Source organism: Myotis yumanensis, unplaced genomic scaffold (assembly GCF_028538775.1).
Source record: "Myotis yumanensis isolate MYYU_CA2020_CCGP unplaced genomic scaffold, mMyoYum1.0.hap1 SCAF_3, whole genome shotgun sequence".
In the NCBI taxonomy this organism is placed as follows: domain Eukaryota; kingdom Metazoa; phylum Chordata; class Mammalia; order Chiroptera; family Vespertilionidae; genus Myotis; species Myotis yumanensis.
In genome coordinates this window covers 208941249-209009944 of record NW_027223754.1, presented here as the reverse complement: position 1 = coordinate 209009944, position 68696 = coordinate 208941249, and the positions used below count along the sequence as shown (strand labels likewise).

Genomic DNA, 68696 nt, shown 5'->3' with positions numbered 1-68696 from the left:
CCAAAGGGCAAGGCGGGACAGACAGGAGCAGAAAACCTGGGCCACATGCAAAACACCAAGTGTTTTCAACAGCTCAGGCCAGTGCTCCACCTGGTTAATTCATTCCAGCAAAACTAGCCTGGAGCGAGGGGTAAAGGAGGAGGAGGAGCACAGTGTTTGGTAACAAAAATAGAAAGGGTTGGGTTTGAGAAAATAGGAGATTTAAGAGATGTCATTCTAATCAGCATGAAGTGACCAGGGCGATGGACAGCAGGACAGGAGGCACCTAGGGACCCTGTGAGGCACCATCTCTAGAGCCGTGATTCTAACAGAGAATCCAGGGCCTGACTGCCCAGCACCCCTTTGGCCCTCACCTGCCCTACGTCTGCAGCAGCACCTCTGGCTCAGACAACGAGCAATAGAGAGTGTATCCCAATTCGTCTATTTCTTCAGGGGTGAGCTCAGCAAATAAGTTCACCTTGGGGTTTAGGGCGCTGGGCAGGACTCCGGCCTCTAGGTACCTGATGAGTCCCCTCAAGGCCTGCAGGAACCGATCGGCCAGCATATCTGGAGACCAGTCAGCCTCCTCCTGGGCCAAGTGGAGGATGACATTCGTGAGCTGGCTGGCAGTGAGGTGACCCAGAGCTGGAGTGGACTTGCATATGGCCTTGAGGATCTTGAGGCACAGAGATCGGCAGCCCGAGTCGGCCTGGTCCAAAGCCCACAGGCGCGCCGTCTCAGCAGGACGCAGGCTCAGCCGCCACAGGTTGTCATACTGGGCTAGCCGGTGTGGTCTGGCCACCAAGACAGTGTCACCGAGAGTCACTGATGGCAAGAAGTCAATGACAAGATGTTTGTCACGCTCATATTGCACTTCCAGAGTCAAGGCCTCTGGGGGGGGTGCCGGGCGGATCACATAGTCCAAGAGAGACCCTATGGCCGGCCAATTGATGGAGCCAGCCACTACCTTCTCAAATGTGTCTGCCACTGTCTTTGGGGAGAGGTAGCCCCCTACTACACAGCGGTCCCAGTAACTACTACCACGAGGAAAGTACTCTGGGTTCTCACGGCGAACCAGGAAGAAGCCAGGGACATTCATGATGGTGTCCTCGCCAGGAATACACGACCACAGGTTCTGCTCCAGGACAAGGGGCACAATGAGTTGGATGTGGTCGGCTGTCACCACCTGGTGAGAAGAATTAAGAAGGTTTTGAGGGATGTAATCTGCTCAAGAAGCCAGCTTCCTCAAACACAGGTCCCTCCATCTTGTATTCCCCCAACAATAAAGGAAACTACGAATTCTTTCCTGTCGACCTTTCAGTTCAGATATAGACATAGTGAGGATTTAAACCCAGGTCTGCAGACACCAGCTCGTGCTCACGCCACGTGCCACATTGTCTTGGGGCATGAAAGTATGCGGGACATCCCCCATCCCTAAAGACCCAGAAAGAGAAAACTGGAAAGGAGAGGCAGGAACCGGAGGGAGGAAGGAGGAGGCCTCTTACGGTTTCCTAGAAGTTGTGACTAAAAAACAAAAGGTTTTTAAAGACCAAGATAAATTTTTTTTTAAAAAATGAGATCTATATCTGAAAAAAACACACTAACAAGACCCAAGATAATGCTCCCCAAATGCTCCCTGTGTGCGGAGTTCAGAAGCAGCCAGACTTCAGTCTTCCTGGCAAGCCTGGGTCACTCATCTTTTGTACCAACAGCACGACTGAGCAGCATGTGGGGCAGTACCCAGCCCGACCCTGTGTGAGCACCGCCTCGTTACCTGCAGGTCATCATAGAGGCTGCCACTCAGGTACATGTCCCGAAGGGGCATGTCAGGCAACTTGGCCCGCAGGAAGCCCCGGAGCTCGGCACATATGTCCACGGCAGCTTGCTTGGCCCGAGCCTGCTCACCAGCAGGGATGGCAGCCCGGTTCCGGTAGTAAGAAAGAAGTTTCTCCTGCAGGGACATGCGGAGCCGTGACTTCTTCAAGTCTACCTGGCCCTTCCTGGCCAGTGGCTTGGGCTGGGGTGGGCAGAATGTATCTGCCAAGGCAAGAGAGAGAAGCATGTCAGCTCTTCCCAGGCTGCCTCGATCCTAGAAAGAAGGGCTTGGCACAAAAGGCAAGTGCTAGCACAGTGCCTGGCACCTATGTGCTCAGGGAACGTTTGCTACATGCAGGAGTAGCACTGAGAGCCCACAGGTAAGTCCCAGAAGGGGCAGAGGCTTTCTCACCTGTGTCAAAGGCCGAGGAGTCTGTGGGAAGGGTCTGCAGGGACCGGCTCAGGCCTGTCTTCATGTCCTTGTTCAGCAGTCGGGGGGAGCCCATCCAGGCTGGTTCTTCCCAGCTCCTTTTCCCCGAATGGCCCAGGCGGGTGGGGCTGGTAGGGGCACTGATTGCCCTATCGTACATCTGAAACAGCAAGAGGCCCCGTCCACACATGTTCCTTCCTCCTGCTTCCCTCCTTCCCAGCGGCTTTAGTGAGCTCTAGACTAATTTTCGATACCTTTGTGTTATTCTGGATTATACTTTCTCCATGTAGAAAATAGAAAAGTTCAGGAAACATGAAATGATATAAATAAGAAACAGATTTATCCATAATGTCACAACCCAGAGATAAATGTTAATAATTTAGTATATTTCTTTCTGGAAAAATAGATTTAGGTAATTAGGATCCTGCTCTATATATACTTTTGAAACCCAATTTTTTTCACTTATGATTTTTATCATTTACTCATACCAGTAAAAATGAACCGGTGTTCAACATTATGGTACATTTTCTAACTATACCACACTGTACCTTATGAATGTAATGGTGAACATTGATTAATTCATTTAACAAATACTCATTGAGTGTCTATGACGTGCTGTCCTAGGTACAAGACTGGAGCACTAACCAGAGACCCAGTCCAGTAGAGGGACACAGGCAAAACATAAACAAGTTAAATACAAAGTATGCAGAAAGATTATCATTAAAATAAGGAAGAAAATGGAAACAGGAAGTGTATGCGTGGTGGGGGTTGCTGTTTTAAATAAGGTAGTCAAGGAAGAATATTTGGGGTACTTGTAACTTTTTACCCGCTGGTAAAAACATAAACATCTTTATTTGTCTCTCCAACGACTTCTTTGGGGTAGAGACCGAGCAGCAGCCTTAACTGAACTCTCCTAAGGTCTCATCTAATAACCAGTGACCCAGTTCGACCCCATGAGCAGCTCAAAGCCTGTTCCAGACCAGCTCTGCTCTGCAGAGGCAGCCGCCCCCCTCTCCCAGCCCTGGCTCAGGCTGCAGGCACTTACCCGCTTAACCGCCAGCGTAGCGATGCCCAGCATGGCCGCTCCGCCCACCCCCAGCACCAGCCGGGCATTGGAGAGCACAAAATCAATGGCTGTGCCGATGCCATTGTCATCCTTCTTGCCTTTGCGCTCGCCAGCGCCTGCCATTGCTCACCTGAGGATGAAGGCAGAACAGAGCCATCACCACCTGGGGCCTCAAACACTGTCAAGTCCAAAAATACTTCCCCCTAATAGAGTTCACAACCTTGGTGGCCCTTTTCTCCACCTTTCACAGTCAACAGAAGCTTCACTTAGGGACAAATGAGACTACTTGGCCAAATGAAATATATTCCCACTTAAACGCACAGAGCAAGCAAGGCCAAGGAGAGAGCTGCCTTTGTATTTACAGGTGGAGGCAGGCAGGAATCCAAGCATCCTCTCTCCGGGACCATTGAGACAGAGATGGGACCTATCACTCAGTTGAGGCAGCGGAATCCAATCAGAACACCACAGACATTGCACGGTTCCCACACATAATAACCACCGTTTTGTTGTTTTAAACAAGAGAACCTTTGCTAATATGTGTGTAGTAGGGAGAACCACTGGATGCAGGCACTCTAAGTCAGGGGTGGGGAACGTCTGGCCCGTGGGCCATGTTGGCCCTACCAGGGCGTTAGGGGTGTTAATTAAATGTCTGGCGCAAGCTAATTTTTAGGTTGATAATGTTGTATGGCCCACGAAGGGTGTTATAAATATCCAAATGGCCCTTCGCAGAGAAAAGGCTCCCACCCTGCCCTGAGTGATCCCGGGATGAGACGCAGCAGACCAGAAGGGCATGTCCCCCTCCGAGCAGAAGCCAGAAGGAACCGCCTCCCCGCCTTGGCCATCTGATGTGATGACTGGTGAGAGCAGGCGGGGAGGTGGCAGAATAGAAAAAAGCCTGGGTTTTCGAGTCAGAAATCCTGAGATGGAGTCCTTGCGTTGAACCCTGAATTATTTAACCCCTCAGCTATGAAAAGGGGAGAATGATGCCTGCAGGGCCTAAATCACAGGACTATAGTGAACTACTAAAACACTGTATGTAAACACACTATAAACTGTAAAGTACTCCAAAAATTTGGGTTTATCATTAAGTCTTTTAAGATGTGCACCCACAGGACAAGGGATCAACTTCCAGAAGGCACTCAGACTGCTCTCTGAGCTATATCTGACTTCTGAGACAGACTCATGCTGTCCTGGGCTTGAGATTAAAACTGTTAAGTTGAGCCGAACCGGTTTGGCTCAGTGGATAGAGCATCGGCCTGCAGACTCAAGGGTCCCAGGTTTGATTCTGGTCAAGGGCATGTACCTTAATTGCAGGCACATCCCCAGTGGGGGGTGTGCAGGAGGCAGCTGATCGATCTCTCTCATCGATGTTTCTAACTCTCTGTCCCTCTCCCTTCTTCTCTGTAAAAAATCAATAAAATATATTTAAAAAAAAAAAAACCTGTTAAGTTGAGCAGGCCGTTCCTACTCTAGTGCGATATGCTCCCCACCCAAGGGTCTGGTGACCTGGAAGAGGAGACAACATCCATGAACTCCAAATCTTATTTTAAGTTAACTTGTTGCAGCTGCAAGTGCTTATCCGCTAGTCCTCCACTCAGGTTCCTGCACTAGTGGGAGCCTCCTAGGAACGGGACTCACAGGCAAGGAGTGGGGCTGGCTCCTCGGTGCTATCAGAGAGGAGCACTGGTGCTTTAATGGGTAGAGAGTCTCAGTTTTGCAAGATAAAGAAGTTCTGGAGATGTTACACCACAAGGTGAATATTCTTTTTTTCTGTTGTTGCCATTTTAAAAATATAACATTGCTTAGATGGTTTGATACAGAATAGCTTTTCCTCTCGTTTTGAACTGGAAGTACTACACAACTGAATACAAAGAGGAACAAAAAGTACCAAAACCAAATTTGTGATTTTGTTCATGTGGCATAAACAATGTGAATGTTCTTAACGCTACTGAACTGTACACTAAAAAATGGTCGTGACCTGGTGGGCAGGGCAGGGGATGGAGAATATGAGCACGGCCACCACTTCAGGGAAGAGAAATACTCCTCACCCCAGCAATCCCGTGAGGTTAGTCATAGTATTATTTCCAATTTTCAGATGAAGAAACTGAGACAAAGGTGAAGTAACTGGCCCAGGGTCACCATGTCAGTAAGATGTGCCGAGATTTGAACTAGACGTGCTGCTGGGGAGTGGTTTACAGGGGTCTCGGGTAGCTTGCTCACATTTCCTCTCTGTTAACCACCAGGCCACAAGCTTCTGGGGGCACTTGGCTCATTCACTGCTACTGCCCAGCGCCAGTGTTTGACACATAGTATTTGTTGCACAAATGAGCTATGAACTCTGGGGTGTTTTTTTTTTTTCAAAGAGGGGGTGGTGGCGACCTGTAACCCAACTCAGTCAAAACAGATTAGGAGCCCAAAGACTAGCAGCTCACTGTGTCGTTCCAGACCTGCCCCTTCCTGTGCAGCAGCCCCTATGGGCCCCATGCTGCCAAAGGCCGGCCTGCCAATCAACCCAGTGGCTGAGGAGAACCAAAAGCCATTACATAAGGCTCCTCCCTGCTTTTCCTGTCAAAGCTGAACACAGTACCTCCCACCCAGCTGGCAAGCCTTTCACCTCAGTTATCCCTCATTCTTCTTTCTCCTCCTGCTTCCGCCAACTGGTCACCAAGCCCCACTGCAGTACAAGTTGTATGTATGTGCGGCCAGCCCACCTCCTCGGTCCCTCAATCTCAGCTGGCCATATTCGCTGCCTTTAGTATCTCCACCAACTTATTCTCCGGCCGCCACTGCCACGCTCCCTCTCCCACGACATTCGCTGCTTTCAAAGCTGTGATGGTCCCCCTACTATCAGATGTCCCAATCTCCTCAACCGGGGATTCAGTGTCCTTCCGGACCTGGCCCAGCCTCCACTCCAGCCACTTGCCTTACAGGTGCACCATTCTAGCCATGCCAGACTCGAGTTTCCAGGACAAAGTGCAGCTGCACCTCCACATTTGCTTCTTGCCCATCTACTCAGCAACCTAGTTCTCATTTGAGGCAGACCTCAAATGTCCTTTCCTACAGCTCCCCGCGACTCCCCTGCTACCCGGACCCAAGGCAGCTATGTGCTTATCCTGGTCTCTAAGCTCTGTGCCCAACCCTCTACACCAGAGCTGCTCATGCCAGAATTACTTCCTGCTGATCTCGTTAGACCAAGCCCTTGATGGACAGGATCATTCACCTCTATCCCAGCACCTACCCGAAAGCCAGCACCATAGAAGGCCCTGGGGAAGCTGCTGAATTAACTATGATCGTTAGGTTATATTTAGTGGGACTTCTTAGTAACAGTGGAATCAGGAGCAAACAGCACTAACACCACTTGCCAAGTAACCGTAAGTGCTGGGGATGCACTCTCACATTTAATTCTCATACTATTATGCCCATTTTACAAATGAGGAAATGGAGGCCTCGAACAGCTTAGTGATTTGCCCTAAATCCTACAACTGTTAGCAGCAGTGCCGGGCTGTGAGCCCTGACACCGTCCCCCGATATCTGCACACTCTGCTTGCTTTACTTTACAGACGCTGTCACAGGACAGAGCTACATTTTGGGGGATGTGATCAGACCTGCAAGATAACTGAATGTCCTGAAGAATGAGCCAGCCTGAATTAAACTCTAATAGCTTTAACCAATGTCTTTTCTAACATTTTCATAGGTAAACTGTTCTACTTGAACTAAAATGTGATAACAATCCTATTCTGAGAGGGCTTGAAACTCAGGGCCTATTTTTTCTCAGTAAGGGAACATACCTCTGTTAATATGTCTGTAGTTTCTCCACTGATTTCTAATGATTAAAGGACTTTGGTCCCTGAAAGAAAAGGGTCTCCCTCTCCCGGTCCCCTGCACCAGAAAAAAAACCTGTAGAAACAAGGGTTTACCTACCTGCAGCTGCTACTGCATCTGTGAGGTGTGGGGGGAGGGGGAGAGCAGGAAGGTCCACAGAAGGCACCTTTGCCCTCCTTCCCTTGAATTAGGATGGCAGAGGAAAGGAGAGGATCCTAAATAATGCCCCCCAGTCTGCGCTGGAGGAAGACCAGGCCCTTCTCCAGCTGCCTCTCCCGGGCCTCAGGATCCTCTAGCTTCTGATTTTTCCGGAACTCACGGCGGATGGAGGCAAGATAGAAGTCCCGGTCCGTGTAGCGAAGCTCTCGACCCTGGCGCAGCAGAGCCCGGTAGAGACTCAACACCGCCTCTCGGCTCCACGGGGCCATGGGGGACTGGCTGGTGCTGGGCGTCAAGCTACAAGCAGGAGGGAAAAACAGAAGCGTAGAATCAGAATGAGTAACAGAAGGGCCTATAGAGACGACCTAAAAGTCAAAGAGTTCTTAATGCAGGTCTCAGACACGCCCAAGGCCACACTACAATTTAGGGACCGGGTTAGGCCTAGACCCCAGCCTCTCACCCGCCTTCTGGGAAAGTCCAATTGATGCCGAAGGGCCAGGGCTTGGAAGCTGAGCTGCCTGGACTTGAATCCTCCCTCCACCACTTACCACATGGCTTTGGGCAAAGCACTTCACCCCTCTAAGCATCAGCCTTTCACTTGTAAAGTGGAAATGCTAGTATGTTAACAGCAGCTGCTACAGAGTTGAGAACTGTGTGAGATAAAACATGTAAAGCACCTATAATAGTTCACCATAGGGGTGGTCTAGACTGCCGGAAGGACTCTCAGACACAGGAATCCTGGCATCACCACTGATGAGCTCATCACCTCGGGCAAGTTCCTTAACCCTCTGCCTTTCCTCAGTTTCCCACCCGTCAAATGTGGATTAAAACGGTAGGTATTCTGCCCGAACGGCTGGTACGAGGATGAAGTGAGTTAATGGATGGAAACATGTTTGGAACAGCACTTGGCACGTACAAGACTCCATCTATGCGGATAGTGGTGACCAGTGCCCCCGAGCCTGGTGTGTAAGTGCCCAATGAACGGATCTAGTTCCACACAAACTGCCCCCACCCTCTTTCGGGAACAGGGTTCGCCTCTGTAAAGTGCTTTGTCATCCGTTATCCTATTTAAGCTAAGGAACCTATGGGGTGGTCGGGGATCACTCACTGTTTACTGTGGATCACACGTGCTCTAAGCATGTCCCCCATCCCACTGTCACAGGCCCAGGCCATCGTTCTCCCCACGTGACGGCGGGGACCCTGCACCCTGACCCCGATCCTGGCCCCGGAGGGCAGCTCCCTCTGGCCGGGGCCCCACCGTGTGTGCGGCACCTCGGGGCGCTCAAACTTCCCCGGCTCAGCGCCTGCCACACACCAGGAGCCCAAAACCAAGCTGATGAAAAGGGGACCCTCACAGCGCCCCTACGCGCAAGGAATGATCACCCCCGTTTCACAGATAAAGTCATGAGACTGAGTGGGGGAGACATTTGGTAAAAAGATCTGAACTTGGGGCCCCAAGTCCGCGAGCATCAATCAGCCTCTGGCCTTGCGGACTTGCAGCGCGAGCCTGAGCAATCCCTGTCCCCGGCCCTTTCCTCGAATGTGGGCCACCCGCCCCACCCCGGCCCCAAGGGCCTCGCCAGTGGGAGACAAACCCCGAAAACCAACAGGAAAAGTGCTTTATGAGGTGGGAGGCGACTGTCACGTAAGGCTGTGAGTACAGGGTCTCTCTGGGCGAGTGGGCGGCCTCCGCCGACCCGAGGGGGGGGGGGCCGGGGGCGGGCCGAGTCGGGGTGGGGGACCCAGGGGCCGGGCAGGCCGGCTCGGAGCGCCGGAGCGGCTCCGTAGAGATTGCCCAGGGCGGGCTGGGGAGACCCCGGCGTCCAGGCCCGCAGCCCCGGCCCGGGACGGATGGGGGGTGCCGAGCAGCGCCCCGAGAGGAGGCTCGGCGAGTCCGGCCCCCGATCCTCCCGCACTCACCCGCGGGCCGCGCTACGACTCCTCGGGACTCGCCTCTCGCCCGGTACCTCTCCCCGGGTCACCCAGCAACATGGCCCCTTCACTTCCGGGACACGACCTTGTGCGCGGAGCTGAGGGGTGGGACTGAGGGAGTACGGAGGAGGCCGGAGGCGGGAGGACTTCCGGTCTCCTTGCCTTTGGGGGCGGGGCCTGGAGCTGCGCGGGCCACGCCCCCTGGATCGGACCCTGTCCGCAGCCCTGAGGCCCCGCCTCCTTCCTGACGTCATCTAGGGGCGGGACTGCGGCCGCGCTCAGGCCCCGCCCCCCGGAGGGTCGCGCTGCCGGGATGCTAAACTGGAACCAGGAGAAGGGGCCCCCAGCCGGCTGCCAGTCAGGGGGGCAGGCCAGACCGTAGCGCCGTCTGGGCCGGGACCGTGGGGGTACCCGCGGGAATGCTAACGTAATGCACCCGATCATAGCTTTCAAAGCCGGTTTTCTCAGGCCGTTTTCAAATCTTTTCATTCATTCGCGCTGTTCCAGCTTCCCAGGCCCCTCGGCTCCCGGCAAACTCCTACCCTTCAAGGTCCACCTCAGATGTCCCCCCGCAAGTCTTTCCCAGCCTCTGCCTTGCCCCTCATCCAACACCCTCAGGCACCTCCTTTGGGCCCACAGACATGTCTGCACACGGTGAGGGTTCTCACGCTGGTCAGCGACCAAACATGTTCATTGGCGCCTGCTATTTGCCAGGCGCTGCGTTTTAATGTACCCATTGGCTTCTCTGCCTCTCACCAGCTTTGCGGGCAGGAGCCTGTCTTCTGGAATCTGCAAACCCCTCCCCCAGTGCCTCCCTGGGTGCCCGTCTCCGCTCGGCTCCGAGTGAAGCCAAGGAACGCTCGCTGGGCTTTGGAGCCAGGCCCAGTGGCTCCCCATTCCAGCGACCATTTAAGGACAGCTGCCCTCTGGCACATTTCCTAATCTCTCAACCTGGGACTGCTGTGAGGATTAAAATCCCCAGCCAGTTTGGCTCAGTGGATAGAGCGTCGGCCCTCCCACCAAAGGGTTGTGAGTTCGATTCCCTTGAGTACCTGGGTTGCAGGTTAACCCCTGGCCCTGGTCGGGGTGCGTGCGTGCCAGAGGCAGCCAATCCATCAATATTTCTCTCTCTCCCCCTCCCTCCCTTCCACTCTCTCTAAAAATCAATGGAAAACATATCCTGGGTGAGGATTAATAACAACAACAAAAAAGGTATCTAGCTCTTAAGGAGTAGTAGCTCCTCCATTCACTGATGCAAGAAATCATTGTTGGGGGTCTCTAATGTGCAGCCACTGTCAGAGGCGTTGCAGAGAACAGAGAGATCAGGTCCTGCTCTCCTGGTGGCTCAGTCTCCAAATACTTCCAGGATCTGACCACTGCCTTCGCCGCGGCCACCGCCCTGGCCTGAGCCCCTATCTGATTTTATAGACGAGAAAACCAAGACCCAGCGAGGTTCGGTACTTTCTCCGGGACACCGAGCTGGGCAGCACAGAAGCTCTCAGTGGAACCCAAGTCTGTCTGACTCCGAACCGTGTTCTTTCCACTCCCCCAGGCTGCCCTACTTTGCTCTTTAAACAAATAATGTTGTGACCCAGATAAATCTAAATGGTGACATTTCCAGCTGGAAGACCAGGTGACCTTTCATATCCCTCCTGACCCTGCTGTTCTATAGAATATTATTTTTAGGAGGAAAGGAGAGCAGTCTCTTGGGGTGGGGGTGGCCTTCAATCAGTTCCCCCAGACTCTCCTTGTTCTTCAGGGTTTTCTCTTTACTTCCAGACTCACAAGGCTCCTCCTGCTTCCAGCGCCTCCAGGGCAATGTGTGGAGGGGGAGAAGCCAGGGCAGCGAGGCGGCGGCTGGCACCGCGTGTATCCGTGGTGACTCTGTAGACTGGAGACCCCAGCAAGGGCACTGACCCAGATCGCAGGGCTCTGCTGGGTTTCACATGACAAGGGGCCTCTGGGTTGTCTCTGATGATCTTGCAGTTTTGCTGGGATCCCTGGTCTCCCATCTGGATGATGACAACAGCTTCTTACGGGTTCATGGCTGGAGCGTGAGAGGGAAGCACTTATTCAACACAACAGTCATTCACACAAAGTAGGCATTTAATTGTGGAATAAATTAATTAACGTTTTCCATAAAGGTCGATGGTTTGGGAGAGATGGGCCATTTCCCCAGAGTCAGGCCGATCAAGTCTAGTCTAATTGGAAAGGGGCTATGGGGTGGTGATGAACACGGGACAAGTGACTTAAGCTGTGCTTGCCTTGGCTTCCTCACCTGGCCCATTGGACAGAAATGGACAAAACATTTTTGCTGAATGACCCACGAGAACCAACATGTTGTTCCCAGTGTATTGACCAAGTAGTCACTCATTCACCATTTCATGAGCATCCAGTGTGAGCCAGGAGCAGGAGCAGGAGCAGGAGCAGGAGCAGGAGCAGGACCAGGAGCAGGAGTGTAGAAATAAAACATGCAGTTCCTGTCCTCGGGGAGTGCACGTGGAGGGAGGAGACAGACAAAGACACAGGTTCTAGGAGAGAAGACTTCGTGGTGGGAAGCGGAAGAGCCTGTGACCCAGTGCGGAAGCAGGGGTGGGCACCAGTAGCTGGAGCACAGGGTAGGGAGCTGAGGCTGGCCAGGTGAGCATCCTGAGGTAGCCAGGGAGGACGCGATGGCCTGCAGGTGTGCTTCAGGCTGTTGCACCAGCACCATTAGACATGGGTTTGAATCCCAGCTCCACCTCCTGATGGCTGGTGACCTTCAACAAGGTTCTCAGCCTCTCTGAGCCTTGGTCCCTACACGCATAAAAGGGGGTTAATACAGTACCTGGCAATCAGACCTCAACATGCACTCCTGCTAACTAAAACGGAGGGAGAGAAGCAGGCCAAGGAGACGTGTGCAATGAGGATTGTAACCGCGGCTGAGATTTTAGGGAGCCCGGAGGAGGGAACAGGGAGTAGTGTGGACGGAGGACGGGATCCTGGCCCATTGGAGAGCTCAGAGGACTGGAGCCCAGAGAAGGCAGGAAAGGAGTCCAAGATAAGGCTGTGAGGAAGGCAGGCCCAGCAGCCCACTGCGGGGAATTGGGCCCTGATCCAGCTGCAGTGGGAGGTCTGTGCCATGGATAGACTTGCGTCTTGGAAAGAGCAGCCTGGCCGCTTTTGGGGGGCTAGACTGGTGAGCTGAGCCCTGCAGGAGGTCAGCCTCAGGCCACCGCGGTATCCCTTGCGGGAGCCACCAGTGGACAGAGAGAGTTAGTGCTCCCTGAGCTTTTCCTGTGTGCCGGCACCCGTACGCCCCGATCCCCTAACTCATCACAGCCCCAAGGACAAGGGCTAAAGAGGAGACGGCGAGTGGGAAGGAGACAGTCATTTTCCTGGGAAGGCAAAGGGCGAGATGAGAGGACAGGTGGCGGAGAGCGTTGTGAGAGGGGCCGTGATGGCGCACAGGAGACCGAGGGAGAGTGAGAGAACAGGCCAGGGGGCCCTTTCCCTGTGGGGGAGCAGGGCAGGGCGCCCCAGGCTTCCCTCCAGAAGGCGGAGAGGGTGAGCACCCTGAGGCCTTCGTCTCGCCAGTTTCATTCCCTTCACTTCGGTGAGTGGGGTCCCTTATGAGATGGAGACGCCCTGCAAATGCCCGTTGCCCTGAACTGGAGGGAAATTGCTACTGGATGACAAGACAGAAAGCTCGGTGCAGCCACCTCCATTTCCCCAGCCCTCCCAGGGGAGGACCCAGACGGAGCGAAGGCCAGCGCTGTTATTACCCGGCTGATGGAGGAGTTGGCTAGCCAAGCTGGCCAGGGACCTGGAAATCACTCTCAGAAAGCGCCGCCTCCCTCATGATGGCGTTTGCTCTAATCAGATGTCACCGATTCTGCCTTCGCCAGACTAAAACCCGAACCCCCTAGACAGGAGGGAGGTTGCACCCAAGTGAACTCTTTGCTGCCCACATTGTGTCTGGTGATGCTGCAAAGGGTGGAGGAAATGTGAGCTTGTTTGCTGCATACCCTCCCTTGGCCAGGCAGCAGGGGTGGAGGGCGGGGCCTGGCAGGGGCACAGGCTCAGAGCCTAGATCCCAGCATCTCCACCCCACACCCGTGCAACCTCTGTGAATTTCAGGACAGGAGAAAGGTGGGTGCCGGGGTCCAGCCCCAGCGGTCCAGGGGTTCCCAAAGGTGTGGATGGCATCAGCGAAGAATGAAGGACACGGAGACAGAGTTCAGTTGACCAGCATAGCCAGGTTCTCTTTATTGTCCTGTTATAGCTGTATTTTATACTATTGGATTCTATAAGCATGCCTCTATATCATGGTATGTTTTGGGTCCTTCCTTGACCTTCTACAGTTCCTTGTTTTATGTTTATAGTTTCTTATCTAACCTTTGCTAAAAATCTTATCTCTATCTAGCTCTGTTGATTTTAATCCTACCCATTCCATTCCAAAGGTTAGGGCTAGTTTGTTATCTCCATTCCAAGGTCACTACTCTACTGCTCTACTGTTAAGCCACAAGGAAGTAACTGAAGGAGATTATCCTATTAAGGTTAGTCCTTTTAGCCTTGCTGGTGGTCTTCCTTGGGACTGCCCTGCGTCGGCGGGTTTTCATAGGCTTTGGTACTTTCTCTGGTGGGTAGACACCTGGGGAAGTGTGTCGTGTGTGTTTCCTTCCACGTCCTAGTGGATCAGGGTTCGGGATCTGAAAAGAGGAGCCGCACACAAATGAGAGAGAAATGACAGGAGATAATTTGGAAATATTGGGCAAGTCCAGAAGGACTTCCACCAATGCTCAGCCGCTCCAACCTTTTATTGATCTGGGGTAGCCCTAGGGTAAGGAGGTTTCAATGACACACAGATTAGTTCATCAGCAGACAATTTCCAGAAATAGGCAGAATATCTAATCAACAATAATCAACAAGGATTTACATAAGTATCTAAGGAATTAAGTGAACTAAGGTGGGGATGGTGCTTCAGCTACCATTATCTAGATTAACTGGGTGGTGCACAGCCCTGACCTTTGCTAGGGCTTCAAAGGTCACTAGCTTTTGGGGGTCTCCTCTATGCTCAGCTAGTGAAGACAATAAATAGTCTCCGGCATCATGGGCCTAGCAAGTCCCAAATTTATTGCCAACAGTCTTAGTCTAAGTTCTTCATAAGTAGTACATGGTATTTCTGTAACACTAGGGGGTTTTACTGATTTATTCCCTTCCTTAGTCCCGTTAATCCCTAACTCCAGGAATACATCCCCACCTGGGGAAACAACCTTTCTTGGGGAGGTGGCCCTGGTTAGAACACATAGTGCTAAGAAAGGGAGCAAACGTATTAAGAACAGTATGCCGAATACGCCAGGTCCCTTGGAACATATGCTGTGCGGATGTTTCTTCCCTGCAGCGACTGTGTCAAGCAGCCAGGATGGACCAGCTTCCGGCTCAGGTGCCCAGCCCAGAGCCATTGCTTAAGGAATGTTACTTGTTTTCCTTTTACATCCTTTATCCCCATTGATCCCTACTACAGTCCTGTGAGGGCTGAGTATCAATGTACCCATTTTACAGAGGAGGCAGCGCCGTTCAGGCTGATTATAACCTCCACCTTCTCATCCTCAAGGAGCAAACTGGAGGTCCACATGCTAGATTGGCCCAAGAGCTTTGTAAGCCCCAGACAACTAGAAAAGACAGCTTTCCCGGTTGGCTCAAATATTCAGATCTTGCAACACTAGGCTCCCCGCCTATGAAGAGGCATAGTCATCACCTGGACAGAGCCTGAGCTCCCCAGCGTACCCCACCCCCCGTCACTCCCTCTTGTCTCACCCGTGGGTGCTCCCTCCTGTCCATTGCCTGTTGGGCTCCTGTAGTCTTTGAGCCGGCGTTTCTCATCTACGTGGGAAGGAAAAGGGGTCAAAGAGAAAGCCCGCCTGCCCCCGCCTGCCCCCCGAGCCACGATGAGCGTGCTGTCTGACATACCTTCCCAGCTGCCATCACACGGCCCTGACCTTTAAAACAGAGAAAGAAACCCGAAATGGCACAGCTCGTTCTGAGCTTGGACTCAAGTCCAAGGTAAACGCCTCCAAAGTCCAGGAAAGGAACTGAAGCCGAAGCCCTGTGTGCAGCCTGGAGCCGGACTCCTGAGGGGGACGGGGACCTGCAGGGCCCCCACCCTCCACCAGGAATTCCAGGAGAAGAGGGTGCAGGGTGAAGAGCTGAGAGCTGAGGGTATCCCAGTCACGGAGGAAGTGTCACAGGAGGAAGATGGGGAGGTGGGCTTAGGGACTGGGCTTAGGGTCAGGGTGTAAGGAATGGCAGCTGTCATACCAGTTAGAGACCTGAGAGTTTATCCAGTTCAACCCCTCCCAGCCGGACCCAACACACACACACTCACACACACACACACACACACACACACACGCTCCAGCCCAGAGAGAAAAGACTGGAAAGACTGGCCAGATTGTACTTTCTCAACTTTCTATATCTTTGGTATATTCCTCTGGGACTCACTTTTTTTGGTGTAAGGACTGAGGGAGGGATTGTAACTAGGCTTTTTTCTAAACAGCTGTCAGGTATTTATGCACTAACCCAGGGGTGGGCAAACTTTTTTACTTGAGGGCCACAATGGGTACTTAAACTGGACCGGAGGGCCGGAACAAAAGCATGGATGGAGTGTTTGTGTGAACTAATATAAATTCAAAGTAAACATCATTACCTAAAAGGGTACGGTCTTTTTTTTTTTTTTTAATTTCAATAGTTTTATTCATTTCAAACATTTTAACAAGAAGAATGTAAACACTAATTATTATAATTTGAAACTTCAAAAAATGGAGGAATCATAGCACAATATCATACCTTATATTGAAGATGGCAAAAGCAAAATAAAATTGCCTAACAAAGGAAAGGTACAAAAGCCTTTCAAATTAAAGTTAAATATAATATAATGTCTACGCATTCCCAGGGTGATGTCGTGGGCATTACAAGGAGTCTCTGGAAGATTGAGAGGTTGTTCCTTCTACTGAATAGGCGGAAATAGGCGGATTTATATCCGCCCATTTAGTAGAAGGAGCTGCGGCCGGCCGTGTTTCCCGACGTTGCCATGTTAACACTGCTACTGGTGAAGGAGTGGAGGGGAGAGCAAGAGAACCCTCGGCTCTTTCGGCTCCGCGGGCCGGATAGAACAGCCGAATGGGCGTAGTTTGCCCACGGCTGCACTAACCCGTTCGCCACGAAGAGCCGCTCTGATCACACAGCGTGTGTCTGAGGACCCATCTTCAGGCCTCCAGCTACGGTGACTCCTTGGAACTGGCTGACCCCGGGTCCGCCTGACCTCCCCCGGGTCACAGCTCTGATGGGGCCACTTCCAGTTCCCAGGGCAGAGCTCCACTCAGGTTCGTCCTGAGGACGCACCGGGCCAGTTACGGGAGGCTGCTCTCTCCCGGCAGCTCCCCGCTGCACCTGCTCCTTCGCTCTTTCCAACCTGCCTCCTCCCGTGGGCCCAGGCCCCTCCTCACACCAGGCCTGCAGGTGGCTTGACTGCCTCCAAGTCAGGTGCCTACTCCAGGCCAAGGAGACGGCACAGGTAGCACGACAGGGCTGCGGGGTGACAGCTCTGCAGGTAAGGGGAGCCATGACTATTCTAAAGTCGAAGGGTAGTGATGGAGCAGACCTGGAAGGCAGAGGCGGGGCTGCCCCACGGGCACCTGTCACGTCATAGACTTTGCAGAGTCAGTCGCCTGTGCCTCTGACATTTCTTTGGCGGAAGGCAGTGAGCTGTCTTGTTCTAAGGGCACCAGCACATATGGCAGCCTTCCGACAGGTGGAAGTGAAATGTCGGAGGAAGGGGTGCCTTCCCGGTTTGCACAAAGGCCTGTGTGGAGGAGGCGGTTGGAGGGCCTGGAGGAGGGAGAAGGAAGAGCCAGGGGTGATTTCTGCGTTGCCAGGTCAGGGTCCGGGCTGCGTGGCGACCCCAGGAACTGAGACGGGATGTGTTCCCAGAGGACGAGCGGGGCTGGGGGGGCCCTACGTGTGGTTTCCATGACGAGCTCTGATGTCTGTACCTGTTCTTCGTCCTTGGAGTCTTAGAGCTTGACCCCCGGGTGCCCTCCTGCTGGGTTGCTGGCCAAACGGCCTTCCCTTCGCTGGGGCTCTTGGCAATCCACGGGCCACACGCAGGCTGGGAACGGGAGGAGCCCTCTCCAAACACAGCTCCGCAATGGGCAGGCCTCCGTCCTGGGTCCTGGGGGAGGTGGAGGGTGAGCGAACCCGGCGGAGGAGGGAGCTGCCCTGGTCGGCCAGGGTGCGGGGTCTTTGGGGTCAACATCTACTAAAACCACTAACAACACAAGTTAGAGGCCCGGGGCTGGGCCGCCCAGGGAAGGGGAATTGTGTGCACATCCTGTGAGCACAATGCAGCATATCCGGGGAGCACTCCGGGCCCTGGGCAGAGTGCTGGGGACATAAAAGTGAGGAACACGCTGTAGACAAGTCCGATGCCCCGGAGGTGCCTGCTGTCAGCATTCATCCCAAAGCACCACCACTTCCTGTGAAAGTTCTGGAACCTTCGCTCCCTCGTCTGTAAGAGCGAAAACAGGACGTGCCCCTCTCCTCTGCACCTTCAACACTTTGACGTGCCCCTGGCGTTGCCTTTGCGTTTTCTGTTGCTTCCTAGGCTTGCGTGTTTTGTAATTATACTTTCCCATGATTCTAACCTTTACACATTTGCCTGTTGCAGCAGCATCTGTACAAGCTGCCTGGAACCCAGTGTGGCGTCCAGTAAGAAGACGGGAAGAGGAAGGAAAACAACAGGAAAGCCTGGCCGCTGCAGCGACGTGCCTCGCCCTGCCACTAGGGGGCAGTGCAGCGCCGTCAGAAGGGCGGTGGGGACCCTGGTCCTAAATCCTGCCTGGGAGCTGTGTGCCTTGGAGCAATTCTACCCTTAATCTCCCTAAATCCTAGCCTCACCACCTCCCATCGCCCAGGCTGGAGAGCAGGGGGACGCCCCCAATACCATTAAATTCCACAAGAGGAAAGCTGACCTCCAATGACCACGATCCTCTATCCCACAGGATTAGATGAGGTCACTGTACAAAGTGCCTGGCATGTCTACAGTAGATGCTCAACAGCTGGCACTCCTGCTCCTGTGGTTCTCAGCCTGGGTGGCGCTGCACCCCACGGGACCATTATTTAGTAATGTCTGGAGACATGGTTGGTGCCACACTTGGGGGATTGGCTGCTCCTGGTGTCCAGTGGGAAGGGGCCGGGGATGCTGTTAACCACCCTCTAATGGACCGCCCTCCACGAAGAATGACCCGGCCACACTGTCAGCAGCGCTGAGGTCGGGACCCCGGCTACTCCCAGTCAGCTCTGAGCTCCCGGAGGGCAGAAAATGTCATGCCCATTTCTTCATCTTCCTCGGGGCCTGCTGTCCAACAGTCGGTAATTGAGTGTAGGATTGAATTGAAAGACAAACAGTGGCAAAAGGGGTGGCACAGATATGGTGGGTGGGGCCAGTGGGTGGCCGGACAAAAGGCCTGATTGTCACAGAGCGGGGTCACGTGCCTGACTGCATGGGCACGGGGGCTTCCAGAGAGATGAACTCGGTTTGCAATAACAAAACTGCTTCCTAAGCATCCTAACCAGATCGCTTTAAACGCTAGCCGTCAAGGCGACCTTTAAGGGCTTTGTAAAATCGAGCACCCCCCTCCGGAGCCTGTGCCCCAGGACGTGGTCACGGTGAACTGGGCCCGAATTGGGCAATTCCCTGTCTCCTAAAATCTCAAGGATGTCCCTCCCATCACCAACCCCATGCCAAGGGCTTGGCACCCTGTGAGTGCTCAGGCGGCACTAGCCCCTGCTCTGGCCACCAACACTGTGGTCACTCCTTCCCGTCTCGGCCTCGGTCTCCCCACCCAACACGGAGGCTGCACAGCCAGCCCACGGGGGACAAAGGCAGAGTTCCCAGTGTCCATTCCCACCATCTCTGAGACTCTCCTTAGAAAACGCCCAGGGGCCCTCCCCCAGGACAGTGCCCGTGTCCACAGGCCCCAGAGGAAGCCCCCACACCCCAGGCTCCGGGTGCCACCACCGCCCCGGTCCCGTCAGCTCCACAGGAGAGAGATGGCTGGTCCTGGAGGCTGCCGTCTACTCCTGCCTGAGGGTGGATGACAGGTCCAGCCCCGTCCGGCCATCCAGGGGCTGTGTCTAGTGGGAAGAGGCCACAACATCCTTAGGACCCACAGGCACAGGGAGGAAACTATGGAAGTGGACGCATTGGTCTTGATGCCCCAAGAGCACAGCTGTGGGAGGACTGCTGCCCTCTCGGTAGAGGCACCCCAGTCTTCATCCCGACCCCCCAGAAGTCCCAGGCCCGCTTCTTCCTTCCGCCCAGAGCCTCCCCTTTCTCAGTTTATCTCCATCGGTGGGAGGGAAGGCTGCCCCCTGGTGCTGGTGGAGGTAACTGCACCTGGTCCTGAGGAGGCCCTCACCCCACAGCTGCAGCCCTCCCTGCCCCAGCGCACCCCCCGAACCAGCCACACATGCACACTCCGCAGGCTTTGTAGGTGTTTTTATTATTAATATTATCTTCAACATCCCTTTAAGGGTGAAATGAAATTCAACCATTTACAGAGAAAATGATTTCAGAATGTACATATTGATTTTCCCTTACAAAAAAAATAATGGTGTCCTTAAATTATACCTTTCCTAGGGCCCCGCTACCTGCTTGGGCAAGTCCTGTCTCCCCATGCCAATTGTCACCTGTGTCCCCAAAGCTCCCCACACCTGTCCTTGGGAACGGACATGAGCTGGGGTGGGCTGGGCCTCCTGGAGTCATAGGGCAGGTGTTTCCAGGGAAGGCTGTCTGGATATGCTGACAGGGCCAGTGGTGCACCAGTATTCACATTCACAGTTCGGTTTCCCTTCACATTGGGGGAGTGGCCCAGGGCACCCCTGACCCCTAAATTCCCAGTGTATGATGTGATTATATGCAAAACTCTTCAACCCCATGCTCCGGCCCCCACCCCTCTGACAGCTGCCATCTCCACCCAATGGCCAGGCCTCCACTTGCCAGGGTCTACGGAAAGGCAGGGCTTGGCTGGTCTGAGCTATGTCTTCTCCCCCTGCCCCTGAGCTGGTGAGCGGAGGCCAGCCTGGGAAGGGGCATTCGCAGTAGCAGGAGGGAGCCAGGGCCGTGGGGTGAGGAAGCTGGCGGGGAGGGAGGTTTCTGGGCTGGGGCTCGGGCATGACTCAGGAGCCCTGAGACTGCCTGTCCAGGGGTGAGCAGCGGCTGCTGACTTCTTGAGCCACCTCTCAGCCCCACGCGGGATCAGAGAGGGGGCTGCTGTAACTCCGAGGGAGGAGGGAGGAAATAGGGGCCCCTCAGCCTTCTTCATTCCTGCCCACCAGAGGCTGCCCCCAGACCACACCCACACCGGGAACTTCCCCAGAGCTGTGGCAAAGGGCGCACCCTCCTCCCTGGCCCATCAGGAGACAGCCAGCCAAAGTCCCTGCTGGAGGCCAGAAGGGACTGAGGGGAAAGATGTGGTTGGGGCCAAGAGCGGCTGGAGGTAGTGGGCGCTCAGCTGCACAGCCCTCAGGTCAGGAGGATTCTCATCTCTTGGACTGAAAGACAGACAGACAGACGGACCCTGCATCCCCTTCAGCCTTGTTTTCCAGGCTCCCCACGGGCTTTCTGCCTCAGTCATTTTGGGGAGCTGCAGGAGGTATGGCCACAGGCTCCAGATCCCGGGAAGCGCCTGGGCCCTGCTCCCACATCCACACACAAGCATCTATGTACAGGGACACACCGACACAGACACATACAAGTACACACAAGCATGCACCCATGCCCATAAATACACACACGCGCACCAACATGTACCATTCCACAGGCGGCCTCTGCCTCCTGGCATCCCTGGTGAGCATCCAACGGGGCCTTGGAGCGGGGTCTCCCCTCCTCCCCATGACAGCAGCCTCTCACCGCACCCTGGCCCTGCGCTGGCAGTGAGGGGGGCAGGAGCAGGTTGTTCCAGGAGCTCCAATGTGAGAGGAGGATCTTAGGACTCCGACAGTCATTTCTACCCTCGCTTTCCCTCCCCCTGTGCCAGTGATGCTCCTGGTCCCCTGTATCCACCTTCCCCACCTTCCTGTGAGAAGAGAACTAGGCTGAGGCTGGGCACGTGGAGGCCCATCTTCCCTTGCAGCTACTGCAGTCATGTGACTAAGTCCTGACCAGCACTCTGCGGTCAGCAGCAGCTTTGCCATCTCTGGCTCACGCCGTTAACAGGAAAGGGTGTGTGTTTCCGTGCTTCCCTCTGCTCCCCCCGGGCTCGGATGCACCCGATGGTGGAACTGGAGCAACCACTCTGTCCAGAGCTGGAAGGTGTGTCTGAGGAAGCAGAGCTGCCCTACTCGATCCAGACCATCTCCCTCCAGACAGTTACATTAGACACAAGCTTCTGTCTTGCTGAAACCACTGTATTTCGGGGTCTTTCCTTTACAGCAGCTTAGAATCTACTTTAATGAATACATCTCCTGCCCCCGTGGGGCACACTGAGGCAGGAGATGGCACAGAACTGGTCTTAATGGCCCTCTGGGCCCAGGGCAGCCTCGGGGCTCTTTTCTGGCCCCTCGCCAACACCAAGAAGGGGTACAAGGGTAACTCCACCTGAGACAGTGGAGAGCTGGGGCTGGGGATTCCGGCAGGAAGGGGTGTGGGGCACCCCTGTCTGACCTACTCGGCTGGCTGATGTCCCATCCCACCCTGAGTATTGGACTCCTGGCCTTGCGAGGACCAAGTGGGAGCCCACTAGACGGAAAGATAGAAAGTAAGAAGGGACATCAACGCCAGGTTCAGAACTGAAAGGCGGCCTCCCCCGGCTTCGCCAGGCCCCCGCCTATGTCAGCTCAGGAGCCTCTGGGACCCTGAGGGGAGGCGGCTGGAGGTCCCCGGCTCCTGGCCCAGCACTTCCGAGGACCCTGGGCCACCTCTCGGCTGGATGCTGTTTTCCACACCCTCCTTTCCTGGCGTCCCCGCTTCCGCCTGGGCCCAAATGCAACTATTTACAGAGCTGGGGACCTCCCGGCATGCCTTTCACACAGCAGCTCCCTCGGGCCACCAGGAGCTCCTGCGGCTCCTTCCCACCCTCCCCGGACACCCAGTTACCATCCTGCACCCTCCGCGGCACCTCCTGGCACAGCTCGCTTGGAGGGCGGGAGGGTCAGGGTCCCCTCTCACCATGAGGAGTGACGGTTTTTGAGGTCACAGGCCTGACCCCTGAGTCACCAGGGCTTGGACAGGGAAGAGTCTCCCAGCATCCACTTCCAGTCCCCTCTCTCAAGACCCCCGAGGTCAGGAGGCAGGAAGATGACAGGAGGGCAGTCGCACCCCCGCCCTGCCACTGGCCCTGAACACCGTGCCACCTTAGCCTTCCACCGCGTCCGACTTGGCCCTGGCGGGGGGCCTTCCCTCGGAGCCCCTGCTCCGCGGCCCCCCTGCGGCCGTGCTCCTGGGCCCCTGGTAGGGGTTGTCCAGCAGGTAGCGGAACCGGCGGTAGTTCTGCAGCAGGTACTTCGGGGCGTACATGTGCTCGCTGGGGTCGGCCGGCGGGTACTCCTGCTGCGTGCCGTCGAACCAGCCCCCGGTGCGGATCAGGCTCCGGATGTAATTGAGGTCCCGCTTGTCCTCGTAGTCCCCCCAGCGCGGGAAGTCCCCGTTCTGGGCGGACACGAGCTTGAAGTAGATGCCCTCGGGGGTGAAGCACCAGGAGCAGTGCCAGCCGGCGAAGTGCAGGGGGCTGCCCAGCGACCACTGCACCAGGATGTGCCCCGTGCGGTTCTCGTACTGCCGGAAGGCGGGCATCGTGTAGTACTGGCGGCGGCGCAGGCGGATGCCGTCCAGCCCGTACACCGAGCGCAGCATGTCCACCGTGCAGCCCGACACCACCTCCAGGGTGCCCGGCTGCTTCCAGAAGAAGCCGTAGAGGGACTTGCGCATGTGGAAGGCGAAGGGCTCGGTCCAGCCGTCGAAGAGCTTGAGGAAGAGCACGCCGTCGCGCGCGGGGATCTCGTCCGCGTCGTCGATGATGAACACGTCGTCGGGCCGCAGGTTGCGCAGCCGCGCCAGGCCGTCCTGGGTGAGGAAGGTGCGCAGGTAGTCGTCGGCGATCCAGCCGTCCTGCCGCCCGCCCGGCGGGAAGTGGTCCAGGAAGACGTAGAGCACCTTGTGCCGGATGTACTCGAACGTGCCGTTGGTCAGCATCTCCCGGAACTTGAGCGGCCGGGGCTCCCCGTAGGCCGTGAAGTTGGACTCGCACACCACGAAGGCGTCCACCACGTCGCCCAGCTCGTGGAAGCGCACGTCCAGCAGGTCGAACTCGTGGTTGACATTGATGGCGTTGATGACGCGCCGCGGCGCCTCCCTGGGCACCAGGCGCTCCTTGGTGGGCAGGTTGGAGTACTGCACCACGGTGGGCACCCCGCAGCTGGGCCCGTGCCAGCCCGGCAGGCACACGCACTCCACCCACTTGCGCCGCGTGCCCCGGCCCCCCGTGCGCTCCCTGGCGCTCAGCAGGTGCCGGGCTGGGCCCCGGGCAGACGAGCCATCGCCCCCCTCCGTCTTCTCCTCTGGCCGCCCCGACGGGGGCTTCTCCAGCACCTTGGTACCCGGTTTGAAGCAGACACCCCCGGCTTTGGTGCGGACGAAGTACTCGGTGGTGTCCTCGGGGAGCACGAAGTCCATGCGGTGGAGTTCCTGGGCGGCCTTGCTCGGGGACAGCGGCTGGAGCAGGGGCGAGTGGGAATAGAGCGGGGTACGCAGCAGGTCGGGGCTCCCCGGCTCTGGGCTGGCCTGGGGCGTGACGGGGGCATTGTTCCAGAAGAAGCTGGACAGGAGGTTCGGGCTGAGGGAGGCCAGTTCTCTGGGGAAGGTGACGTAGGACAGGGTCTTAAAGAAGTGCAGGAAGGAGATGAGGCACAGGCCGGCCATACAGAACATGAGAAAGAGCTTGTAGCGTCTCATCTTCATCCTGCAGGGAAGAGGGAGAGCAGGCAGGTCAGGGGTCTGCAATCCTGGGGCAGGGGAACCTGCGGCCCTTCTAGGAGCCAGACATGACCAGGCCTTTGCTGCCACCGTGTTTGTGAATGTCCTGGCCAGTTGCTGGGGGCCCTACATGCAATCACCTCCTGACCCCCCCAGGCATCAAGCCTGCTGGTCCACCTTGCTGTACCCAGTACCCCTGGCATCCGCAGTATCACAGAAACTCCCCTCCTGGTTCAGGACCTCCCTCTGCTCCCACAGCACTTCCCCCAGAGACCACCAAGTCACCCACATCCTGCCTCTGCAGCCGCACCTGCCACCCGCCCCACCCCTCAACTGCACCAGCTGCATTGCGCCAGGAACAAAATGCATCCTGGGAAAAGCTCAACCCTGCAGTGCAGTCTACCCAGGGGGCTTACGAGCCCCAAAGGAGGGGAGCAGGCTGCAGACTTGGGGGCCCTGCTTTGCGCTGCCCAGGGCGATGTTCTTGTTCGTTCGTTCGTTCTTTCTACCTATTCTACCTTTTCTTGTGGAATAGTGACACGTCTTTTGAATGCCTTTTCACTGAAAAAATTCACAGGTCTCAAGGGATGACATTTAGTTCTAACATATTTAAAGAATAAAATCAAGTAAAAGTTCCCCTCATTACCCCGTGCCTCCCACTAGACTGATCTCCAGGCATAAATAATCTCAGCTATTAGAGGTGTATCGCTGGCTTTAAGATGCAATTTTTCTGTTCTTGGTTTAATAGTTTTCTTAAATATTGGACACTACGTCTAATCAAATTTTTTTCTCAATCAATAATTAAAGAGATTTTTCAGATCAGTAGAAATAAAGCTACCATTTCCTTTTAAATCCTACATAATATTCCATGGTTCTTTTGAATGAATCACTCTATTCATGAGTGATTCATGAATATAACCATTCTCTAGTCACACAGGCTAATTTATCAATTCGTTATGGCTGTGGAGGGCCTCAGAAAAATATTTTTTACAAGTAAGTAGCCTTTCTATTTTAGATTATTTGTAGTTTATCAGAAAAGTTGCGAAGATAGTACAGAGTCCCCTTACACTCCTCCTGTCTCCCCAGGGCTGGCATCTTTCATCCCCACACACACTTGTCACAACGAGGAGACGAAACGGCACGCTGCTATGAACTAAACTCCACGCTCGATTTGCTGTACATCTCCTGAAGGAGCCTGTGCAGCGCGCGAGCACTGACTGTAACAATCCGGCTCATTTCTTTTTAAAATGTTTTTAAAGAAAACATTTGATTTTTAGAGAAAGAGGAAGGGAGAGGGATAAAGAGAAACCTCGGTGACGGGCTGCCTCCTGCACACCGGCTGGGCCCCTCTGGCTCATTCTGTCCTGGAGCCCAGGGCGGTTATACCCATTTCACGGAGTGGGACCAGCGACCTGCTTGGGGTGACCCACCAAGTCACAGGAGGGGCTGGGAAAGAAACCTAGCCTTTGGCATCCGGTGTCTTCATTTCTCCTTCCACAGATCCCGGTGATAGGGCACAGTCCTTACACCTAGAACGTTCTTTCTGCCGTGACGCGGTTGGTTGGCGTGTCGCCTCATACATGGGAAGGTTGCAGGTTCAGTTCTCAGTCAGGGCACATGTCTAGGTTGTCGGTTTAATGCCAGGTAGGGGTACGTGCAGGAGGCAACCAATCCATGTTGGTATCTCACATCAATGTTCCTCTCTCTCTCTCTCATCAATGGACATGTCCTTGGGTGAGGATAAATATATATATTTTTAAAGTTCCTTCCTGTGGCTGCTTCTGCTCTGGTTCTGAGTCATTTCAGTGTCCTCCTGTCACACCCTCCCTTTCACTTCCTAACTCGGAGGACAGCAGGGAACAGTGGAAAAATATGCACTTGGCTTTAGACTACTGTGGTCTTATGCAAGGCTCTTACCATTCTGAGCCTCAGTTTCTACATCTGTGAAATGGACAGAGTTCTGGGTATGCTTGGGTGCTCAGTAAACGTTCGTCGTCCCCCCCCCCCCCCCCGCCCCAAAATGATAAGAGCAAGTTTATTTAGCAAGTTAAAGAGGTAATAGAAGGGAGCCGGCTGGGCTGTGTGGGCTCAGGAAACAAGTGACAGAAGCAAAGGAAGGGCCCTGGGAGCCTGGGAGAGGGAAAGGCAGAGGTAACTCTGGGGGAGGAGTGGGGGACGGAAAGGGCACGTGTGCTCCCGGGAGGAAGAGGGCACCAAACTTCCGTTCCTTCCGTTTTCAAAATGTTTTGATTGATTTTAGAGAGAGGGGCAGAGGGAAAGAGAAACAGTGATGTGAGAGAGAAACATCAGTTGCCTTCTGTACGCATCACGACCGGGGATTGAACCCGAAACCCGGGCATGTGTCCCGACCGGGAATGGGACGGGCAACGCTCAACCCACTGAGCCACACCAGCCAGGGCAAACGTTCGTGCTTTCAGTGCTCAAGGCTAGAAGGCTCCAAGACTCTGAGCTACATGGTCACAAGGCACAGAATCATGAATGTTTGATCTCGAACAAACTTTAAGGACCATCTCCTCCAATCCTTTCATTTTATAAAGGAGGGGAGCGAGGGGCTTCGGGGACCTGCTCACAGTTACAAGGCTGGGCGTGAGCCTGGGTGGCTCCTAGCAGGCCGTCAGGAACAGTCGAGTCGCCAACGCCTGGCCAAGCAGTACCTGTGCTGTCAGGTCCCAGAGGTCCCATCGTGTTCCATTTAAACGCTGCCCTTCCCGGAGCCTGTCCACAGCGGCCAGCACAGCGGACTGCAGGCAGCAGGACCACTGGGGAGGGGGGCCTCACCGCCGCTGAGCGAGCATCAGCTGTCCCAGGGCAGAGGCAGGGCTGGTGGCCTCTGGCCTTCGGGAAGGCGGGAGGAGGGGCCGCTCCTTGGCAGCATTTTGAAGTGGGTCTCCGGGCTCCACAATGGATTCCAGCCCTGCTCTGGGGGAGTGCGAGCAGGCAGACCAGCCAGCAGAATGAGTGCAGGGACAGTGGGGTGAGGCCCAATAAAGGCAGGCGGGGAGCTGTTGCCATGGCAGGGCCGGGGTCAAAGGCAACTGCAAACTGAGGTCAGCACAGCAGAAGCCTCCAGAGTGGCCCACCTCAGGGGCTCAGGACCTGGCAAGGGAGCCCCGATGGCTCGGGCAGACTGGCCCCCTACGTGGGACCTGCCTCTGTAGGGCACACCCCAATCCCTGCCCTGGCTGGAGTGAACTGGGCTGGAGCTGTGGAGGGCAGGGCAGGGCAGGGCGGGGCCAGGACTAAATCCCCTGGCAACAGCGAACAAAGGCCTTGGCAGGGAAGACACTCAGGGAGGCAAGTGATCGCCCTGCTTTTCCCAAAGGGGCGCTTGGACCCCCTGAGGTCACAGTGGCCCGACTCCCCTGGCCTGGCTGGCCTTTAGGACCTGGTGACCCCGGCCAGTGGTGCCTTCGAGGACAGACGCCAATGCCTGGGGCCTTCGGAGGGAGGCCACTTGGGCTGCCAGGAAGCTCAAACGTGCACAGTGGTCGGCTCAGAGGAAGTCAGTGCCTCATAAACTGCATTTTCTGGGACACCTTCACTCACAGCTGCCTGTGCTTTTTTTTTTTTTTTTTTAAATATATTTTATTGATTTTTTACAGAGAGGAAGGGAGAGAGATAGAGAGCTAGAAACATCGATGAGAGAGAAACATCGATCAGCTGCCTCCTGCACATCTCCCACTGGGGATGTGCCCGCAACCCAGATACATGCCCTTGACCGGAATCGAACCTGGGACCCTTCAGTCCGCAGGCCGACGCTCTATCCACTGAGCCAAACCGGTTTTGGCAGCTGCCTGTGCTTTTTAAAAAAATATATTTTATTGATTTTTCACAGAGAGGATGGGAGAGGGATAGAGAGTTAGAAACATCTATGAGAGAGAAACATTGATCAGCTGCCTCCTGCACACCTCCTACTGGGGATGTGCCTGCAACCAAGGTACATGCCCTTGAGTGGAATCGAACCTGGGACCTTTCAGTCTGCAGGCCAACGCTCTATCCACTGAGCTAAACCAGTTAGGGCTGCCTGTACTTTTTAAAAATACGTTTTTATTGATTTGAGAGAGGAAGGGAGAGGCAGTGAGAGAGAAGCATCGATGTGAGAGAGAAACCTCTGTTGGTTGCCTCCTGTACATGCCCCAACCAGGGACTGACCCCACAGCCTGGGCATGTGCCCTGACCAGGAATCGAACCAGAGACCTTGTGGTGCACAGGACGATGCTCAACCAACTGAGCCACACTGGTCAGGGCCGTATTTTTTAAACTCTTATTCTTCCTGGCCTGATTCCTTTTTATCTTATCTTCATGTGTTTTGATAAGTGTTTCAAATAAGTTTTTAAAAATTCTCACCCAAGGATATTTTTTCCATTGATTTTTAGAGAGAATGGAAGGGAGCGGGGAGAAGGGAAGAGAGAGAGAGAGAAACATTGATGTGAGAGAGACACAATGATTGGTTGCCTTCCGCATGCACCCTACTGGGGGCAGGGAACAAACCCGAAACCCAGGTATGTGCCCTTGACCAGGAGTTGAACTCAAGACCCTTTGGTGTGCAGGCTGATGCTCTAACCACTTACCAACACTGGCCACGGCTTCGATACATTTTTTGACTGAGAGGCAGATAAGTAGGAAATGGAATAAACAAATAAGCATTGGGAACCAGGGTCTCACCAAGTCTCAACCACGCTGGAAGGTCATTGTAAGGGCTTTGTTTCCACAGATGGGGAAACTGAGACCCAGAAAGCTGATGAGCCCTGACTGGTTTGGCCCAGTGGATAGAGCGTCGGCCTGTGGACCAAAGGGTCCCGGGTTCGATTCCGGTCAAGGGCATGTACCTTGGTTGCGGGCACATCCCCAGTGGGGGGTGTGCAGAAGGCAGCTGATCGATGTTCCTCTCTCATCCATGTTTCTAACTCTCTATCCCTCTCCCTTCCTCGCTGTAAAAAATCAATAAAATATATTTTTTAAAAAGAAGAGAAAAAAGAAAGCTGATGAGACTTTCCCCAATGACACTCAGTAGATGGTCAAGACTTGAACATAAGTCACGTTCCCAAGCCAGTGCCTGTGTCCCTCCTTACAGCCGAGACGGAACCCCTCCCCAGCGCAGGTGGCCATGGAACCAGCCTGGGCCCGGCCAGCAGCATTTCTGCGTCCATTGTAAAGCTTCACGGAGAAACATCAGGCGGAACCATAGAGTGAACGGTCACTAGCACAGCCCAGCTGCTGTCCTAAGCACGTCCTACACACAACCTCACTGAATCCTCCTGGCACGAAGCGGGGACAGTTGCCATCCCATTTCACAGATGAGGAGACTGAGGCCAGAGAGATGCTCTAACTTGCTCAGTGTCACACAATCCCTAATGGTCAGACTCGATCCTGTGGGGTTAACAGTGGGATTTAATCCAGTGGGAAAGCTGTCCTGAGCCCCTTCCATCTGCCAAGTTCAACCCAAGTGGGCGACAGGGTCCTATGAAGTGTCCACTGGTGACGAGGGAAGACAACCCAGTGTCATCTCCCTGATGTCCGTCTCCCGGCGGCAGGATAGACCCTCGCCTCCTCAAAAGCACCCCGCCGCTTCCATGCGCCCATTCTGGAACCAGGCAGCCCGGCCCCAATCCCGGCTCTGCCGCTCCCCGTGTGGCCTCAGGGGGGCTGAAAACGTCCCTGCGCCTCCCTTCTCATCTATACAAGGACTCGGTCATCATCACGTAAAGTGCCGCGCACACCCCGAGGGTAGATGGGCTTCAGCTCCTCTGGCTGCTGCTGCTGCTGCTCCCCAGCCTGGCAGAGAGCAGAGAGCCTGGGCGGGGGAGGAGCAGCCGGGCAAAGGTCCGCAGAGGGACCCCCACATAATCTGTGAGTTTCCCCAGCCCCAGGGGCTGGGTCTCCTATTTGAGGGGGTGAAGGTGGTGGGGATGGGCCAGGTGCTTCCTGGTGGCCAGATAATCACAGAGGAGGGAGCTGATGCTGACCCTGACCCAGGATGGCAGCAGGACCAGCCCACCCTGGGCCGCCGCCTCCTGTGCTGACTCGCAGCCTCACGGCCCGCCGTGGCTGTGCCCACCCGGAGGGTCCCAGCTGGGCGGATTTTCTTCCTTCCCCCCTCTTCCCACTGCTCCCGTTGGCTCCCGTGGAAGACTGATGGAGTGAGGGGGGAAGCAGATGAGCCTACCCCCATGGCACAGTACGATGCGGGGTGGGGCTCAGGCTGAGTCCACTGGGGGCCCTGGTGAGAGGAGACAGGTGCTCCCTGGAGGCTGAGGCTGTGACGGTCCGGTCGAGCTGGCCAGGCGGGCAGCAGCCTCCAGTGCAGACAACCGACAGCTGTCGCGGGGGTGCTATCCATGGTCCTGAGCTCGCCTGCGCTGACCAGGGTCCTAGCTCAGTCCTGGGGGTGCCCTGAGGCGGCCTCCTCTGCGGCTCAGCAGCTCATGGCCATGTCCCCTGTGGGCCAACTCCCGGCCCCTTCCTCACCTGCCTGAGGACCCTGAGGCCTGGTGTCCTCATCTCTGGGACAGCCTTGGGCACTCAACTCCTCCAGCTGGGAGAAGGGGCCCTGTGGCCTGTGTCCAGCAGCGACAGGTCCAAGCCCTGGTAGGTGCTCAGGGCGCTCTGTCAATAGGGGGACATCTCAGAGACCAGCCCACCCCCTCGGTCTCCACTCCTGGGCGGGAATGTGCCCATCGAAACCCCCCACCCTGGGAGCACTTCGGATGGTTCCTCACCCCCTCTCCTAGAGGTCATCTGCTTGAGGGCATCTTGACTGTGAGCTGAAGCCCACCTCCCTGTGCTCACCTGCCACCCCACCTCAGTCCTGCCCACGTGACCTGAGGGAGGCAGGAGGCGCCTCGTTGCAGCCAACTCTGCCTGCTGCCCAGCAGCGCCCAAGACAGAGTAGGCCTGTGGTTAGTATCAGATCCAAACACTGTCTCTGATCTTGCAAGTCACTTCGCCTCTCTATGCTCAGTTCCCCTCTAAATAAAATGGGGGTCTAGCACTCCCTGCCTCAGGGTTACTGTGAGGATCGAATCGGTTAATCCACGCCAAGGACTAGTAAGGGGCCTATGCACACAGTAGGTGCTCAGTGAATACTGGCTTCCAGTGTTACTGGAAGTCAGGAGGATTTGGTGTGAGTCCCAGCGCTGTAACTTACAAGCTGTGTGTCCTCAAGCAAGTTACTTCGCCTCTCTGAGCCTGTCTTCGAATGAAGGAAGACATCATCCTCTCCCCGAAGTCCTGTGGGCGATCTGGATGAGCCCAGGTGTCAAAACACCTGCATGGAGCCTGGCACTTGGTAGATGCTCTAAAAATGCCTGTTTCTTTCCTTCCATTTGGGTTTCCTGCCAGATGAGCAAAAGGAGATGGCCCGACTGAACACGCCAGGCCTGGTTCCTGGCAGCTCTGTGAAAGGACCAGGCCAGTTGTAGGGCTCCTCACCACCAACTGGCACCCACCACCTTCCCGGGCATTTCTCAGTGACTCATCCAAACCTGAGGCCAGAACCTGGGGTATCTGGAGCCCCACGGAGGGGTCAGACTCCTCTCCCAGGGTCTGAAGGGCCCTCAAGTAAGAATATTGTCCAGCCTTTGCCCAGGCCAGTATCCCTGCCAAGTGCCCCCTTGGCTTCTGTCTGTCCAATCCTGAGAGCCGCTCCTTCCGAGCCCTTGGGCTGCCAGAGTCCTCCTGGCGACTGAATCCGCCTCCCGGGGCTCCTGCTATTGCTTCCGGGTCCTTCCTTAGGATCAAGCGGGGAAGTCGGCGGCTCCGGATCAGAAGGCAGCGACGTGACTCCTATGCTCCCTTCGTCTCGGGGACTGAGGGTCCTTCCAACACGAGGGTCCATGGCTCCACTCGGAGAGGAGCAGAGGCGGTGGCTCAGAACAGGACAGATTCTGGGGTTCTGGGCAGATGCACGAAACTAGTGCTGTTTATTTCCTCACCTCTCATCATCCTATTCATTCCTTCGGTCCGCCTCCATCAGGCAGGGCTCCTAAGTCAAGCCTACACGCAGGGGTCACTCTCCAGCCAGCACATTACCCAGGCCCACCGGTGGGCATTTACTGAGGCCACCGGTGTGCATTTACTGAGACCTCGCTGTGTGCCAGGCATTGCAGCTATGAGGGCTGGAGAGTTCAAAGCCGGTTCAGGGACCAACCCTGGAGGAACGTCCGTATGTCTCCATTTTGTAGATGAGAAAACAGAGGCTTGGGGAGGTTAAAGTACTTGCTTAGCCACACAGGACTAGTGGGAATGAGACAGATGGAAACGGAGACAGTGGGACTGCAGATGTTGGGGTCCTGCCCTAGGACAAACACGAATGGCCTGGCTGAGGGAGGGTCTGCTATACAGGACCCCCGGGACCCAGGAATTCTGCTTCCCCGGGCATTCCCGAGTGAGGGAGTGGCTCATGGGACCAGCCCTGGCCAGGAACTCCATCTGTTCCAGGTAACCAGAGTCCTGGCAAACCCTATTCACCACAAGGCAGCGGCTGTCCCAGCTGCAGAGGGGAAAGGAAACCGAGGCCCAGAGGGAGAGGCAGAGCTGCACTGGGAACCAGTTCTCGGACCAGCCAGGCAGTGTTGGAGGAAGGCCGGGCACCCATGCCACCAGCATACCAGTGTGCCTGGGCACAAGGGTCTGGGCTGGCGGAATGCTCAGGCCAACGCCCAAGCCCAGAAGCCCTCTCCAGGGTGAACCACCTCTCCCCCTGCTCCACAACCAGCCCCCTGCCCCCTGCCCCTCTCCTTCCTCCAAATCTCTCCACCCAACCCCAGTTCCCACCAGCTGCCACAGAGGGCGAGCACGTGCCTGGGAAGGTTGATTCCCAAGGCTGGGACCTGCCCTTGCTCCTTGGGGCCTCTTCCCCTTTCCCCACCGGTCACTGGCTCACCCAGGACACCAGCTTCTGGTCCCCAGAGGCCAGTGGGCAGTGGACATACAGAACAGTTCCACTACCCCAAAACGTCCTATGGACAGGACTGTAGGCTCAACAGATTACTCATCCTCAGGTACCAGCCAACCGGACAGCTGTGCTCAGCACTGAGGCTCACAGCTGTTGTGAGCTGGCTTCTCCATGTGCCCCCACTCGCCTTGTTCATGTTAAGGTGACGGTCACCACTACTGCATGCTTAAACATGTGCCAGCTGGTGGCTGGGTTTCATACAGACTTGACCCTCACAACCATCCTTGGAGGTAGGAATTATTATCCATACTTTACAGACGAGGAAACCGAGGCTCAGAGGGTAAAGCAACTTGCAGAGCGTCTCTCTGACCACCTGCACAAACCACTGCTCTCCAGGGCTGGAGGCCCACACAGCTTCCACTTAGCGGGGCTGGGGCAGGATGCAGGTGAGGCTGGCCTGTCGCCGGCCACTGAGGCTCTGAGCAGGGCAACACCATCAGGCTGGGCGTGAGGATGACGAATCTGTTAGCTTGCACAGCTATCTGATGACATGTGCTCTGATGGTGGAAACCTCCAGGCCTGTGGCGGCCAACCCACCAGCCACCGGCCACATGTGGCTACTGAGCACTTGAATGGACTGGTGCGCCCTGGCCGGAGAGCTCAGTTGGCTAGAACCGTGGTCGGCAAACTGCGGCTCGCGAGCCACATGCGGCTCTTTGACCCCTTGAGTGTGGCTCTTCCGAAGCCTTAGAAGTACCCTAATTAAGTTAATAACAATGTACCTACCTATATAGTTTAAGTTTAAAAAATTTGGCTCTCAAAAGAAATTTCAATTGTTGTACTGTTGATATTTGGCTCTGTTGACTAATGAGTTTGCCGACCACTGGTAGAACATCAACCCAATACACTTAAGGTTGCGGATTTGATCCTCGGTCACGACACATACAAGAATCAACCAATGAATGCATATCTAAGTGGAACATCAAATCGACGTTTCTCACTGTCCCTTCCTCTCTCTCTCAAATAAAAAAAAAAATAAAGAAATTGACTGGGGAAACTGAAGCAAAGGACCTGAATAAACACTTCTCCAGAACAGACATGTCTCCAGAAAGGACATACGGACGGCCGATAGACATAAAAAATGCTCCTCACTAATCAGAGAGGTGCAAATGAAAAGGACAATGAGGCATCACCTCACACCTGTCAGACTGGCTGCCATCAACAAATCAAACAACAGTGCTGGCGAGGACGTGGAGAAAAGGGAACCCTCGTGCACTGCTGGTGGGAATGCAGACTGGTGCAGCCACTGTGGAGAACAGTATGAGTTTCCTCAAAAAATAAAAAAAAATGGAACTGCTGTTTGACACAGCGATCCCACTTCTGGGAATACAGTCTAAGAATCCCCAAACACCAATCAGGAAGAGTACACGCACCCCTATGTTCACAGCAGCACAATTTACAGTAGCTAAGATCTGGCAACTGCCCAAGTGCCCAACAGTAGATGAGTGGATTAAAAAGCTGTGGTACATTTACACCATGAAATACTACGCTGCTGTAAAAAAGAGGGATCTCTTACCCTTTGAGACAGCATGGAGGGACCTGGAGAGTATTATTCTAAGCAAAATAAGCCAGTGAAAGAAAGACAAGTATCACATGATCTCACGTATACGTGGACTATAATGAACAAAATAAACTGACAAGCAAAATTGAAGCAGGGGCATGGATGCATGAAAGATTGACATCTGAGAGGGGAGGGGAGGAAGGGAAGAGATTAACCAAACTCATATGCATAACCCATGGACATGGACAATAGTGTGGGAGAGGCTTGGGGTGAGCAGGGGCTGGGTGGAGGAGGACGAAGGGGACAGGGAAATGGGGGACATCTGTAATGTTGTCAACAATAAAGAAACGTATAATTTAAATAAAATGTTAGTTTTAATAGCCACATGCAGCTAGTGGCTACCCAACTGGACAGAATAGGTTTAGAAAGGATTGGGGAGAAGGGAGGCAGGGCAGTGGGGGGGCGGCAAGTGGAGGCGGCAGTGGGAGGGGCTGAGAGGAGGGGCCTGGAGCACAGCTGTGGTGGGGGCGGGGGGGGGGGGGGCAGCCAGGCACGCAGCCCGGGACACGGGAGGGGTAGGGACAGGGAGCTGATGCTGAGGTGCTCAGTAGATACTAGATGCTGGAGGGAGGGGGCGGGATGTCCCAGACAAGCAAGAGTGAGAAGTGATAGGGCTCTGTGGCTGGGTGGGTGGAGAGGGAGATCAGCTCTGGGCTTGGCGCTGGGGTGCAGCTGGGAGTGCAACAAGATGGGTGGGTGAGGTCCTCAGGCAGCTCAGCCAGTGGAGGGACAGAGCATGCTGGGTATCAGGAAGGGCCTCCAAGGAGAGGGCATTGCAGCCAAGACCCAAGGTCCAGCAGGAGCGACCGCGGAGATGGAGAGCAGGCCAAGGGCACAGAGGCCTGTGTGTTGGGACCCCCCAGTGCTGTGCAGCAAAGTCGGGGGGTCCTGAGTCTGGTGAGGGGCACGTGGAATGGCAAGGGATACTCCCCACACCTCAGGGGCTGCTTGGGCACAAGCCTGACCACCCCATCTCAGTAGCGACCCTCTTGGGTCTGTAATCCCAATGCAGGCAAACCCTCTAGCTGGGCAGGCTGGGGAGCTGTGGGCCCGGAACATTCCTCCCAGGAGACGGTGCCTCTGCCAGCACCCCTTCTCGGCAGCTGCACTTACTGGTGCTCCCGGGTGCCAGATGCGGTGTGCACCCACCTGACTGCATTGTCCTCGCAGCGACGCGCAGTGAGGGCGCGGGCTGAGGCCCTCGCTGAGGCCCAGCTGCCAGCAGCAGGACTCATACCCACACACCACCGCTGCGGGTCCTCACTCAAGACTTCAGGCTGCTACCTCCAGCCTTGCCCAGCCCCCTCAGGAGCCAGTGGAGAGCTCATGGGACAGACTCCGCACCCCTCTCCACAGGCCGCACTCCACCGGGCTGTGCTGCAGTGACTTACAACCAGATCTCACTAAGCCCAGGGTTCCCTCCCATCCCCCACGGATTCCAAACGGAACACATCACCCTGTACGTGCTGCATCTCCAGTAACTAAAGGGATCAGGTGCTCTAGAAAGTTGGGAAACCCCTGAGGTGAGGCCTGGACTTCAGGAGGCTCCTGCTCTGCACTGCACACCCCGCCCGGGCTGCCCCCGCCCACACCTTCAAGCCACCTCCCGCTCTGTGAGTTCCCCCCAGCCCTGCTGGCTGGGAACAGGAGATAGGGACATCCCACCCTGGCTGCAGCCACCACCCTGGGGGTTTCTGTGGCTTCCTGCTTGCCTGGCCTGACCTCCAGCCAGTGGGGCCTGGCTGTGTGGGCTGGGACACCCAACCCCGCACCTCCAAGAAGAAGGGAGGAGGCATGTCTGAGCCTACCCCGAGCAGCCCTCTGCAGCCACTCTAAGGGCGCTAGCTCCCTTCTCTAATTGTGGCCGCACAGCAGAGTCACTGAGAGCCCATGACCAGCCTGGCCCCTCTCCTGGCTTGCCCTGGAAGTGGCAGTGGGGTGTTGGTTCCCCCGCCTGGAGCTTCCTGCTCCCTACACTTCACCCTGCCTCGCCCCACCTGGATTCTCCCTGGACTCCTCCCCTCCCCTGACCTGGTACCTGCCTCAAGCCCCAGGTCCCCGTCACAGGTGAGGCCGTGTCCTATCCCAGCTGCTTTGCTGAGCTCTACCTGGTGCCTGGCCTTTATGGCTCTTTGGCAGCTGCCTCTACCCTGGAGGCTGCCCCTGCCCCCCAAGCGCAGCACAGGCAGCAACGAGGTGGCTACTGGCTACGAGAAGACCTGACTTCGGCCTGGCCTGGCGCCAGCTCCCTCTCCCTGCCTAGTCGCCTAACCTCTCCGGGCTTCTGTCCGTACAAAAGGGTAAGCAAGCGGGAGCGAGAGGAGTGGATGCAGGGCGGCTGCTCCGGAGGAGGGAACGCTTGAGGTTTCCGTCCACAGGTGAGAGCCCGCCGGTGCCCAGTGCTCGGTGAACCACATGCCCACCTCCCTCTGGAGCCTCGCCTGCTCCCTCTGGGCAGAAGGTCACCCTGAACTGTGCTCTCACTCAAGGGGGCTCCTGGACGTTTTCAGGACACAGACGGAAACAGGCGCGAGGTACACGACGAGCTTGACATAAACTCCAGCAGTGGGACCTGGGTCCTGGCCGCCCTCCTGCATGGGGGCCGAGCTCAGCAGCCTGTGGGGCGGGGGCTCCCAGGGAGTGGGAACAGAGACCGGGCTGTGTGTGGCTGATCCTGGAAACTGGGGGGCCCATGAGACCCTCAAACAGCTCCTGCACTGCCTGGCGCGATGCTCCAGCCCACTACAGCAAGCCATTCATTCCCGGGTGGGAACTGCCCTCCCCAGGCTCCTCTAGGGGGTGAAGACATAACCTGGCTCAGAAGGGGTGGGGCGGCGGAGCTGCGAGCTTGCATGCTGCTGGCAGGGTGTGGGGGTGCCTTGAGGGCCTTTAAATGCGCTGTCCCCTATGTCAGGGTCTCCTTCTCCCTCCTTCACACCCAGCTCAGCCCTTGCCTCCCCTGGCGGGGGCTGCCCTCCACCCCAGCTGCTCAGGAGCCCCCATCAGCCTGGAGAGAAGCTTACCATCGGCCCCTCCTGCCCTGAAGGCCGTGAGTGCCACAGTCCTGTCCCGGAGCTGGCCCGCGGTGAATGCCAGAGGTGAACATGCAGCGAACACTGTCCTCTGTGCCTCAGTGTCTCCATCTGTCAGATGGGACAACGTCCACCAAGTAGGGGAGCTGAGGCCCGAGGACAGCTGAGAAGGCCAGGCGCGGGGGCGCTCCCCAAGGGCTCAGAGGCCTGGCCATCTCTGTAGGGAGAGCCTGGCTGGGACCGACGGCTGGGAGGGCAGGGGCAGGTGGAATGCCGGGAGGAAGGAGAAAGGAGGAAGAGAGAGATCAGAGTCCAGCCGAGGGGGGGGGATCAAGCCAAGGGGTAAAGACATAAGCCTGGAGAAGCAGCACACGCCTATAATATATAATAATTAACTGAGCAAAGAATAAAACATTAATAGACCTGCTGATTAGAGAAAGGAGGACCCAGCCTTGGATAAATGCTGACCAAGCTGTGCCCCATGCAGGCTCATCACTCACATCCTTACAGAACCCAGAGGCCTGATACCTCCCAAACACTGGGCCTCCAGACCCAACAAGCTCACCCTGCCCTGTCCAGAGAAGAGAAGGCAACAAGCAGACAAGCCCAGGGGGCCGGAGGCTGAGACCAGCTCTGTCCTGCCTCAGTTTCCACGTCTGTGGGATGGAGATCAGGATGCCCACACCTCCCAGGCTCACTAGAAGGAAAAGCAAGGCCAGTGAGGCCCGAGCTGGGTGCTTCCTGTCCGGACAAGAGCGGAAACTCATTTCTGGGCCCGGGCTGTGCGAGATGCCCCCAGGCCCAACCTCTCAGGAGGCGAAGGGGGCGGGGCACCGTGTTGGGACCACAGCTCCCTGGAATATGGAGTCACAGGGAGCTGGATTCAAATCCTGCCTGCGTGCCCCTCCTCAGCCCGTGTGATCAGGTCAGTTAATATCCCCGGGCCCCAGAGTTCCCAGCTGCCGCGTGGGACCAACCAGCCCCTCCTGTGAAATGAGGGAACGTCCAGAGTCTTGACACAGACCAGGCCTCCAAGCTGAGGCTCATGCGTCCCCTCCACGCCTCACCCTGTTTGGGGCGCTCACGGGAAGGCCTGTCGTCACCTCCCTCGAAAATGGTCCCAAGGACTCACCCCGATCCTCCTCCTCACTGGCCTCCCTCCTGCCTCCTCCTTTTTTAAAATTCCATCTTGAAATTCTTAAGTTTTGAACAAGAGGCCCCACATTTTCATTGGGCCCTGGGCCCCACAAAGTCTGTCACCGCCAAGTTCTCATCAGGCCATGTCTCCCCTGCGCGACACCCCCTCGGACCCCCGTTTTCCTCCGGGCCCGCACACTCAGAGTGAAATCCAGACTTCTCTCTGGGTCCACAGGCCCTGCCAAGCTGGCCCCTGCCTCTTTGCTGACCTCACCTCCCGCCCACTCTGCTCCAGCCACAGTCCCTGCCTTTCTGTCCCTCCCACACCCCAGGTCCTCCTGTCTCAGGGTCCTCGCACTGGCTGTTCCCTCCACCGAGAATGCCCTTCCCTCAGATCTCCCCATGTCGGCCACCTCCTCAGAGAGGCCTTCCTGACCAGCCAACTGCTGCGACTGTCCCCTCCCAGGCCATCTGCTCCACAGCACTCCTCGCTGTGGAAGCTGTCTGTCTCCCCCACCCACATCCTGCTCGCTCGGAATGTCAACACCTGGAGAGCAGGGTCACTGTGGGCCTTGGTGACTGGTGACCGCTGCCCCACACCCCCTGACCACGCCTGGCCTGGGCACAGCGCTCCGAATGGAGGCGGAACTCTTATGAGAACTGGTGACAGATCCTGAGTGACAAGTACCGTCTGGTCTGGGATGGGTGGGGCAGCAGGCCTGGCCGGTGCGTGCCCATGCCTAGCAGTGGTCTCTCCGGTCTCTCCCCTGCTCCGAGGCCCAGGGAAAGCCCCGGCGCTAGTCCCAGGCGTCCCCGGCAGTGCCAGCCCCTCCCTCCAGGCTGCCTGTCCTGCAGGGACAGTATACAAAGGGCCACTTCAGTGCGGAAGTCTCCAACCCAGAAGGCCTGAGGCGGGGAAGGGAGGGGAGGGCACACCCCACCCTCCTCTGTCCTCAGGGGGCCTTCCCTAGCACAGAGCCACAGGACCCAGCTAAGGCTGGACAGCTTGGTTCCAGGCATTGCATCCTGGGGCCTCGGGGTGGGGGCGCCCCCATGCAAAGTGGAGGCAAAGATGGGTTGACGTGGCGCTCCCCTGGGCGCTTCCGCTTGTGTGCGGGGTGGCAGGTGGTGGAGACACCTGTGGACTGAGAGGCCGAGTGTCAGCTGGGCTAAGGGAGACAGAGGAGCAGACTGGGGTGGGGGTGGAGGGCTGGGCCAGGCCACAGGGCAGGGCGGGGCCTGCACTCTAGCGGGTTTCCATCCTGCCTGGGACCCTCCGCTGCTAAATGAGGCGCAAAGACCTCGCTCAGATTGTTCCAACCACCTCCGCTGATGACCCGTGACCTGAGCCGACACCCGGCGACGCTGGGACTTCGGGATTCCCAGCATTCCTCTTTCTGGGCCTCATTAGTGATGTGACCATTCACCCAGCCGCACACGCCAAGAATCCCCCCCTCGATGACCCGCACACCCCTCACCTGGCCCCGTCGAGTCCATGTCCTATACTTTTCAACCCCCCACTCCCAGTGCCACTGTCCCATGCTGGCTGCACCACCACCAGCGCTCACCTGGACAGCACAGCGGCCTCACAGCCTCATCCCCACGAGCCAAGTAACAGCCACATCTGATGCCATCTGCTCCACAGCACTCCTCGCCGTGGAAGCTTGGAACTCATCCCTCAGAATAAAGTCCAAATCCTCCAGGAGGCTCCAAGTCGGTGTATAATCTTACACCCCTGTCCCATGCCCGTCTCAGGGGGGGTCAGCTGGCCTGCACGTCCTGCAGGGCTCCCTGGCCCTGCTTTGGAGAGACCCTGGCCTGCACCCCCAGCACCCCCCACCCCACACGGAGGCTGTGCTGCCTGTTTCCTGGGCTGCCCCAGCATGACACAAAGGAGGTGTCAACCTGTTTGTTGAATGAATAAATGACTCTCCCAAATCCACACACCTGTACCTTTCAGTAAATGCTGCTGCCTCTCAGGCCTGGTCTGGGGCTTCGAAAAGTGTGACCTGCAGTGTGACATGGGCTCGCACCATCCAATGAGCTGGCTCATCTCCATCAATTCCAGGGTCCCTTCCAGTGTGTGTGCGGGGCTGGGGACGGGGGAGGGGGGGGGAGGGGAACGAAATGACTCCAGCCTTCGGAGTCCTCTGAGCAACATGGTGGGGGATGGCCAGGAGGAGGCGGGGGAAGGAGGGGAATGGAAAATGAGGCCCCGGCTCCTATGGGTTAGGTCTTCCCCACAGCAGCGGATGGCTGTGCGCTGGGCACACAGTAGGTTCTCAGCAAGTCACTGCTGAGTGCAGGAATGACCTTGCAATCTGGCTCTGGGACCCCAAGCAAGAACTTGACCCTCTCCCAGCCTGTTTGCTGAGACATAAAGGGAGGCTGTCAAGACCCATCGACAGGGTCCGCAAAGGGATGTGGGCAGGTAACGAGCTGCACCTGGCCCAGCCTGCAGCTCCGGGGTCTGGGAACCTGAGCGCCACAATTAGCCTCCGCCTGGGAGCGGTCTGGATGGGGCAGGTGCACAGCTGGTCGGCTCTGCGCTCTGGGCCCCTGGCGAGCCTCCACGGAGCTGAAACAATGACCCCTTTCTCTTTCCCTCCCCAGTTACTTACTGTCTCCCCCGCCCTGCCTGCAAGGCCAGCAGCCCCCGGGGTAAGGACCTGACTGTCTCCACTGGGGACACTCAGTAGGCCCTCACCTCGTAGCAGGAACACCACGCAGGGCTCCGGCGCCGGGCCCCCGCTCCTTAATATCATGGGAGCCACCAATGTGCGCCGGCTCCGTTAATTACTTAGTCCTTGCCACCTGCTGCATCCAGTGTTCCCAAACAGGCCCCGAGGGCTCGAACGTCCCAGTCCCACCGACTGGGGGAAGGAGAGGGAGAAGGAGACAGCAGCGACAAAGCCATCCCCCAAGGTGAGGTCCAGAGGTGGGGTGGCCAGGGTCCTCGTCTCAGCAACCTCCTGCGAGGCCCTGGGCTTCAACAGCAGTGCCCCTTCCCCAGTCTGTGCTCCATCTCAGCTCAGCCCCACGGCCCACTTCCCAGATGAGGAAACCAAGGCTTGGGGAGGGGACATGACTTGCAAGGGCAGGCACCAGTGGGCCCGGCTCAGCGGAGACCACGAGAGTGACGATTGTTCACCAAAGCTCAGAGCCCCGGGGCCACCGCGGCTGGGACGGGCGGGAATGGCTTCCCCGGAGGATGGCAACACCAGGTGGAGGGCTGGCTTTCCAGGGAGAGGGCCTGGCACAGCGAAGGCCAGAGGTGGGCAAGGAGGACCGTGTGCAGAGAACACTAACAGAATGCGGGGTGCAGGGGGAAGAGGAGCAAAGGCCAGACCAGCACCAGAGGAAGGAGGTCAGAGGTTTGGACTGAATTCAAGCAGAACTGCAACCCAGTAGCCCCAGGGCTGGACACTCACTGACCCAATTTCCGGGAACGAGAGACATGCAACTGACACGCAAGCAGTTGCAGGAGGCGCCCCTGCTCTGGGGGATGTGCCGGGGGCTAGACAACGCCCACTGGGAGGCCCAGCACCAGGGTGACCCAGAACCGGACAAATGGTGAGCAGGCTGTTCTCAGAGCACCTTTCTTAACGCTGTCCTTTAAAATATAACTTCATCCTTTTGGTTATAGAAGTTTATCAGACATTCTAGAAAATCCGGCAATCACAGTCAAAGAAACAGGACAATATCCCGCACCAGCCTGCCACCTCTCAGGCTAACGTTTTGGCCTAAGCACTCACAGATTTTTCCCCCCGTGTTGCCTTTTTGCTGGAATGGATTATCAACATGGATTTTCTGCCAGCTTTGGGGTGCATGCACTTTCTCTAAGGAGCGATGTCCTCCACACTGAGGACCAAAGTGCCAACCTGAGCCCTGACCTCCAGGCATGGCAGCGCGGCACGCTCCCTGGTCCTCACCTGGGGCTACAGGCTGTTACCTCGGACCAGTCACCCACACTCTGTGGGCCTCAGCTTAGAGACCAGAGACTGTCCTGCGCTCTTCCGAGGACCAGATGCGGCCACACTGTGCGCTCAGGCCTGGCTCTGCCCCCACTGGCCACGTGATGCCTCCCACCAGCCTGGGCAGAGGCTCTCCCCTCACCTCCACCCCTACAGACGCGGTACGCCCTCGGGTGCGGGTCTTCTGAGCAGGGACATGGGCACAGGTGCAAGAGGAGGGCCACGCGAGGACCGAGGGAGACGGTGGGTGTGAAGGTGCTTTCTGAACTGCAGGTGCCACGCAGGCTCATTCACGCTGAGCCAGCCGGGCAGACCCCGACCCGAAGACCCACCTCCTGACTGTGTGACCCTGGCAAGTCACCTTCGCTGTCTGGGACTCAGTTTCCATACGATGGGATGGGGGTTACTTGGGCACCACTGCCCACGGCCCCTGAAACACTGAAATGAAATCACGCAAAACAGCATCTTGTGGGGAAGGCGCCTCTGCAGTCTTTCACCTAAACCAGCCACACGGCCTTGCTTCCAGAAGTGGCCCTCGCCCGCCACTCCCACAATCACCACTCAACAAACACGCAGGAAATGTGGATCGAATGCTTTCTGGGTCAGGCACGGTGCCAGCCCCCCGCACGTGCCCGTGTGCCCAGCCCGGGAGCCACCCTTCCCGTCATCGGCAGCTCTCCTTGCTCCCCTTCCCCGGCACCATCATTCACCAGCCGCGATCCGCACAGGTAGCAGGAGGGCAGCCACTAGGGACTTACCCGGAGCATCAGGTGCTCCTGGGAAAAGGCAACAGGGGCAGCAGGTGGGGGGTCATCATGGTGTGTGCAGAGCTAGGGGTTGGGGGAGCAGGGAGCAGAGGCCCAGAACACAGGCAGGGCTGAGTCATGAGATCTGGACCCCAGGGGGCAGGAGGTCTCATAAGGCAGTCGGACTCCATGGGGCTAGGCAGTGGTTCTTGGAGCCCACAGGCCTCTAAATCCAGGGCAGCATCTTAAAAACTGGGCTGCCACCCTCCCTCCTATGTTGGAGGGGGATGGGTGGGGCCTGGAAAATAGATACTGTCCTCAAGCCGCCCAGGTGAGGCTGAGCAAGGCTTCCAGAGGCAGGGCCCCAAGACTATGGGGAGACTGGAGTGACACCAGACCAGGACACGGGGAGGCAGCTGTTTCGTTCTAAGCCTCAGAATGGTCCCCTCTGGGTGACCGAGGGGACCTAGATAGTCGGCCCTGTCTGGGGTCCTACAGGCTGGTGACAATCCCAGCCCTACCACTTCCCAGCCCTGAGCCCTGGGCCCAGGTCCCCGGCAAATTGCCAAAGAGGGATAAATAAATAATAGTACCTACGTTCCCGGAAATTAGGATAACTCTGGGATAATGAAGCAAAGTGCTTGGCCCAGCAATTAGCACATAGTAAGTGCTCAATGAATAGCAGCGTATTATGATGACTGGAATGTTGAGGAGGGAGAACAGGCTGCAAAGTCATCTATCATGGGCTTCTGTCAACCAGAATCCGGGAGCCTGCCGCTGCCTCCACCTCCCCTCGCCCCCACTGCTCAGACTCTGTGCTCCCTCTGGGACGCGCTGGGAGGCCTGCCCAAAAGGGCAGCTGGAGGGCAGGCCCTGAGGCCCCAGTGTCAGCCAGCTCCAGCATCCAGGCCTGGCCCCAACCCTGGCCCACCCACACCCCCAGGCATTTCCACTTCAGTGGGAACCAAAGTCTGGAGCCAAAAAGCTCTAAATTCCTAAAATAACAAAGTAATTAGGTGTGTATATGATTCCTATTGTTCTAATTTTATTTTTAGAGAAAAGATCAAACTAAGTGAGGAATTTTGATTTCCAGGGACCCTGTTAACTTCTGAAAATAAGTGAGAAATTTCCATTCCAACAGGGAAATTTCCATTTCAGGGACCCTGTTAACCTCCTGGATTATGGGCCAGGCCTCGGGCCCCCTGCGGGTCCCTTCTAGGCCACAGGAGGGTGCTCCACTAGCCCTCCACCAGGCCTGCTTCCCGCTGGAGGGAGACTCTCCGCCCCTCCAGAAACCTCTTTCCCCTTCTGGGAGGTGGGGATGAGCAGGGTCCCTGTGACCATCCCGCCATAGCCCCGAGGCTGGCCTCTGAAGGGTCCGTCTCCTCCGTCAGGGGCGGAGAGAGAGGAGTAATGGACAGAAGAGCAGGGCTGCTCGCTGGGGCTGAGAATCATTCATCCACTCATTTGAGCTCCTGCAGGTCTGTGCAGCTCACAGTCCAGGGCAAGCATGTCAAACTCACGGCCCACTATGAATATTTTTGCAGCCCAGCCAGTACAACGGTATGTAAGAAACGTTTTAATAAAAATTTCGTAACTTAATGTTTACAATATCCTGTTATACATCATTATTAATAACGAACTACAATGTTCGCTAATGACTGATGACTATAATCGTGTTGCATTCATTTCCCTTACGCACCTTACGCGCAGGCGCACCATTTCTCGCCACTAATACCAGCAGCGAATATTTTAGCAGCCGACGGCCACGTCATTAGTCTTGTACTGACTTGTTTGGTGTGCACAACAGGTATATTTCGCTTTTGGAGAACAAGAAAAATAGGTTTATCTGCGTTGCGCTTATTAATTTGTGCAGTTATTCAGTGTCTGGTAAGTTAATGTTCAAGAAAAAAATATTAACTTTTATTAAAATGTTCTATTATTTTATGTTAATGATGCTCATTTATCTCAGCCCTTTGTATTCAGCATGTCTCTATTGAAACAAACCTACGTTTCTATGAAAATTGAAGCTTTTGGTTTTTTGCGGCCACATACATGTAAACCTTGTTTATTCGGCCCGCGTTAGCCTTTGAGTTTGACATGCTTGGTCTAGCGCGGCGGTTCTCAACCTGTGGGTCGAGACCCCTTTGGGGATCGAACGACCCTTTCACAGGGGTTGCCTAAATACATCTTGCATATCAGATATTTACATTACGATTCATAACAGTAGCAAAATTACAGTTATGAAGTAGCAACGAAAATAATTTTATGGTTGGGGGTCACCACAACATGAGGAGCTGTATGAAAGGGTCGCGGCATTAGGAAGGTTGAGAACCACTGGGACTCTAGCGGGAACCGTGTGATAACAAGCAAGTACAGATACAGGAGACTGCTCTGTGGGCCCACAGCGGAGACCAGGACTCACACAGCTTCCCTACACGAGTGATGCTCAAGCTGAGACGTGAAGGACGGGTCAGCGCTAGCAAGACACCGTGCCTCAACTTTCCCATCTGCAAAGAGGATTATCATGGTACCTTTGTCATGGGTTGCTGTAGAGATGCAATGAATGTTATTTATCAATATATTTTTTAAATATATTTTATTGATTTTTTACAGAGAGGAAGGGAGAGAGATAATTAGGAACATTGATGAGAGAGAAACATCGATCAGCTGCCTCCTGCACACCTGGCTCAGTGGTTGAGCATCAATTTATGAACCAGGAGGTTGAGGTTTGATTCCTGGTCGGGGCACATGCCCAGGTTACAGGCTCAATCCCCAGTGTGGGGAAGGCAGGCAGCTCCCCAAAACAAAGAAGGGCTTAGCATAGAAGAAGCAACAGGAGCCCTAACCGGTTTGGCTCAGTGGATAGAGCGTCGGCCTGCGGACTGAAAGGTCCCAGGTTCGATTCCGGTCAAGGGCATGTACCTTGGTTGCGGGCACATCCCCAGTGGGAAGTGTGCAGGAGGCAGCTGGTCGATGTTTCTCTCTCAACGATGTTTCTAACTCTCTATCCCCCTCCCTTCCTCTCTGTAAAAAATCAATAAAATATATTTTAAAAAAAGAAGCAGCAACAGGAGAGCCTAGGCTGGGCTGCTTCGGCTCCCTGGGAAGTCAGAGAAAAGGGGGCCCTGGAGACAGGTCCAGGCGGTTAGAGCTGCTGCTGCCCTTTGCTCCCCTAGTTGTGCAGCTTGTGGGGTCCCTTAGAGTTTAGGAGATGTGTGTCTGTGGGGGAAGAAGGAAAAAAGAAAGGCATGAGTTTGCTCCCAGAAGGGAGGGAGAGCATGCCCTGGGTCTTCTGGGTCCTTTGTTTTGAGGTTTTTATCTCTCTTTTTTAAGAAAGAATAGTTTATTGATTTTGAGAGAGAGAGGAAGGGAGAGGGACAGAGAGAGAAACATCAATGTGAGAGTGCTGCCTCCTGCATGCCCCCTACCAGAGATCAAGCCCGCAACCCGGGCAAGTGCCCTGCCTGGATTCGAACCAGCAACCTCTTGGTGCACAGAAAATGCCCAACTAGCTGCCAGGGCTGCCCCCTGCCCAAACACTGGCCAGGGCTTTTATCCCCCCCTTGCAGATGGGAACTCTAGGGGAGTCTCAGAGGAGGTTTCAGCAGAATATTCTTCCGTTTTCCAGTTGTGACTTTCAAGATCGTGGTTTCTACTGATTGGTCAGTGCCAGGACAGGGGGTCATTAGTCACTGCAGCTGGTCCTGGCATCACCCACCTGGCTTTGCGGCTTTTCTGGGCCTGGAGCGGAAACACAGCTGAGGCCTCGATGTTATCTCTAGGGAGGCCACCGTCTGAATCTGGCTGTAACATGCTTGGCCAGGTGTTCCTCTATTTGTCTCCGTTTCCCCATTATTCTACTTTTCCCAGCTTCTTACTATCCTGCCTCAGATGGAAGAGACACTCAGGTAGAGGGAACAGCAAAAGTGAAGGAAAAGAAGGTGAGGCTTGGGACCTCTCTGGACCACATGTCAGAGCTCTGTTAAGCTGAAGCTTGGGCCCAGCAAGGCCATTCTGTGCAAGCCCCAAGGCCAGGCCAAGCTCAAGGGGAGTTCCTGGGAGAAGGGGCTAATACAGGAGTGAGGCGGGGTTAGAGGTGTGGAGCCCCAGGAAAGGAAGACACCAGCCCTCCGTTCCCTCCGCTCTCCGTCCCCCTTCGGGTACTTATTCGGGGTGGTCCCTGGCCCCACCCTCCGCCTGCCTAATGCCAACCCCTGAACGCCCTTCTCCAGTACAGCATGGCCTGGCAGCTCCCCAAATCCATCTGACCGACAGTGCCTGAGGCCTCTCCTTCTTGTTCACCCATTATTTATTAAGCACCTACTAAATGCCGGCTGCTGCAGCTAGCCTGGACCCGATTCCATTATGAGATCGTTAAGCTGTTGGCAGCTTGAAACGGACCCTGCCGGGAGGGTTTACACCACAGAGATGGGCCAACACTGCTCATCAGAGAGCCAGCTGCCAGCGTACCACTGCCCCTGCCCAAGCCACGGACCCAGAAGGCAGGCCCCTGCCTATGGGGACTCAGACAGAAGGAGGAGACAACAGGGACATGGACTACACACGCACTGGGGTGGGCTGGGCAGTCTCTGAGCAGGGAGGGGTGGGAATAGATTCATTCTAGAAGGAGAGTAGTGAACACCCACCAGAATCTGAACCAAGCTGTTCAAGTAGCAGTAGTGTGTGCCGTCCCCATTTCACAGACAAGGAAACAGACAGGAAGAGGCGGGGTTACTTGTCCACAGTCACATAACAATGAGTGGGAGGGCTAGGGCTGAAGCGGGGCCATCGGACCTGGGAGCCTTCTCCATCTTCCGCATTTGGCTGCCCCGTGGCGCAATGACTGCGGCTCTCTCTTTGCCCCTCAGCGGACAGCACAGGGCTGGGCACACTGTGGGTGCCCAGTGGTATCTGCTGCCCAACTGGATTCTAATCGCCTGAGGGCACAGCCTGCATCCTCTCCACCTGGCCGCCTGGCACAGTGCCCCTCACAGGAGGACACCGTGTTTGTTGACCTGAATGTCTGAAGAAACTTCTGGAAAGGAGCCCTGGTCCCCACGTGGTGGACTAGAGCCGGCTGGGAGGGGGTGCGCCAAGCAGAAAGGGGAACAAAGAGGCTTTGGCCTTGGAGAGCACCGCAGGGTCCCTTGAATGCCATGGCTGGGGGCCAGAAGCGGGTGTTGGCCCAGAGGGGCAAGAGGCCGCTGTGAGGACTCCCCTGCCCCCAGCCGCTCCTCCCTGCTCTCTCCTCTCCTCCCAGAAGGAGGACATGGGCACTCAGTGCCCCCAGCCTCTGGCTCCCTCCGTCACACCCAGCCCCACATGATCCTCACCACCACCCGGTGATGTGAGCCTGGCCTGCCAGCTGGCATCCATGTCCTCGTTTTACAGGTAAAAATACCATCACAGCAGCCGGTCATTTCCCGAGCTGCTCCTCAGGTGCCGGTGCATGATCACACGCAGTCCTCCCCACCACCGCGTGGAAGGCTCTCCCCAGGTGACAGACGTGGAAAATGAGGCTCAGAAAGCTGGTCCCACGACCACAGAGCAGGGACCACCGGGAGGGTCGGGCAGCCCTGACCGCAGCAGGGCAGACCCTCAGAAGGGGGCGAGGAGCCAGCCAGCATCGCTCCCGGCCATCAGGACAGGGTTCCAGCGCTAGGTGTGAGAGTAACCCAGCCATCTCTTCTGTCCAAGAAAGGAGCTCGCCGCCATCGGAGGTTCTGCGATCTTGGTTTGACCTTCAGGCTCTCAGGGGGGCTGCCATCTTAGGTCCTGCCTGACCTTCCCCTTCCTCTGAATTAGCCAATCGCGCAATAATGGGAATCCGAGCTCTGAACCCTGACTAATCAGGTGAGAGTTCAGAGTGAGGAGCAGGGCAGACCCCGGTGAGGAAATAAAACCCAAGCGAGCGGACTTCCCGTTGGGTGTGCTTCTGCCCACGGTTTCCAGCTAGCCGGAGCACCCTTCCGCAGAAGTAACTCTGCCTTGGCCATCCAGTTTCGAGTGTTTGTCTCATTCCTGTGACGCTGTTGAGAGCATTCCTAACAGGTGCGGCCCACCCCCTCCTCTCCACCTGGCCCTCCTTCCTGGCCTTGGCTCCTTCTGGCCACTTGCAGAGCTTGACCACCCCCACCTCCATCTCTCCACACACACCAGGCACTCACATCTCTAAGCCTTTGCTCATGCCATTCCCTCCACCAGAATGCCCTTCCCACGTTCTCCATCCAGTGAACAAACTCCTCCAGCTTCCTGTTATCATCTCTTCCAGCAAGTTCGCTCTCCCCCTTGGGCTGGCAGCCCCTCTGTCCAACTTTCCCAGGACCCTGCGCTCTGTCCCCAGCACTGGGAAGCATTGATGACTCCACAGAATTGCCAGCTGGGGGTGGGGGAGGAGTCGTCTTGCTCTTCCCTCCATCCTCAGCTTGGCCACATGCCCGGATCTTTAGTAACTGCCCCTGGAGGTGACACACCAGAGCCCATAACTCCCCCATCCAGGCAGATCCCGCCTGGTGTCCCAGGAGTGAAAGAGAGCGCTATGGGGATGTGCACAGTGCCAGTTCTGGGGGACCATGGAGGGGTCTCCCTGGGGTAGTGTTCCTGCCCACACCCCTTCGGGCATCTTTCAGTGCTGGGAGAGTCGCCCGACCTCGGGCCACCAAGGCCGGCTGAGACCCCCCTCGGCTTCTCCCGGCACCCAGCTCAGGCACTCCCCACACCCCCACTCGCCCAGACTCGCTCCCCTCCCCACCCCAGGTTCCAGAACTCACTGTGTGCAGATATTTAGAGCGCCCTCCCCCGGCCAGGTTCCCTTCCCAGCCCCGGGCAGTGCAGTGGAACATGCGGGAGCCCACCCCCAACGGCTGGGGTTCTCTTCCCATTCCCCTCGCCTAGGTCCCCACAGTCCCGCCCCCGCCCCCGCCCCGCACCCCGACTGCGCCTGGGCCTCCACCTCCGCTGCCGCAGACCCGGGGGGGGGGGGGGGGGGGGAGGCGGGCGCTAAGGCCTCTCACTCCCCGCCCCGCGCCTCGCCGGAGGTTTGTGGGGGTCGCAGGGCACAAAGCACAGCTCAAGCCCGGTGCCTCGGGGACGCCCCGCGCCGGGGGCGGGGAGGGAGGGGTCGGAGGGATGAGGCTCTGCCCTCGGGGGCTCGGGAAAGCTCCGCTGAGTAGCCGGCTGGGAGCGGGGGCGCCAGAACCCCCGCATCCCGCCCCATCTCGCCGCCCCCCCCGCCCCAGTCCCCCAGCCTGAGGTTCCCGCCCGGCCCCAGAGGTCACGCTCGGGGAGGGGGCGGTGGAAGCCGCGACAGGAGTGGGGGATCGCGAGCGCAGAGGAGGCGGCGCGGAGATGGAGGCGGAGGGCCGGGGTGCGGGATGGAGGGGCTGCGGCGCGGGGCCCCAGGACGCTAGGGTCAACTCACCCATCGCCTGCCGGGTCTCAGCAGCGGTGGCAGCAGCAGCGGCGGCGGCGGCTCCGCGGCCCCCGGGGCCCCCGGCGGGGAGATGCTGGCATCCGCCGCAGCCTCTCGCCCCATCCCGGGTTCCGGCGGCGGCGGCTGCGGCGGGCGCCCGGCATCGCAGGCGGCGCGGCCCCGGCCCGGCCCCGATCCCCGCCCCCTGCCCCCACCTCCACCCCTTCTCGCGGGCCCGGCGCGGCCGCCGAGCTGCACCCCGGGGGCGCGGTGGGGACCCGGCGAGCGGAAGGCGCGGGGAGGGCCCCGCGGGAGGCGTGCTGGGGGTGCGGAGGCGAGGCCGAGCGCGGCGCACAGAGGTGCCTGCTCCCGCCGGCTCGGGCGGCTCGGCCCCCGCCCCGCCCCCACTCAGCCCCCTCCCCGCCGCCGCCGGTCGGGCTGCGAGCCGCGCCGGGCCGGGGGCGTCTTGGGCCGAAGTCTGGGGCCGCCGCCGCTCCGCGCCTCCCGCGTGTGCGGTTCAATGTGTGAGTGCGAGCGCCGGCCCCCCGCCCGGTGCGTCCTGTGGGGCGGGCGGTGTGTGCGATGGAGGCGGGGCGGGTCAGAGTGTGCGCGTCTGGCGTGTGCACGGGTCTGTGAGCCGGTCTGTCTGCGTGGATGCGAGCGTCTGGTGTGCAGTGTGCATGGGTCTGTGTGACCTGCAGCGTCCCCGGGCTGCTCCTGCGTGCATGGCTGTGCACACCAGCTGGTCGGCGGACCGTGATTGTGTGCACACATGTGTGACCGTGTACAGAGGCCTCTGGTGTGGTATTGTGTGCGTGCCTGGCCCTGGCGGCTGTGATGGGGTGTACGCGCCTCTGTGACGTGCAGAGGCCTGGACTTGCTGTGCTGCGTGCCTAGCGCCGGGCCTGCTATCCTGTCTACGCCGGTCTGTGTGCCCTTGGGGGTGACCGCCGCACACCGCCTGCGGCCTGGGCCTGGCTGTAACCTTCCGATCCCTCCACCCGTGCACGCGCCCACAGGCCCGTGTGCTAGCTCTCCCAGGCCTCGCCGGCCGCCCGGGTGCAGATCTTCCCACCCCGCCCCCCTCGGCCGTGAGTGGGCAGCCCACCTGCCCCGCTCACCTCGTGAGCCTCGTCTTGTCCTCTGGGCCACAGGCTGCTCTCCCAGCGCCCATGATGCTCCTGGAGGGGGCGCCAAGGCCGCCTCCTCCCGCTTCCCGCCCTTCCTGCGGTTCCTTGCCTTCTGGAGGCTCGGTCCAGCGGTGACTTCCGCCCAAATGTGCAAGGCACTCTGGGTACCCCATCCAGCACCGCCGCCCAAATGTGCAAGGCACCCTGGGTACCCCACCCAGCACCGCCGCCCAAATGTGCAAGGCACTCTGGGTACGCACCCAGCACTGCAGTCCAAATGTGCAAGGCACTCTGGGTACCCCATCCAGCACCGCCGCCCAAATGTGCAAGGCACCCTGGGTACCCCACCCAGCACCGCCGCCCAAATGTGCAAGGCACTCTGGGTACGCACCCAGCACTGCAGTCCAAATGTGCAAGGCACTCTGGGTACCCCACCCAGCACCGCCGCCCAAATGTGCAAGGTACCCTGGGTACCCCACCCAGCACCGCCGCCCAAATGTGCAAGGCACTCTGGGTACGCCCCCAGCACCGCCGCCCAAATGTGCAAGGCACTCTGGGTACCCCACCCAGCACCGCCGCAGGCCGCAGGCCGCGGGCGAAGGTGCATGGGGCAGGGCAGGGAGACCTCAAGGCGAGGTCTCAGCAAACGTCCTCAAGGGCAGTCTGGGCCTTGGCCGGGACTGGTCTCCCGGCTCCAGGCGCCCATTGCCGACCTGCGTCCACCCTAACCTAGCAGCCGCAGTGGCCCTTCTGCAACATGCATGGGAACAGGGCATCCTCCCTGAACCCTGGATGGCTCCACTTCCTTAAGCTCTGCCCCTGCAGAGGGAGGCCCTGGCGACTTGGCCCTACCCTGCTCCAGCCTCACTGCTCTCCTGTCCCGAGGCTCCCTCTACGCCAAGGGGGGGGGGCAAACTATGGTCTGTGAGGACCAGACTGAATATTTTAGGCTTTGGCGCCCATAGGGTCTCTGTCTCAATTACTAAACTCTGCGGCCATAGTATAAAATCAAGACAATGTGTAAAGGGAAGGATCATGGCTGTGTTCCAATAAAACTTTATTTATGAACACTAAAATGTGAATTCCATTTAATTTTCACACGTCACAAAACATTATTCTTTTGCTTTCCCCCAAACATTTGAAAATGTAAAAACCATTCCCAGCTGGCACGGCTCTGAGCACATCCCTGCCTCTTTGTACCATCCCCACGTCTCACCTACTTCAGATATTCAGACACTCCCCAAATCCCATCCATCCCACCCCCTGCCCCCCACCTACTCCTCCAGCCCACTCTCTGCCCTCCGCTTTCCGTCTCCCACGGAACCCTCACTACCGCTCATGCAAGCTCTCCTCCAATTCTGCCCCTGACTCCCCAGGACAATCTGCTGTCCCTCCCCAGCCTCCTGCAGCCCGGGGACTAGGAGAGAAGCGCCCTGTTCAGGTCTAGCTCCCCCAGTTTAGAATGAGCCTCCCCACAATGTGCCCCACTTTGGCATGTGGATGATTTTGAGCAATCAAGACCCAGCAGACTCAAGAAAAACGTTTACCTCTTCATTAATTACCTAAAAATATACAGATGGGTGCCTGGCCTAGAAAGAGAGATGACTTTTTATTTGAATGAGCTTTCCGTACAACATGACAAATACCTAAAGATCAAACATCTGCTCTTCTCACCCTGTGAACTACCCTTTTCCTTGGGTTTCATATTCTTATCGGGCCCCAGTATGTACATAATTAAGTTTGTTTTTCTCCTGTGGATCTTTCCTATGTTAATTTGACCAGCAAGAGAACCTGAAAGAGTAGAATGAAATGTTTTCCTCCCCTGCGCCCCCAAGCACTAAGCTAGGTTTAAATGATCATTTCCCTTAATTGTCACAGCTCCCGGCAAAGTAGAAAAGGCGAAGTGACATGCCCAAAGTAACAAGACTGGGGAGTCCTGGCACGGGGGCTCAAACCCAGGTTCGTGGGGCTTTCTCTTCTTCACTCTCTTTGCCAGGGTGCCAGGGTGGTCTGTGCCATCTGTCTGTCACGCTGTGTGTGCTCTTGCTGCCCCATGATGAGCTCTGCTCCCCCAAAACTAGGAGCCCTACAGGTCTGGATCAAAGCTTGAACCACAAATATGCCTTTTTGTCCTTTGAAAATAGCTAATTGGTTTGGGTGAAAAGATGATAGCCATACAGTACAAATTTGAAAATCATTGAAGGATGTCCAGTAAGATCAGAAAGTAAGCATCCAGCCCCCGCCCTGGTTTTTTGTCGTTTGAAAATACGCCTTTTTGTCCTCTGAAAATAGTTAATTGATTTGGGTGAGTAGTTAATAGCCGTACATAATGGAAATGTGAAAATCATTGAAGGGCGTCCAGCAAGACCAGAAAGTAAGAAAGTAAGCCAGTCGTCCCCCACCTTGGCTTTTTGTCTTTTGAAAATATGCCTTTTTGTCTTTTGAAAATAGTTCATTGATTTGGGTGAATAGTTAATAGCCACACATAGTGTAAATGGAAAATTATTGAAGGGTGTCCAGTAACACCAGAGTGTCAGAATGTAGACTTCCCGGCCACGGCCACGGCCATAGCCACCCAGTTTCCCTCTAAGTAAGGATTTTACCCTCGTGACATTTTTGGATGCAGCCTGTTTGATGTGAAGCCATTTTGTTGTGACCTAGAAACCAATCCATTACACTGAGAGCTGACTCCCTTGTGGTTTTTTCAACTAATGCACATAACGGACATGCTCACCTGTCCCTAACCCCCAGGCCCTGCCCATGGGGCAGAGTGAGAGGTAAGGACTTGTACTGTGGTAACTGGTTTCCTTCTAGGGCAGTGGTTGGCAAACTCATTAGTCAACAGAGCCAAACACCAACAGTACTTCTTCAAAATAGACTCGCCCAGGCCGAAAACTGACTTCTGCGTATGGGCCACGACGTTTCAATCGCACTGTACATGCGCGCCTGCACGTGGTATTTTGTGGAAGAGCCACACTCAAGGGGCCAAAGAGCCGCATGTGGCTCGTGAGCCGAAGTTTGCCGACCACGGGTCTAGGGTTTTGTACAAGTTGCTTAACGCTCAGTTTCCTTGTCTGTGAAATGGGAATAGGGAGGGTTCCCTCAGCAGGCTGCTGGGAGGGTGAAATGGGTCCACATACAGGCGGTGCCCTCCCTGGGGCCTGTCCTCCAGTCTGTCTTAGCTGGCACCCTGACTGCAGGGCCACTGTCTCTTGAGTCCAGAGTACAGGACACACTCCATAAATATTTGGTTAAAAAATGAGTAAATTAATGCCACCCACGTGCATACTACCTGTCATTAGCAAAACATTTCGATCTGTCGAAAAATGGCCACTTGGGTAAAGCTGTGGCCCCAAAGCCCCAAAGCCCTGCTTCAGTGGGCTCTACCCTGCATCCCTCACCAGGGCACCCCCTCACATGTGAGTGGAATTAGGCCCCCGGGGGGGGGGTGCGACCCCAAAGCAGCCTCCCCTCCCCCACCCCAGGGCAGTTGTGTGGAGGGGCCCTGCCCTGCCCCCGCGCTGGCTGCCCTGCCGGGTCAGGAAGTTCCTGTGGGCCCGCTCCTGGGGCTCCGTCCTCCCCCTCCTCTGGCCTTTGTTCTGACCTTTCCAGATTCCCAAGCTTCTTGGGAGGCCTCAGGACAGTCGGCCCGTGGTTGGGGCCCTATCGCAGTCAGCTCTGTCTGCCCAGGGTGCTCTCGCAGTGTCTGGGGAGCTGTGTGTGACAAATGCTTGCCCTCCCAGCCCCACAGAGAGGACAAGTGATGTGCTCAGTCACACACAGGCCGCCCCTGGCGGAGCCCGGCATGCCAGGCCACCGTCCCCTCTCCCGCCCAGGCCCTGCAGCCCCCGGACCCCACCTCTGACAGAGCTGGCGGCAGCGGGGCAGCTCCCACCGGCTCCCTCTCAGCCTCTTCTCCCCGCGCCCCCTGCCCCAGCATTTCTACAGGTCAGGCACACAGAGGCATTGACAGGTGGAGAAGCTAAAATTATTGTGATTAAGAGCTGGGTTCGAGGCCCTGGCCGGGCAGTTGGGTGGGTTAGAGCATCGTCCTGATATATCAAAGTTGCCCGTTCCATCTCTGGTCAGGGCACATACAAGAAACAACCGACCGAGGAGTACATAAATACAATGTGTTTGTTTCTCTCTCTCTCTCTAAAACTCAGTAATAATTTTTTTTTAAAGACCTAGGTTCGAATTCAGCTCCACTGCATGCTCCAGTCATTTCTGGGCCCTAAGCTTCCGTGTTTTCATCTGGAAATTGGGGATGATCTCTGCCCTGACATGACAGGGCCCTCAGAGGAATCAGACCTCGCCATCCTCTCCCTCCCTTCCCATCCTATTCCATCCCTTAAAGGGGGTGGGGAAGGGCTGGGCTCAGTAGGTGGTCCTCCCTCCCACCCCTTCGCTGGGGGCTGTCTGGCAAGGAGGCTGCTGGAGTCTGGAGCTAAGCGGAGATACAAGATTAACCAGCCCAAGGCGGTGTCACCTTACCGTCTGCTGTCCCCTTTCACCTGGACCCATTTGGCTCTGGGAACAATTGCTAGGTCTCTTATCTCTTTCAGGAACTGCTGCCTGGCCCGCAAGGGAATACATTCACATTCCACGCTCCCTGAGTCATCTCATGCTGGCCAGGCCGGGCCCTGGTCTCCAGGTGAGAAGTCCCCGGACCTGTGCTGCGGGCAGGGCACAGTGAGCTGGCGCAAGGCTTTGGCTCCTCGCCTGCAGAACGGGCATGACAGCTGGCATAGTGGCATTCAATTAATGTCGGTCCCCTTCCTTCCTCATCACCTGGGTGAAGCCACTAGACTTGGCATCCTCTCCTACCCTCCCCCTCATTCATTCATTCATTCATTCATTGCTGAGCCCCTTCCTAAAGCACACAGCATGCAGCCCTCTGAAATGCTTGCAGTTTCTTCAACTTTTCTCATCTCTGCCCTCCGGCATGTATTAGTCCTTCTGTTCAGAGAGCCTTTCTGGAAAAACTCCTACTCATCCTTCAAGACCCAATCCAAGTGTTCCCTCCCCGTGGAGGCTGCTCTGACTTCCGTTCCCAGAGGCCTGGCTCATGCCCCATTTGGAGAGTTCCCACCTCAAGGCCTTTGCTGCTTCTGGGCTCTGCCTGCGAAGCCTTCCCCAGCCCACCTCTAAGTATCCATCCCACCCTCTCAGTCTCAGGGCACGGCTCCAAAGCCACCTCTCACTTCCTCTTCCTGAACCACCACAGGTGTCTGGACCCTCTTAGGTCCCTGAGCACTTCCTGTCTGGTACCCCAGCCTCCCTGTGACTCTTTGGGCACAAGAATGAGAGGGGTTTCCCCTGGTGCCAGCTCCTTGTTGAGGGGTGAGGCCCTAAGGCAGGGCTCTCCTGACCTCCAGGTTTGGGGGTTGAGCCAAGTCCTGCTGGTTGACCCTCTGTCTGGGTGACCTTGGACAAGTCCCTTTCAGCAAGCCTGAAAGCAGGGGGATGATTTGACGGGGTTCATTGCCTCAGGGGAGCACGGTGTGTTTGTGAGCACGAGGATATGCACGGCCAGGCGTAAACATGGGTGTGAGTATACTCGTGTGAGTGAATGTGCATGTGTGTGTAACTGAGTGTGTGTGCCCCTGTCTGCATGTGTGGATGTGTGCACACACGTGTGTGCGTTTTCCTGGGAGAGGGTCCGTGGCCATTTTTGGATTCTCAACGTGTTCAGGGCCCAGGTGAGGGGCTCCTGGCTCTCCCCCTTTCAGAGGCCCCTCCCCCACTCCTCCTTGCTCCCCCCACAGCAGGGAATCCTGGGGGCTCCGGCATGGCACTCTCACCCCTCTATGGCTCTCTCCTGAGTTCCTGCCACAGCTTCTGCTCCTGCCCCACCGAGCAGCCAGGATGATCCTGGAATGCGGGCACCTCCCTCCTCTGCTCCAAATTGCTGTGGCTCCATTCTTACCCACAGGAGGGCCAGGCCCTTCAGGGGCCACAGGAACCTCCCAGCCTGGCCTGGTGCCTCCCCGGGCCCTCCCCCCACACTCCCTGCTCATCCACCTCCTTTGCACTGGCTGTTCCCTGTCTGAACCGCTCTTCCCGGAGTCTTAGCACAAATACCTCACCTCCCCAACCACCCCGCCCTGGTCCCTCCGCTTCCCCTCCTTTCTTCCTAGCCCTCTTCACCTTCTAGTATGAGGTAATGTTGTGTTTCTTGTTCTTTTGCTTGTCTCCCCCGTAGAACAAAACCACTAGCAGGCAGGGTCTTCGTCCCGACTTTCCTGTGGGCTCCCCAGCCCCTCACAGCCTGGCGCATACTAGTAGCTGCTCAGTAAATGCTGTTCCCTAGAAAGGGAGCCTGGAGACCCCCTGTGTTGGCCTCTGTGGGTGTGTTTGGGGGACACCCCTCATCTGTAAGTTCTGTGGGGGCTGGCAGGAGCTTAGCGAGGAAAGTGCCAGCCTTCCCGGCAGGGGAGCCACTGGACTAGGAAAGCCCTCCCTTCAGGGCCAGGGCTGCTGTGGTTGCAGGTGGATGTGAGCCAGGATGCAAATGGCCTTTTATACCAGGAGCCGCAGACTTGGCTGGGCCCTGGCAACCGCCCCGAGAAACTCGGAGCCTGCTGTCTCCGCCCTCTGCCTTCCCCAGGCAGCCCCACAGCCTCCCACGCCCAAGCCCAGGTGGGGAAACTGAGGCACGGCACAAAGAGACTGGCCCACACGGAGGGACCCCACCAGTTCCAAGGATGCCACAGGTGCTGAGAGTGAGACCGAGGCGCCAGGTGGAGGCTAAGCAAGTGACCCCCGCTGCCGCCCAGGCCAGCCCAGGGCCCCGGCCTGCAGGAGTGAGTGAGGCCTGGGGGCTGGATCCCCCAGCGCAGTGGTTCTCAACCTTCCTAACGCCGCGACCCTTTGATACAGTTCCTCATGTTGTGGTGACCCCCAATTTCATTGATACAAATCGGACATAATTAAAGCATAGTGATGAATCACAAAAACAGTATGTAATTATAGATGTGTTTTCCGATGGTCTTAGGCGAACCCTTGAAAGGGTCGTTCGACCCCAAAAGGGGTCGCGACCCACAGGTTGAGAACCGCTGCCCTAGGGGAACAGGCTGGGCCACACCAGGAGTCAAGCCAGCAGAGAATAACAAACACCCAGACCTGAGTGCACGGGCCTGGGGCACCTGTGGAGCGAGCCCCCTACCTGCCGGCAGGTGCACCCGCTGGGAGACTCCTCACCTAGGGTCGTGCACACACACTCGCGAACACACTCACACATAGACTCCAAGCCTGGTACACACGGACGCACAGACACATCCATGTGCACACACAGGGCACACCTCCCTGCACCCACAAAGCCCGGCTGGGCACCCCCACAGTCCTGCCGCCAGGATTGAGTCCGTGTGCTCATGTTAAGAGTTTAGACACAGTGAGGGCGTCATGACCGCAACAGCTGGTGGTCGCCACCCTGGAGCCCTCTGCTCAGTCCCTCTCGGCGACTCCTCCCCCTTCTGGAAGGTTGGGGTCATGGAATCTTCTAGTTGGGAGGGACTTCGAAGGCTGCTAAGTTCCCCACTGCACCCGTGAGGAAACTGCGCTCAGAGAGGCTGGGTCTGCCCAGAGCCTTGGGAAGTTGCTAGAACAGGACCCCATAGCCATGGCCTTTAACCCATGGGAGTGCTTGTGGCCCCCAAGGCCGAGGCCAGACCCCTCCCCGAGGTCCCGCACTGCCACCTTCAGGATGCTTGGCCCCTGCCCCAGCCAGGTGGGGGCTGTGCAGGTCAGGGCCCTGGATCTGAAGACCTGATGAGAGGCGGGGGGCCTGCACCCCAGGGCCTGTGCTGGGGGTCGCTGTGCAGTTCCCAGGTCTTGGGGGGGTAGAGTTGGGGGAAGGATTTGCGTTGTTTCCCCCCACCCCTCAGGAACATCATTATCTGGAAACACCATTTTCTCAGAACCGGAGAGGCTGGGGAGGGCTGGGGTGGAGCTGTTGGGAGGAAGTTTCTCAGTATCGGGAGGGGCAGGGCAGGGCAGGGCAGGTGGAGGGCAATGGCCGGCCGCAGCCTGCTCCCCGCCAATGCAGGGCCACAACAAGCTGCCCCCAGCAGGAGGAGCAGGCCCGGCCTCATTCCCCACTGGGGCTCGGCTGCCTCTCCCTCAGGGGGATGGGCTGAAGGGTAAGACCGGGCCTGAGGAGAGAGGCTGCGAGCCCTTGGTCCCTGGGCCTGGCCAGGGCCAGCCTATCCTGGCCCCACTGCAGCTGGGCCCCAGCGTCCAGGCCTCCCTCCTCTGTAGTCTGAGTCACCATCCGCTCTCCACCCCTGACACACAGGCAAGGGTCTGCTCTAAGGCGGGATCCTTGGGTGGAAGAATGTCTGCCAGGACGCCTGATAACAATTCCTTCCAACCGGTACCTCGGGCCCCACGGCCCTACTGACGCCTCCCAGCTGACCCGTCTCCAGGGACCCGGAGACACCAGGATCCTATCCAGGGACCTACTGGGCACGCCACCTGCGCAGGAATGACAGCTGAGCCTCCCCCGTTGTGGGTCTGCGGGGTGAGAGGCACAGTGACTTCCTCGGGGTCACAGTATTTGTGACTCAACCCAGACGGGTGGCTTCTCAGCTGCCCTTCCACCCAGCTGGTCCTTGCCTGTTCTGAGAAAGATAGAGATGAGTCAGTGGTCTCCCCTCCCTAGGAGTCTGGGTGGCCTGTGTGCGACGTGCTTTGACCAGGAGGAGGAGGTGGAAGTGACCGAGAGGATCCAGGCCTATAGCATCCCTCATCTCCAGCTTGGAAGCCACAGGCCACAGGAGGACATCAGATTAGGCTGCTAGAGAGAGGCCACAGAGCAGAGAAGCTGAGAGATCATGAAGGGAGAAGACAGCTTCTTGCGGTCAAACCAGCCCTGCTAGAGACCTAGACTGTGGGAGGCCAGTCGTCCACCCCGGCCTGCACAGCACACAGCAGAGACAAGCAGTCCGGCAGTCCTGCCCAGCTCTGTCCGAACTGCAGAACTGTGAGCAAATGCACACTGGGGGATGCTTGTTACTCAGCAATAGATAATTGATACACTTCGAGTCCTGACATCTCAAGGTCCTGAAATCTCAGGCTCACAGCAACATGACAGTCGACGCTTCCTCTGGTGGCCAGGCCAAGCCACACCCCCTCTCTGGGACTTGGTTTTCCCCAAACAGGGATGACAACAGCACGACGAGGCCTGAGGTGAGGGAGGCACAGTGAGTGTGCCGGCTGGCCCAGAGATTGTGCTTGAGCAATGGGAGCGAGGTGTGGAGGCCCAGCTGCTCCGGCTCCCTGGGCCACAGCCCTGCCCCACAGGACGATGGTTTCTCTCTTCCTGACAGACAGACAGACAGACAGTACCCGGCTGGCACTGCTGCTTCGACCCACCTGCTGAGGTGGGTGGAGTGGGGGGCAAAGAGGGTCATTCTCCGAGTCCACCTCAGGGGAGTCATCAGGCTCTTGGAATTTGGGTCTTTCGAGTTAAAAAGTCCTTCAGGACTGAGTCAGGTGGACGCCTCCCAGCTGACCAGTCTCCAGGGACCTGGAGACACCAGGATCCTACCCAGGGACCCACTGGGCCCCCCGCCTGCACAGGAATAACAGCTGAGCCCCCCCCCGTTGTGGGTCTGCGGGCTGAGAGGCACAGTGACTTCCTCGGGGTCACAGTATTTGTGGCTCAACCCAGACGGGTGGCTTCTCACCTACCCTTCCACCCAGCTGGTCCTTACCTGTTCTGAGAAAGATAGAGATGAGTCAGTGGCCACCAGCCAATTTGAGGGGCAGCACCCACCGTTCAGCACCCTGAGCCGAGAGGTCGGCACGGGGAGGAGGTGGGAGGGCCCGGCTGAGATGCCCCAGGGAGAGCCCCGAGTCCCGGGACCAGAGGAGCCAGCCGTCCAGGCCACTCAGCAGGAGGCGGCCACCAGCCCCCACGCGGTCCCTCTGCTGCATTCCCGCCCCTTCTCCCCCAGCTCATTTCGGTCCCCTGCTTGAGAAACCCCCAGAAACAGGGCGCTCACCCCCCACAGAGGAACTGTGGGACCAAGTTTCTCTGCAGGAGGGGCTTGTGCAAGAAGAGGTCTTAAGAAAGAGAGGTATCAGGAGCTGCTCTTGCAGCAAGCGAGCTCCTTTTAAAGCCTAAATTGTGCATCTTCTCGGGGCTGTGGGAGCTTGGGGGCTATCCCCTGCAGACCACCCTGCTGCTGCCACGACTGCTGTCCACAGGTGTCTGTCCTCCAGTGGCCGGTCCACGCGGACCCACATGCCCAGCTTGCCCTCCCCGCCCTTCACCCCTTTCTTGTGGCCCAGACACGCCGCCCCCCGAAAGCCCTGTCCCCACACTCTGGCCCCAGGGAGAGGTGGTTCAAAATAGCAGGCTCCTAGGATGCCAGTTCCTGAACTGTTTTCAAGACAGGACCCCAAAGAGGAAGCAGAAGCCCCGAGAGGGGAGTGACCTGCTCACACCGCACAGCGGGTGGCTGAGCTGAGCCTGAAACTGAACCCCCCTTTTCTCAGCTTCCTGATCACATCTCAGCAGCTCACAGGAAATGGCTCCCCTAGGACTAAAGGGAGGATGTGAGGTGGCCCCAGCCAACCCACCCATTCCAGTGACCACCAAGATGACCGCCAACTTCAAAGCCCCTCATTTTAGCAGAGGGCGAGCTGCCTTACCTCTGCCTGCTCCTCCGGGTCAGGAGGGACCTTCTCCACGCAGGAGGGACCATGTCCACTTTACAGATGTGGAACCTGAGGCTGGGAGAGGCTTGGAAGTCCCAGGGTTTGCCAGTGTGGAGCCAGCCTGAACCCAGGCCTGTCGGGGGCTGCAGAGCTCCTGCTGTCTGACGCTGTGTCCTCCAGCGCCAGGGAGTTTGCTCTGCCTGCCCCCTTCACCCACAGTCCCAGGGCTGTTGGCACCTAGGCCCTGAGGGCAGGAAGAGGCACTGCTGATCACATGGCAGACCCTGGGGCTGCAGGAGGGGCATCTGCTACCCGGGCTCACCAGCCAGGCCTCTTACATTTATGTTTGCAGACAACACTGAGCTTCTGCCGTCCCCAGCCCTGGAGCCAGGAGAGGAGCCGCTTCTAAGTCACGGTCCCTTCTCCGGCCCTGAGCTGGCCCCCGGAGCTCCGCAGGAGAGTCAGGGCCCTGCTGGTTCCTGCTGTGTTCCTGCCCCCAACCCTGAGCCCATCCTCGGGGACAGACGCTGAAGCTCAGACCTGGACGGTGACCTGCCCACGATCACACAGCCATGCCAGGTAATGTGATGGCGAGTGGGGTCAGAGACCTGGGCCCCTGCCCCGGCGCAGGCAGCACCCCCCGGATCCCCACCCTGAGGTGTGGGGGAGGAAGAGGGAGTGGGGGGCTCATTCCCCTTGGCCACCCCCCTGACAGCCGGGCTCATGTTGGGTCCCCCGGTTGTGCCATCGCAGGGCAGAGCTGAGCTTGGTCTCTTCGCCCGGGGCAGGGATTGAAGCCTCGCCCTAAGAGGCCCACCCACACGCAATCTCCTCAAACTTCCTCTTGCAGGCCCAGGATGCACCCCCCAAACTTCCCCTGTTTCCCCCCTCCACACTCAGCCCCACAGTAAACTCCCGCTTCCTCTCCACTTGCATGCATGCACTCGCTCCCTCACACACTCAGGAAACAATCCTGAGACTGACCCTAGTGCCAGCCCCGAGGGGACACAGGGATGACCCTGTCTCAAGGGAGACGGACCCAGATGCCAAACCACAGCATTAGTCAAAACCAGCAGTGCATGCAGGCTCTTTTAGAGCATTTCCCATGGCCCCTGGGGTTGTCTGCAGTCATCTTTATTGCAGTGTTTCCTAACTGTGCACAGAGCCGCTGTGACCCTCCTGCCTGAGCGCGCCTCCAACATTACAAGCAGAGCAAATTACAAAACAAGGGTAAGAAATATTAGCAGAGCCCTAGCCGGTTTGGCTCAGTGGATAGAGGGTCGGTCTGCGGACTGAGGGGTCCCGGGTTCGATTCCGGTCAAGGGCATGTACATTGGTTGCGGGCACATCCCCAGTAGGGGGTGTGCAGGAGGCAGCTGATCGATGTTTCTCTCTCATTGATGTTTCTAGCTCTCTGTCCCTCTCCCTTCCTCTCTGTAAAAAAATCAATAAAATATATTTTTAAAAAAAGAAATATTAGCAGAACCAATAAAAATTGCTCCAAGGGGCTGGTTCTCCAGGGCCAGGTGGCCTGGGCCGCAGTGCGAGGGCCTTCCTCCTTCCTCCTCCGTTCACCTTCCGCCCACGTGCGAGGCCCTGGCTGGGTGGGAACCTGGAGGGCACACAGTCTCCCCCATCGGCTCTCATTAGCCACCAGTGACTGTAAGTCTCAGCAGCCCCAGGCCACACAAATCTAGACATGCTGGTGGCAGGACTTTGTATTTGATTGTGGTAAAACACACATAACATTTGTTAACGGAAAAAAAACCACTGAAACCTGTAAAGATTTTTTGTGAGTTTATTTGAGCCAAACTGTTGTCCTAAGCCGGAAAGCATAATCTGAACGAATTGAGATAGTGCTCCGGAGAATGGCGGGGTTATATTTGTATTTATGCATTTGCAATCAAAGGAGGTGGGTTACATGGAATTCATTGGTGATAGATTAAGGAGGAGGGATAAAGCAAAGCAGGGGAAACCGCTGGGATTGGATAAAAAGTAAAATGATGGACACACACTTAGGTGGGTGCAGGAACAATTAACATGATAATGAAGGAATTTGTGGCATCTGTCCTGGTGCCCAGCACATTAGGCTGTGCCTCAGGGGCCCCCCAAAAAGGGAAGTCACAAGTTACCCAGACATTTCAAGGGTATGTTATCATAGATGCAAAAAGACAGATAGGCTCAGTTACGATAAAGGTTGACCTTGTCAGTGAAGATACTGGCCTAGGACGTAACTGCCCACCATAACTGCTTTAGTTAAAGTTTAATTTCAGACCATCCTTTGTAGTGAGGTTAGGTCTCTGAGTTTGCAAGACCGCCGTGCAGGCCTCCCCTGAGCTTGTCAGGTCAGCATGTGGCCCCTTTCGTCCACACATTGTATTTTCCATTTTAACCGTTTTAAAGGGTGCAGTTCAGTGGCATTAAGGACACTTGCGTTGTTGTGCAGCCATCACCACCATCCATCTCCAGAACTTTCCCATCTTCCCACATCGAAACTGTCCCCATTAATCAACAACCCCCCTCCCTCAGCCCCGCAGCCACCGTGCCACTCTCTGTCTCTCTGCTTCGACGCCTCCAGGGACGCCTACGGGTGGATCCTGCGGTGTTTGTCCTTTGTGTTTGGCGTATGTGCTTAGTACCATGTCCTCCAGGCTCACCTGCTGCCGCACATGCGAGCCAGAATTTCCTTTCTTTTAATGAATAACATCCCATTGTATGGATGGACCACATTTTGTTTATTCATTCACCCGTGATGGGCATTTCATCCACCAGCGGGTTGCTTTCGCCTTTCCGCTGCTGTGAATAACGCTGCTATGAAATTGGTGTGTAAATATCTGCTCGAGTCCCTGGTTTCAATTTTTTGGGGTATACGCCCGGATGTGGGTCCTATGACAATTCTACATTTAATTTAGGACTTACTTTTTATCTTTTTTTAAATCACAGTTTATATTCAATTCTATTTTGTATTAGTTTCAGGTGTAGAGCACAGTGGTCAGATAATCATACACCTCACAAAGCGCTCCCCGATATTCCCAGTACCCATCAGCACCCCATTATTGACTAATCCCCATGAGTATTTTGTAACTATCAGTTTGTACTTCTTAATCCCCTCACTTTTTTCACCCAGTTCCTCAACCCACCTTCCCTCTGGCAACCATCAGTAGGACTTATTGTGAAAGCAATCGTTCGATAATCCTAAACACAATTACAGCCAATTTGTTTTTAATTCATAGACTCAAAACCCACTACAGTTTAACACCCTCACCCACTGCAGGTGAGGTCCTGAGACTCCAGTTTGAGAGCCCGCAGAGCCAGAGCTGGGTGGGGCGAGGGGAGCTGGCTCGGAAGCCGGGAACGCGGCCAGCCCAGGTGGAGGTGTTCACCCTTATTTCAAAGACTTCTATGAAGAAGAGATCTCATTAGTAGTTGTATATATTGATTAGTAATTAGTAATTAATAATGTTGCTATGTTGAAATGATAATATTTTGGCTATATTGAGTAAAAAAAATGATCGCATCAAAATTAATTGCACTTGTTTCTTTTTGCTTTTTAAAAAGTAACCATTGGCCCTAGCCGGTTTGGCTCGATGGATGGAGCGTCGGCCTGCTGACTGGAGGGTCCCGGGTTCGATTCCGGTCGAGGGCACATGCTTGGGTTGCGGGCTCGATCCCCAGTGGGGGGTGTGCAGGAGGCGGCTGATCGGTGATTCTCTCTCATCATTGATGTTTCTGGCTCTCTCTCCCTCTTCCTTCCTCTCTGAAATCAATAAAAATATATTTAAAATAAATAAAATAAATAAAATAAAAAGTAACCACTGGCCCTGACCAGTTTGGCTCAGTGGATAGAGTGTTGGCCTGCAGACTGAAGGGTCCCGGATTCGATTCCAGTCAAGGGCATGTGCCTTGGTTGCGGGCACATCCCCAGTAGGAGGTGTGCAGGAGGCAGCTGATCGATGTTTCTCTCTCATTGATGTTTCTGACTCTCTATCCCTCTCCCTTCCTTTCTGTAAAAAAATCAATAAAATATATTTTAAAAGAATAAAATAAAAAGTAACCACTGGAGCACTGGCTGGTGTGGCTCAGTTGGAGTGTCACCCCGTGCACTGAACGACTGTGGGTTTGATTCCTGTGCGGGCACACACCTCAACTATGGGTTCCATCCCTGGCCAGGAGGCAATCCATTGATGTTCCTCCCTCACATTGATGTCTCTTTCTCTCTCTCTCTCCTTCCCTCCCCGCCTAAAAAAAGCCAGTAAGCATGTCCTCGTGTAAGGATTAAAAATAATGAGAATAAAAAATAAAATCCAGTGTGATCACGGGAGAGTGGAACATGGAGCTGGTGGCTCTCATTCCCTTTGTGTGGGAAGCTCAGCCCAGGGTTTAACGCAGGTGTTCCTAAGTCTAGAGGAGTCACCTGAGACCTGGACTCTGTGGCTGGTGCTTCTATGCACTTATTTTGAATGGAGTTGAAGTTCGTATAACATACAATTAACCATTTTGAAGTGTACAATCCTAAGGGGCATTCAGGACATGCACAATGTCGGAGAACCACCACTTCTCTCTAGTTTCCTGCTTCCTCATCACCCCAGAAAAACAGCTGGTATCCATTAAGTCATCACTCCCCATCCTCCCTTCCTCTGGCCCCTGACAACCCCTAATCTGCTTTTTGTCTCAGTGGATTTGCATATTCCAGACATTTCACTTTAAAGGAATAGTACAATACGTGACCTTTTGTGTCTGGCTTCTTTCACTGAGAAGGTCCTCAAGGCTCATCCTCCTTGTAGAGCAGCGGTTCCCAACCTCCCTAAGGCCGCAACCCTTTAATACCGTTCCTCATGTGGTGACCCCAACCACAAAATTATTTTCGTTGCTACTTCATAACTGTAATGTTGCTACTGTTATGAATTGTAATGTAAATATCTGGTATGCAGGATGTATTTAGGCGACCCCTGTAAAAGGTTGAGAACCCCATCCCTTTTCATGCCGAGTAATATTCCATCGCATGGCTCTACAGCCAGGAGTTTACCCACTCATCCGACGCTGGGCATTTGGATCGCCGCTGTCTTTAGCTGTTATGAGCAACGCTGCTATAAACATGTGTATATTTCTGTGTGGACATATCTTTTCGTTTCCTGGGAGTAGAATTGCTGGGTCATAAGGTAATGGCTGGTGCTCGTCTTTTTTAACGTTCACCTTACTTACTTATCAAAGTTCAAGGTGTACACTGTCAAAGAGTCGAGTTATTCCTCGGGGTGTGTTGGGAGAGACCCTTGTACTCCACTGAAGGGAGGTCTGGGGGTGCTGGTTTGGGACCATGTCAGTATTTTTAGGAATTTGTTCTTGGGAGGACCAGATTCTCCAGGGAGGATGCTTCAGTGTCCTGCGGGGGAGGGGGGGGGGGGGCGAGGGGGAGGGTGTTAAAGGCCTCACTGCCCCCGGCAGCAGGGCCAGGGCCCAGGCAGGGACTCCAGCACTCAGCAGCCCCAGGTACTGGCTGTTTTTGGTGTGACTACCCTCTCCCTAGGCCAGGACCCCCTGGCTCACCATTACCAGAGAATAACCAGTCTTCTGGTGGGTACGGAGGGTGGCTGCCTGGCAGTTCTGGGAGGATCTGAGGGTCTGACTGATCCTTATTTTGCCTCCACCTACTACCCCCACCTTAGGTTCCAGCTGGGGCTGAACCCTTGGCAATTCTGTGGGGTAAGTCACGCTGGCGCTGAGCCCTGCGTATTTGGAGGTGGCTTTCCTGAATCCCTCAGTCAGTTGCCATCCTCCATCTACTTTCCGGCTTCAAAATGGTGCCGATTGGCACCACATCACCATCCCCAGCCCCACCGAGAAAAA

General features: G+C 56.4%; 3 protein-coding genes and 1 long non-coding RNA gene across 9 annotated transcripts in view; 1 reads left to right on the top strand and 3 right to left on the bottom strand.

Annotated features, from left to right (window-relative positions):
- MIEF1 (mitochondrial elongation factor 1) overlaps nucleotides 1–7309 on the bottom strand; it is an 8054-nt gene extending 745 nt beyond the window's left edge. Inside the window, exons 1-5 of one of the 4 annotated variants that reach the window (XM_070411161.1) lie at nucleotides 7212–7309; nucleotides 3270–3420; nucleotides 2207–2384; nucleotides 1754–2016; nucleotides 1–1165 (exon numbers count right to left, since the gene is read on the bottom strand). The exon at nucleotides 1–1165 is cut by the window's left edge and continues 745 nt beyond it. In XM_070411161.1, the coding sequence (XP_070267262.1) occupies nucleotides 359–1165; nucleotides 1754–2016; nucleotides 2207–2384; nucleotides 3270–3413 (1392 nt within the window). In that variant the 5' untranslated portion in view covers nucleotides 3414–3420; nucleotides 7212–7309 and the 3' untranslated portion in view covers nucleotides 1–358. Of the gene's footprint in view, nucleotides 1166–1753; nucleotides 2017–2206; nucleotides 2385–2478; nucleotides 3421–7211 lie in introns of those variants that run through there. The other 3 variants (XM_070411163.1, XM_070411164.1, XM_070411162.1) reach the window with 3 other exon arrangements.
- An 8-nt stretch (nucleotides 7310–7317) lies between these two features.
- Nucleotides 7318–9266, bottom strand: MIURF (mitochondrial elongation factor 1 upstream open reading frame). The gene is made up of 2 exons (XM_070411166.1): nucleotides 9192–9266; nucleotides 7318–7568 (listed from the first exon to the last, which is right to left on the bottom strand). The coding sequence occupies exon 2, from the start codon at nucleotides 7538–7540 to the stop codon at nucleotides 7328–7330; it is 213 nt and encodes a 70-aa protein (XP_070267267.1). The 5' UTR covers nucleotides 7541–7568; nucleotides 9192–9266; the 3' UTR covers nucleotides 7318–7327.
- Nucleotides 9267–19728: 10462 nt separating this feature from the next.
- Nucleotides 19729–51242, bottom strand: MGAT3 (beta-1,4-mannosyl-glycoprotein 4-beta-N-acetylglucosaminyltransferase). 3 transcript variants are annotated; one of them, XM_070411158.1, is made up of 2 exons: nucleotides 51067–51242; nucleotides 19729–24202 (listed from the first exon to the last, which is right to left on the bottom strand). In XM_070411158.1, exon 2 carries the CDS (start codon nucleotides 24199–24201, stop codon nucleotides 22600–22602), a length of 1602 nt encoding a protein of 533 aa, XP_070267259.1. In that variant the 5' UTR covers nucleotide 24202; nucleotides 51067–51242; the 3' UTR covers nucleotides 19729–22599. The 3 variants fall into 3 exon arrangements, with proteins under 3 accessions (XP_070267259.1, XP_070267260.1, XP_070267258.1); XM_070411159.1 differs by lacking the exon at nucleotides 51067–51242 and adding an exon at nucleotides 50417–50484; XM_070411157.1 differs by lacking the exon at nucleotides 51067–51242 and adding an exon at nucleotides 37778–38050.
- An 11992-nt stretch (nucleotides 51243–63234) lies between these two features.
- LOC139005785 (uncharacterized) lies at nucleotides 63235–66901 on the top strand. The gene is made up of 3 exons (XR_011470704.1): nucleotides 63235–63431; nucleotides 64016–64082; nucleotides 66411–66901. It is a non-coding gene; the product is annotated as an uncharacterized lncRNA (long non-coding RNA).
- Nucleotides 66902–68696: the final 1795 nt, after the last annotated feature.

Bases quoted from the DNA above. Each gene is read 5' to 3' on its own strand.
- MGAT3 (XM_070411157.1), bottom strand. From the start codon at position 37,860: ATGTTCACCTCTGGCATTCACCGCGGGCCAGCTCCGGGACAGGACTGT. The intron at 24,203-37,777 runs GTAAGCTTCTCT...TCTTCCCTGCAG, and splicing joins CAGGGCAGGAGGGGCCGATG to GATGAAGATGAGACGCTACA.
- MIURF (XM_070411166.1), bottom strand. From the start codon at position 7,540: ATGGCCCCGTGGAGCCGAGAGGCGGTGTTGAGTCTCTACCGGGCTCTG.